The sequence below is a fragment of the Macrosteles quadrilineatus genome, unplaced genomic scaffold (genome assembly GCF_028750875.1).
Source record: "Macrosteles quadrilineatus isolate MER2022 unplaced genomic scaffold, UCM_ALF_1.0 Scaffold_2__2_contigs__length_208266976, whole genome shotgun sequence".
In the NCBI taxonomy this organism is placed as follows: Eukaryota; Metazoa; Arthropoda; class Insecta; order Hemiptera; family Cicadellidae; genus Macrosteles; species Macrosteles quadrilineatus.
In genome coordinates, this window is record NW_026542595.1 from 64,563,479 (window position 1) to 64,635,567 (window position 72,089).

The 72,089-nt window shown below is 35.3% G+C and overlaps 1 protein-coding gene across 1 annotated transcript; it reads right to left on the reverse strand.

Moving 5' to 3' along the window:
• Positions 1 to 31,329: 31,329 nt before the first annotated feature.
• LOC128984343 (uncharacterized protein K02A2.6-like) lies at positions 31,330 to 32,385 on the reverse strand. The gene has a single exon (XM_054403651.1). The coding sequence runs from the start codon at positions 32,383 to 32,385 to the stop codon at positions 31,330 to 31,332; it is 1,056 nt and encodes a 351-aa protein (XP_054259626.1).
• Positions 32,386 to 72,089: the final 39,704 nt, after the last annotated feature.

The window sequence follows — 72,089 nt, forward strand, 5'->3', positions numbered from 1 at the left end:
GGCATCTGAAACAATATATAAACATTTTTGTAGAGGGTTTCAGTAAATGATAACAGTTTTAGGCTGGAAAAATACTTTTAAAGCAGCATTAAATCATGTCCAGTTACAAAATTACAAAACAAATTACCTAGGCTAGGGCTGGGCCTAACAACAAAATGCTTGAGTTTCAAAGAAGAATTTGTATACTAAGTGTAACTAATGGCAGTCGTTCAAACCATTAGAAGATTTCTTTGACTTGGCTGAAGCATCGTACACTATTCTTACCTTTGTTGTCGATTTTGCTTTGTTAATTATGGGATGATGTGGAATATAATGCTTAACAATGGAATTTCCAGTTTCCGGAACTGGTTCAATGATTCCCGCTTATCTCTGCTCCTTGAATATGTTATCATACTTTTGAAGAAAATCTGGTCAACTTGATGACCCTTCACAAGTGATTTCAGTCGAGCTAATGAGAGAAAATAATCATCCGGCAAGTTTGGGGGGTATTCTTTCCATAGCCAAGAAACCGAATACCTATTCTCGACTAATTGGATAGTATTAATAAACTGCTTTAGAGCAATATCATCATCAATTTCAAATGGGTTATCATGTATACCCAAAGTCCCAAGACTCCAAAGGTCTTTGATGTTAAGTTGTTCTACAAGTTGAGAATCTGCAGAATGAAAGTAAGCTTTAGGAACAAACAAGTTAGATGGCTGGACCGTAGTTTAGAATGAAGTTGAGTAAGAGTGTGTTTCAATAGGGTGGTGTATTAAGCTCCTTCCGCTGATGACCCAGCCTAATTTAGTGCTTAAAAGAAAAAGTCCATTGCTTACCTCAATTTTATGTCGTCATTTATAAAGTCCAAGTAATAGTCATTTCCAATAAGAAGGTCAATTTCGGAGTTCAGGTGTTGACCTTGAGCCAAAGTTAAGTTAGGATATATTGATTTTAAACCAGTCACACAGCTTCTCTGTATTCGCTTCAACTCGAGTACATCACTTCTTCAAGCAAAAATTCCTAAAAAACTCAAAATTGCCAAGATAAAAAATTACTCTAAGTATAAAAAAGTTGACACACACGACCCTGGAAACTACAGGCCTATAAGTAACCTACCAACAATATCTACACTCCTAGAACGTATTGTCTACAATCAACTAGTCCACCACATCGAAACCTACAACTTAATTGCAGAAGAACAGCATGGGGTCCAGGAAGGGTAGAAGTACCAACACCGCTATTAGTAAACTTTGTTATGAAATTACAAAAACTAGTGTCCCTGTTGCTCGAATTCGAGCAATTGCTAAGTATTAAATGCGTTATTTTAAAACGAATAACAGTCATAATTTATGATTACTTTAAAAGATTCAACTCAAAGATTTTGGAAATACTCATGATATAGGTACATAACAGATCGATATAATCACAATTTCTTGTAAATATCTCATCATTTTTTTAAAAGCTAATTTTGTTCGTTAGTGTTTTCTACAAATAGCCTTACTCATAGCCACATTAGGTTACCCATAATAACATTATAAATTCTAAAAAAACCCTTTCTATTTCTTCTCCTTGGTGGTGTTCTATGACTTTCCTGTGTTTCCATAGTTTGCAAATGGGCTCTTTCAATGATTAATAAGAAATGCAGCACATTGTTAATTCAGTTTTCTTTTTAAGATGTCAATTTATCCAGGCTCTCTCACTTTTTACCATTGTAATATTTACGCCAACAATTCAAATAGGAAACATTTCATTCCAACCAAGTCAGTAAATGTTTGTAGCAAACTGTTAAATTAGCAAACTTATTGACGGTTTACAAGATATGTTCTTCTTCTCACTTTTAATTTTTGACAACAGCTGGAGTTTCATAACAATTTTTGTTTCCCATGTTAATCTTATGGAGAAATACGAAACTGTAAAGGGCCCCAGGGCCTCACTCTCTGTTTATTTCCATAAAAAGAATGTTTCCTGCACATCACGTTACGCTCTTTTCAATGACACCAAAAACATATCAATCGGTTCAGTAGTTTCGGAGGAGTAATTGTCACAAAAAATCTGCTTGCGTATTAAATAAGTATAGATATAGATAGATATGGGAGGATAAAAAAATCTGCCTCAGGCCTATTCCTTGATATGCAAAAGGCCTTCGACACTATTAATTAGGAAATATTAATTTAAAAAATTACTTACTTTGATATAAAGGAAAAAGCATTAGACTGGATTAAACACTACCTAACTGACGGATTTTAATTTGTTGTAGTTGAACAAATGAAAAACAATACAATACTAAAGACCAGTTCTTCTTTAAAACAGCAAACGAAAGGAGTTCTCCAAGGCTCGATACTGGGGCCCCTTCTCTTCCTACTATCAACAGTTTCCCAGAACAACTGAAGGGTCCAGGGGAAAAAGGGGCAAAGTTCATAAAACAAAATTCTTCAAGAAACATATTTTATATTTTAAGTTCAATTTATTTTCATGGTAACAGTAAATTTGTTTTGGTATATTATTAAAATGCCTTTATAAACTATATTACAACACTAATGTTGAGTTTATTTTGTTAATTAGCTGTTACCTAATTAAATAAAAAAAAACATACAAAAAAGCAAAAAAATACATACAATAAATTTTAGAGCTAATAGTTTGGGGTTACAAGTAAATGCAAACAATTAACATGTTTTCCTTTTATTTAAAATTGTTTTACCATACAATAATTAAAACTTAAAAATATCCTATTAATGTTTATTTGTGACGCATAGCGGCACGCTATAATTTTTATAGTGTAAGCATTTCGCGAAGCCATGACCATGACCATCTCGTTGCCTGCCGCGACTGCATTAACGCGCTATCCCCTCCTCCCTAGACTCTTGTCCTCCCGCCCTTGCTCTACCAACCGTCAGAAGAAAAGGAAGCTGAAATTCGCCGACCGGGACTCTCATATTATGGATAAGTCTTTCACCATAACTATAGGACTAAAACTAGATGTAATGTCGGGCTAGGTTCAGTAAACAAGCGGGGAACCCTTCTGGCTCGCCCGACTATTGAAATGAGGTAAATTAACTCTTAAGCCGGGTTTTCCTAGGCGCGGAGTCGGCGAGCGGAGAGAGGAACGCGGAGAGCGGACTCCACTTGTCTTAGGTAATTTAATGTTACTGTTTTCCTAGAAGCGGAGCGGAATGCCATGTTAATTTCAATTCCGCTCTCCGCGTTCCTCTCTCCGCTCGCCGACTCCGCGCCTAGGAAACCCCAGCTTTAGCTCAGATGGCTGCCTTCAGCAGCCATCCTTATCAAACCTGAAAATTGCAGTCCACATGTTCCCAGAATGTAGGTTATTAGTTATCAATTTAATTCATACATATTTCACATTCAGTATTCAATTTACGTATTATTTCATTCACTCTGCAATATTTCTAAGTAATTATCCATGTTCAGTTCATAGTTGGAAGGATAGGTTAGTTAAGTAAGTGTAAATCAAAGCCGGCTAGGCAGGTGTTCTGATTTGGGTAAAGATCTCCGTCCCTCTGGTCCCCAGCAATCTTCCTAATTTTATTGGTAGTAGATTCAGCACGCTTTAGTTAAGTTTGGTCCAGATACAGCAATTCCAACCCTGTTAGCATTACCCTCTTATTCCCTCCGATTTCCCGAATTCCCGGCAATATCCCATAACCACCATATATCGCCCCAAAACCCGCAATGGCAAACAATAGTCTCCCTCCTCCCTACACATTTGTACATGTCATGTCATTTTTTCTTCCTTTTTCCTAGTGGCAGTGTGGCAATTCCAAGAAATATTTTTGTGTCTCCCTCTTTTTGCAGAATCGTGAAAGATGTTTAAGGTCCGCATACTTTTCATTTGAGATAGCCAGTTTTCCTGAAAGAATTCTTTAAGTAATAATATCTATGGTTCTTACCGTCAACGCAATCAGGGGTTATATTCCACTCCGGCCGTTTTGGAGATGACTCCATTGTCAGGTGCGTAGTGGTACACTAAACTATAGTCTTGTCACATTTTATACGAACTTTCTTAATTTGCATTGCGTCAGGGGTTGAATAAATAACACACATATATGTACAGGACGGACACACGAAAACATTTAGAGCGCGTGCACGGCTTGAAAACTAACGACCGACCAATTTCCGATTTGGTCCGAGAGTAATTTTGCCTGTAATACAGAAGTCGCTCTGCCTTTTCTGTTACCTTCAATTCTCTAATCGGTCTTGTAGGAACAATTAACTTTTTCTTATAGGTCAAATCTAGAAATGTAGACCAGTTGTGCCAAAAAGTGTGATCCACTTCTTTGACTTCAAATGGACGTGGATTTTGTCTAGCTGCCCTGAAATGTTTAGCCTAGCCCAGTCAGAAGGTAGCTCTGCCCCATATTTAGAATTAATGAGCCCCATTTGTTAATCACATTCCATGTAGCTGTGTCCACGAATAGGATACGTTACTTGGACGGTTTTAAACCTTTTTCTAGTGTGAACGAGGTAATGTATGAACCTTATCACATTAATATTTTAATTGTGTCCTCCGCAGGAGTCTGTAAAAGTATGGAAGTACTCGATTTTTTCAGATAAATAATTATCTACGTAGTGGAGGAGCATGTCACATACGTCAGCACTGCCATTTTTTCCTTCACATTCTGGATAAATGTATTTTTATGCTATTTTCAGTTCTTCCCGCTAAGTGGTTTTAATATTATATTCTTCTATTGGAATCTCACTAAGGGGTGAGCCTCAATTTCCTTCGAGGATATTGATTCCCTTTTTGAGTGCTCTATTATTAAATTGTTTCTCCTTTCTGATGCCGGCTAGCTCTTCGTTCCATAGACATTCTACTCCAACACGCTACTCGAACTACAACCAAGGGTCGAACAGGTGGTACAAGTGACATTCCCTAGACCAAAAGAGAAAAAAGAGGCTAAAAAACAGCAAGAGAACATAGTGATGTCGCTGTTGACATCCAAACAAGATAAACAGAAAGCTGAAAAAATAGGAGAGTATATTGATGTCTATGTTGATATCGATACAAAACAAACCCCAGGCCCATAACTCGGCGAGGACCGTACTCATGACGTCGATGTTCATCACCTGATGTTCATCACCATGTTGATGTTCATCACCTCACAAAAAAAAAAAAAAAAAAAAAAACACAGGCCCCAAGACCACCAAGTGCGCAAACAACTACCAGCCAAGTCTCACAGGCTCAAAACCCAGGCCCTAGTACCAGCCAAACATCAGCTAGCCAAAGTTGCTCACAGGGAGCCTCAGCGAACCTCAAAGGGCTGGGTTAGCTGCAATGTTTGGTTGGGGATGGACCCAACTGAAAGAGCTATGCGACACATAGTACAGTACCAGGATGGAATTGTTTTATGGAATGGAGGACAGAAGGTGAGAGGTATGAATGTTCAAAGATTGTATGCCTTCCATTTATCAACGCAACCCTAAACTACTATTCCACTGTGTATACATCCATCCTCACCGCACACAACGAGTGCAAATCCCTTAATCAGAACACATGTGTTGTGACATTTGACCAGCCACTGTTCTGGAAGGCTCGGGATGTAATTGCCTGCGTATCAGACTTTAGTAACGTTGTTGTGAGGCTTGGTGGTTTCCACCTCTTGATGAGTTTTATGGATGCCATGGGAACCATTATGGCAGGGAGTGGCTTGAAGGAACTCTTCTGTGAGGTCTTCGCAAGCAACAGTGTTGACAAAATTCTCTCAGGACACGCTTATGCTAGAGCGGTTCGTGGTCACAGTCTTGTTTACGCTGCCTTAGGAAGACTCGTAATTGATCTTTTGAAGAAGGAGAGATTATTGCGCTGGACGCCGTTATTGACTCTTTATACTTCAAAAATTGATTTAGAAGACCTCTCACTAAAAAGTGTGACAGAAAAACTGCCCAGTCTTCTGAAAATCATTGACGGCCGAGGGCCGACTGCGGCACTTTGGATTCAATATTTTCGCATGTGCACACCAATGAAGAATTTTATTATAGCTGAAAGGACAGGTGACTGGGAACTACACCTTAATTCCTTCCGAGATATGAAACCATATTTTCATGCAGCAGGTCACCTAAATTATGAAAAAAGTGCCCATCTCTACTATCAGGACATTTTGATGCTGCCAAATAAGATGGACCTAGAAGAAGGGTTACTTCACTATCCGAAGATCCGATAAATTGTGGTGTGGTATCTGGTCGGATATGACCATTGAGCAGGTGCTCATGCGAGCAATGAAAAGCTATGGTGGTTTGACTCGTGGACGTGGTGTAGTGATAGCGTGTTGTCAAGATGGATTGTGGGCAAGCTATGCCTTGAAAGTATAAATGAACAAATGGAAATGTTCTGTGGTGTTCGCTCTGAGACAAGCGACCAGCACGTTGACATGTGCCCTGCTAGTGTTTCTAAGGATAATATTTACATTAAAAAACTGAGTGATTGGTTTGCAGAACATTCACCATTCCCTGAGACGCAAGAGCTTATGTCGATTAACAAAACTTCGACCACCACAATTTCGCAGGCAAAATTTCTTTCTAACAATACCAACAAGATCAGATTGCTGTCGTTTGGAAATATTTCTAAAGAAGTAGCTTGAACCCGGCTGAAGGGTAAATGTAACAAGTGTAGTGACGTTTTAAAGCTCAAAACTGGCTCGACCTCTTTGATGATACGGCATTTAAAGGGAAAGCACCCTGATATCTACAATGAGTACAATGAGCAAAAACAATCAGAAACAAAAAGTTGCCAAAACTTTCCTATTTTAAGTAACCTAAGATTGATGACCTATTGACCAGTGGGGGAAAGTGGCCACCAAATCACCCAAAAGCAAAATTGATAACTAATTCCATCACTAGGTGGATGGCAAAAAGCTTCCATCCTTATAGCCTAGTGAAGGAGGAAGGGTTTATTGACTTAATGAAATTAGTTGAACCTAAAAATAAAGTACCACGCAGAACACCATTTTCGTGGAACTGTATTTATAATAAGAAAAAAAAACAGTCGAAGGGGACATAAAAGCTAACTTGGAAAAGGGTTTGAATTCAGTGGCCATTTCTACAGATTTGTGGACATCGTCTGCCAATGATTCTTTTTTGTCAGTCAATGCTCACTTTGAAGATGAGCACAATAGAAGGAACATAGCTAGCAAATCGAAACACACTGTTGAACAACAATACGGACTGAAATCACCAACAGTTCCTATATTCAGTTTGACGGTCAATGCCTCAAACACGATTTCTGCTTTGTCACTCATTGAAGATTGGACACATTTAAGATGCTTCGCCCATACGCTACAGCTAGCTTCGAACAACGCTAAGAAAGATGTCACTGGCATGTCAAAGATGCTCTCCAAGACCAGAGCTATAGTCGGACATTATAAACATAGTTCAACTGTCCAATTAAGATTGAATAAACTTCAACGTTAATTGGGGCTGCAACCCCTACATTTCATACAGGACTGTGAGGAAACAAAAGCAAACTTATATTGCATCTTAAGCTTTTTTGCGGGTTGACAAAAGACAGAAAGAAACCCAGAAGCTACTTCAATAAGAAGTTCAACTCTGAACTACACGATTAAAACTCCAGATAGAAAGTTACATAGTGTGTGCAAAACATTTTTTGTATACTTTTTGTTTGGTAGAATGGATGGTTAGGGAATGGTCTGCTGGTTCTAAGTAAGATATTGTGGAAGGAATTAAAGAAACAGGACATGGAGTACAGGATCTCCTCCAAAAACACATCGCCCTAAAAGAGGATTTGGAGTCAGTTAACATATTACTATGATAATAACTCCGATGATGTATGGTAAAGGAAATATTTATTTCATTGAATGATCAACCATATTTTGTAACTAACGCAATAGTAATTATTGTTTTACACTTATTACTCATTAAACAATGCTAAATGCTCAAAATTGGTAAACTTTCACTATATTTATCTCAGTTGGATGAATTAGCGTAAGCTTTAAAGTAACCGTTGATTTCGACGGGTTTCACCTAGTATATTATATTTCAGCTAGTATCTTTATAACAATTTAGCTGAATATAAGGGTAAAACACTTTTTCAGGACAATTCAGCCGACCGAAATAATAATAAAAAAATAAATTTTTATTTGATTAAAAAAATGTTTTTTATATTCCTAATGCATGTAGAAAAAATACCATAACCATGGGCAAGATCGATTGTGACGCATATTGAGTATATATATATATATATATTGACCGCGACCGGCGCTACTTTGACCTTGGCTGGCACTCCTTTGATTGCAACCAGCGCTACTTTGACCACAATCAATGGCTGGTTTTAGTGAGGCTTAGGTGTAAAAAAACACGTCTAGTTGGTGCTCAACTGTGTTAAAAATTAGTGAGAAATACATGGAGAATACATGGAAATTACCATTTTTCAAATAAAATAATTAAATGTTCTAATAAAATAAAAAAATTTCGTCAACATTTTGAAAATTAACAACGCTTTGGAATTACTTATTTCCAAGAAAAGAGCAACCTTAGTTTAAAGTAGTTCTTTTTCACAAAGTTCGTCGATTTCAGCAATTCTTCCATCTGAAAATGAGTAATTTTGGGAAGAAACCTTTTTTGGAGTTTCTTTAATGTCACACAAAACTGATTCGATTGTCACTTTCTGTCGATCTGGCTTGTGTGGCCAGTTGAGGTAACTGCGTTTCTCGCCATGAAATTCAAATGAAGATAGTCTCCAGTAATCTCTTCGATGACCCCAGAGTACCACGAAGAGTCATAAATGACGTCGACAAAGGATCCAATACTTGGATTAACTGTATTTAAGTCAAGGAAGTTCAATTTGTTGTACATTTTGTTAACATAATATCAGCTGATTATAATTTAAATACGTAACTAATTAAGTCCTAATTGCATGAAAACGCTCCAATTCTGACCTCATCTCCTTCAATTCTGACTCTGGATCAAAGTTGGAGAGTTTTCTTTAAAGTGTTAGTTAGGTTAAGCTAGACTAGGTTTTAAGATCAATTAGGTTAATGTAGGTCAAATTTTGTTAAAATAGGTTAGTTAGAAAAAAAAAATAGTTGACCTTATATCTCTAGTAAAATGTAAAGGATACAATCCTGAGTTTCTTCAGAAATGGGCGACTGGATATCATCAGGAAATTGCGGGCCGATCTCATCTGGTAAGTGCGTAAGAGTAGGGTCATCATCAGGGGACTTCACTTGGGCACCATTACTGTACTGTTGCTGTTGGTTATCATCATACAAGGGCTGTAGGTATGCAGGGAATTGATCTTGACATTGCGGGCCGATCTCATCAGGTAAGTGCGTAAGAGTAGGGTCATCATCAGGGGACTTAACTTGGGCACCATCACTTGTGTGTGGATGTTATCAAACATTTGCTGTTGGTTATCATCATGCAAGGGCTGTTGGTCTGCAGGAAATTGATCTTGTTCTTCATAAGGAATAACTTTGGCACTACCACCTTGAAATGAAATGTAACCTTTCCCAATTTGGTAATGTTTGCAGAATTCAAACTGACATTTTGTACATGACAAGCTTCTTATTTCAACGGCATGAGGCTTGGTTATCTGCCATAGGATTTGGTGAGCACGTTGAATTCCTGCTAGCAATGGTGGTTTGGATGGCAATTAAGACTCCCACTTGTCAAAATCGGCCGACATTACCTCAATTAATCTAATTTTACCACAGCGTAGGGCTACTTGTTCAATGAGATCTGTAGTGCTTGTTACATCGTGTCCGTGTAGTACGATTGAATCGGCTGTTCTTTTCACTGTTCCTCCTATACCATCCAATGGCCCTTTGCCATGACCAGCTATCGAAAAATTCCAAGTCCATTTTCTGAAATGCGGCAACAATGTAGGTAATGTATGTAGCAACAAATACATATTGCTCTTATTCTTGTATTGGGAGCTGGGTCCATCAGAAAGAAAGTGGATTGTATCTATTTCTGGAATAACTTCCATAACACGTTTTAACACTGGTTCAAGGTGGGCCCAGACTCCGTATGCAGCATGATCGAGGTTTGAGGATATTGTACAAAAAGACTGTATTTGGTTGGGAAAACTCTTATTATAACATACTACTGTATGCAAAGAGAGCTTTTTTTAGAAGCTCCGAAGTGTAAGGTTTGAGGTTCACTGGCGTATTTAGCCACATAATTCTCAGAAAAATCCATATGGACTATAACCTCGTTATTTTCCATAGTTTCTTTTATCACTTTCATTGAACTGTACTGGTGATGGATGTCAAAAGTATGGACGGATATCTTGTAGAACTGCTGCCAAAAAATGTCAATGAGGTTTTTTAAAGAACACGCGAAAGTATCCTTAGTAGTTAGTTTTACAATCTTTGATTTTTTCTTTATGATGCGTTCTTCTCCCTTTTTTACCCATTGACGGTAAACTACAGACTGTGAAGCATCAAAATTATCAAAATCCATACTTAACTTTGAGTTGCACTTAACACATTGTCTGTACGTACATTTCTTACGATTTATAGAGCAACAAGCAATTTTAAGAAGTTTCGTCAAAGAGTTGTTAGGTAATACTTTTAGATAGTAGAGTTTGTCAATCATTAGTTTCATATTAGCGTGTTCGATACACAAACAGGTTTCCCTATCAGAAAGCTTAGGATGAACAATATGGAATGGTCGTAAATTCCTGAATAAGATATAGGACATCTTAATGTTGTACTCTCTCAAAAATTTCAAATGAAGGTTTTTTAGTGTGTCCAGTAACACTCGTTTTTGGACTTTAACTCCATTCCGAGTGACAGTGTCTCTTTTTCCTGGGCACTGTTAATATCTTGCTCTAAAAATGCTCTTACTACCATAGCATTGCTTACTGAGTTCGCAAAGCGTTTTTTTCTTTCAGGGTCAGGATTTCTTGTAGCTTTTCTGTACATTTTGTATGACACGAATGGTTTTGCTTTTCCAACCAATTTATTTTTATTTAGGCTTTTTGGAGAAATCAGGTCTGTAAACACTTCAAGTTTTTTTTTGTTACCTTTTAATTTTTTCCTTTTTTTTCTCCAAGTGTTCTGTTAAAATTTCTGTAAAAATAAGCTTTCGTTTGACAGGTGTTGGTACTTTAGTTTTACCACAAATTGATTTGATTCTAGTGTTAGGTGATGGTGTTGACATGGACTTAATTTTTTCGTTCAGTCTTTGAAACTTTTTTTGTACCTCTCTGCTCTCTTTCTCTGAGCTTCTTCTTTTAGTTTGTATTTCATTAACTCATAATACACTCTCGCTTTGGATCGATTTCTTCTCTTTCGCCCAACTGCCTTCCTAAAAGAACAGGCCATTCCTACAAGTGGTTCTATATTTAAAACGTTGACTTGTTCATCGCCATTAGGGCTATCGGGGGGAGTATTATTGACTAACGGAGCAGAATCTTTTTTTCCTTTCTCTACAACGTCTTGTTCGCTCCTTGGTTTGACGTCTCACTTTACGAAGGTCTCGAGGTTTCAGATTTTTAACGTGTTTCCATTCTCCTTTAGCAATCTTTCCTTCTTTATACTTCTTGTCATAATTTCTTTTTGCTGCTAGCTGTTCTTCCGTAAACTTTCTCCTCCTTTCCCTTTGTCTTTCCCGATTGTACTGTCTAAATTGTTCTTGTGTTTTCTTTTTTTTCCTTTCATTTGAGTGTCCATTGTCTGAAACAGTTTGAGAAAAACGACGGATATTTGACAGTTTCAAATAGATACAGGAAACATGTTGGAAAATTCAACAATTATTTGCCCCAACAAGTAAAATGGCAATTTCCACATACACAAAAAGGTGTAATTTATTTTATGATTGAAAACTATTATGGAATGAATGAAATGTGCTGACAGTAGCTCTGCTCTGGCCTTAATAATCCAGGAGATAAGGGAAAATGTCCAAGTTATCAGTGAGCAAAAAAGATTGAAAACGATTATTTTCAAAATATTGTTAAAAATATAATATGTTCCAATTTTAAATATAAATTAGATTTTATAAATGATTAAACTTGTTGTTATTGATTTTGGTACGATTTTGGGCCAAAATGTTATAAAAACAACACATCAGTTACAATAGTAGCGCCGGTCTCAAATAGAGTATCATGTTGTGTGACCGGCGCTACGAAAATTAGAAAAAATATTAAATACGGAATAACCAGAAATGACAGGAACGCCATATCGGTTTGTAGTCAACCTGCCCACATAGCGGATATATTGAAGCCATGATAACATTTGGCTAAATACTCATTGTAGCTTTACTTGTTATGACCGCTGCTACGGTATAAAAGCATAGAACGTTAGTTTATTAAAGTAATTATTAATTTATTACTTACCAGTAAACAGCAGAAATGTGAACACCACGCACAACGGACCAACGCACAACCGGCCGACAACAGACAAGGAATTGGCGCTCGACCTGCACCCTAACGGCTAGAAACTTCAATTATGTACCTTGCGACCGGCGCTACTCACTGGCCTGGAGACCGACTTTTAAACTGTTATAAATATGTTTACAGATTATCTATCGTGTAATACTCATGTTTATACATTAGAATACATTGTTTTGATAAATAAAAAGCACATGCAAAATTTTGTTGGCATAACATTAGGTCTTTAAACCTCCCGTGCTGCAGACTCACAAAAAAAAGGACTGTTTCCCCCACCTGGCCCTCAAGATGTTCAATAGGCTGCCAGCTGGAGTTAAATGCCTGGATGACAATAGTTTCAAGACCAAAATTAAGTCCTGGCTCATTGGTAGAGCATATTATTCACTGAAGGAGTTCTTCGAGGACAACTTTAGCGACCTCGTCTAGCCAAACAAACAAACCATTGACGCAATCAATCCAGCAACGCTGGTCAAAGATGAAGACTTCAAGTATCAAGTATCAAGTAAGTAAGTAGGTCAAAAAAAAAAATGTTGGGTAAGTCAAAACAGTACTGGGGACATGCGACCGGCGCTATATTTCCGGAAGTTATATTTTTTTACATATAACAAAATTGACTAAAATATGATATCTAATTACGAAGAACAGTGTATTATGTCATGTTTTCAGTTGAAAACAAGTCGTTGAAACCAGATGCAATTTTTTTATTGGTCGGGGACAGTGATTGTCCCGAAAAAGTGTTTTTACCCATAAGCAATATCATCCTTAATGTCATTAAAAGTGAATATAGGCTCTGGATCTTAAATTTCGTACAAATTATAGTAAAACCTTTTTACTTTGCAACACATAAGAGTTAAAGATGAGCATCTTCCTTAGTCACGTACCCGCTCCGACCAATCAAATGGCCTGGCTCTTGGGATGGCTTGAAAACGCCATATACCATAGTCTACCATATACTAGATATTCAGAATTTAATATCGCATCATTTGATAACATTTAATATAATACTCCGTATGTATAAATATATATGCACTGTTTAGGTTCGCCGGATTAGAGTCAGACACATCCAGCGTACTACACCGTGACAGCGCTTGTCACCCAGTTTCTGTCCAAACATTGGATTCCCAGCCAAAATTACGCGCTTTTTACTACGTGTTTTGGTTATGTTACCTGTCGTCTCACATGTTTACTTCATTTAAAACTGTTCGTATGGTCATTTATCAGAGTTTAATAGTTTTTACGTTTTAAATCGTCATGAGTGATTGTAATGGTAAAAATGTCACGAAATCAGAAATTGATCGTGCAGGCGATTTCAAATGGTCCGCGTGGGGTCATTAGTTCTCCGAGCAGCCACGCTCTGCGTTAGCGTCGCGATCCCTATAAATAAGGCGCAGGACAGGGGACAGCCAGTCGAGCGCTGGGCGAATAGCTAGCAACATCTCTCCCAGATAAGTGGAGTGGAGTGCATCGCAAAACCTTAAGGTCAAGGGTGGAATAGCCCGGTAATTAACCAGTGGTGGAATAACTCTGCCATCGTCGAATACTAGGTGTTGTTAGGACTAGCGTCTGGCCTAGCAATAGAGAGAGCCAGCAGCCTACAGATGTACAGAGGGGTAGGAGCCTTCCCCTCATTGATCTGATTCTTTGCTTTCTGCTTAACGCCATTGTTATTATTTATAACTTGTTCGACTTGTGGCATTTAACGATGTGATGGGAGTAGGCTATTATAATGGTATTATTCTCTACTTATTTTTCTCTAAAGCTATTACAGTGTCTATGATTAAATTTAATATATTGAGTGTCCTTAATATGTAGGTATAAATGGCTGTAAAACAAAAGGTTCTTGTCACCAACATGTGGAAGAATACCGACGGTACATTTTTATTTTAAATCAGGTACCAGCAAGAAATATTTGTCTATTATTGTTCACCTTTTATTTTACCATAATTAACTTATAGAAGCATTCTGGTCTAACATAGTCTGCTCTCAATAACAATTAAGTTTTTAGACTAGAAATAAAAACTTTTTTCTAGCAAGACAATTTATTCGGAGCAGACAAATATTTTGAAGCCAAAGGGCGTTCCACGTTGTCATTCATTATCAGCCGCTACAAATCGGTTAGTTTAGGTTAGATTAGGTTGTACCTATTTGCCTATTTACTGGAGGCCACTTATTTTAGAGGGTTTTTTTTTTTTACCGGAGACCGAAAATAACTAACTTACACAACTTAGGCCTAAGTAAAAAGAACATACTTTAATGGACTTACTAACCGAATTTGACATGATTTGACTAATGTTCCAAACATTTCTTTTTACATGTATTACTGCATGGTGGCTTCACACAATGTTTTTCTTTAATACCCATCTCTTTTTCTTTTTTACGTTGACATAACGGTGTTTCAAATTTTCTTCTCTTCTTTTTCTCAACTATTTCGACTGCATCAACATTAGCTGAATTTAAATAATTTTCTTCATTTTGACTTGTATTTGCTTCTTCTACCAACGCCACACTAAAAAACATTTTTTTTTGTGTGGCCTTGCTTCTGCTCTATCTTCAAAGTCACACACAACACTGCCAATAACTGTTTGGGAATCTAGGTCTAATTCTAATAATAATGCTCTTCTACTCAATTCTTCTTCTAGTACATTGTCCACTAGCATACATCATTCGATATATCTTGAATTTCAGTTCTGTCCAAATAATTATCTTGATCTGCAAACACCATAAAAAAAACGAACATTCAATAACATTTTATGGTAATAATTTTTACAAAAATATATGTTTTAATCGAAAAAAGATAAGGTGAATTCATTAAAAATAACAATAAACTGTACCCCTAACAATTTATATTAATCAAATAATTTTTAAGGTTTTATAAACCATTAACTTTTTTAGAGGCATACACTCCAAACAAATATTTAGTCATAAAAATACTGAAGAGAACCCAGTTTATTTTTTACTCTTACCTTCAAAACTAAAAAAAAAAAATGTAAATAGATTAAGACCCAAAACATCCTTTTTCTGGTACAGTTTTAATATAAACTAACCTACCTAGGACCTAAACCAGTATCAAGTTCAGGCTGTCGCTGTGACCTGGGGTATGCATGTTTTGAATCCTTATGTTTGGGGGGGGGGGGGAAATGGTCACAGTTTTTGTGTAAACTGCCAGCGGCCAATCTCCACTTATTTTGGTTATTTTGGATTATTTTGGTTGGCCAGCGGTAAGAGCAGGACAAGGGGCAGTTTGCTGGATTGCCCGATATTCTAGGTCCGTCACCACTTGGCAAACCTTCATCCTAGCCTCCGCAATGATGTTGGGAGGTAAAGTCTTAACCACTTCTTCCATACTGGAAAAAATTATTAACAGTATGTTCTTTCGATGGTTTTTGTTCTTGGTTCTGTTTTGCATCCACAAATTCTTTCAAAATCTTGCTCCTTTCTTCTCTTCCCGCTTTTACCATTTCTATCATCTATTCCTTTGCACACTACTTATATTTCTTCATGCGTTGAGCTGGATTCGGTCCTCACTGCCTTTCGTCACACTGGAATCATGTTCATCGAATTCTTCCATTTACGTCAGATCATCATCTACTCCGGATTCCAACAAAGATACATCTTCACTAATTTCGCTTTCTACCACCACTTTGTTATTGGAACAGGTGGGTTGGACCTCTTCAACTTCTGTTTGTGGCTTCTCAAGTGGCATACTGGGGATGATCCTGTTGACAAAAAAAGGAGTTAATAAACAAAGAAACTCGCCATTACACAGCAATCCATAATATTACAAAATATAATTGGTTTTACTCCCAAATGATTAACACCTGTAACACCTGTAATAATATATTGACACTTATACCGTTCACTCAAAAGACTGGTAAATACGTATATAAGGTGGTAAGGGGTGATCGATTTCGATTGTACACTCCAATCATCATCAGACCCAATAGGTAAATATGCCCATTGGACTGGTTGGTCATGCCCATTGTTCATTTTTTATAATAATATATTGTCATCAGTACATTATATAACATAATGACCCATTCGTATTTTGGGTCTGATGATTATTGGACTGTCAAAAAGAAATCGATCACCACTTACAACCTTTTATACGTATTTACCGTTTTTTGGGTCAAAAGTATAAGTTAAAATATATCATTACAAATGTAAAGACGTATATCTTTTTGTTTTTTGGTAATTTAATAACACGTTCAATGCTGATCAAGAAGTTATTCCAATTTTTATGAAAGTATAAAAAATACACTAAATATTGTATTTATTTAGGACAAATAGTAATAAATTCAAAAATTTGGGTTAATTATTAATAATAAAACTTACTGTCTTTCCTTAAGGGGAGGTCAGCAGTTTCCCGATCAAAAAAGAATTTTTTTTTTATTATTGTAAAATATTCTCCATTTTATGCTAATTCCGAATATATATAACACTCTATAGGTAAAAATATTATTTACCATATGAAAAAAAAATATTAAAGAAGTATATCTCCTTTTTTCAGTCTTAAAATCAATCACAAAATCCAAATGCATTTTATAGTATGTACTCTGTATTTTCAATTTGCCTTTTCAATGTTATAGGTTGGTCAACCTGGGCGTGTTTTAGTGCTTACTTACTGTACTGAGTCAGCTGTTATTTGTTTCAGTTCTGCTTTGTTTATAAAGGGTGGAGCGCGGTAATTTGCTTATTTGGGAGTGGAATAAAAAAATTATGAACATGTAGAAACTTAATTTTATATTTCACTTACATTGAACAGTAATGGAATTTACAAATTATTTTGTTTTAAATATTATATCTGGCAAATGTTGACCTTCCCGATCCACACACTAAAAAGTTACGTTTTCTGAAGTTCTCATGCACTTTTTCAAGCATGTCGACTGGTATTCTGGCAATCTCAGCAGCAATATTGTTCCTTAGGTCTTCCAGGGTTTTGGGACGGTTGCAATACACCTTGGACTTCAGGTAACCCCAAAGGAAAAAATCGCATGGAGCTAAGTCTGGTGAGCGTGCCGGCCAGTTCAGATCACCATTGCGAGAGATGAGCCGTTCAGGAAACATTTGCCTCAAAAGATCAATGGTAACTCTCGCTGTATGTGCAGTGGCACCATCTTGTTGAAACCATGTATCCTCTAATTACATTGCCTCAAGTGCTGGATGGAAAAAATCCTGCAGCATAGTTAGGTAACGTTCGGCATTCACAGTTGCCGGAAAAAAGTAAGGGCCAATGATGCCTACTCGTGATAAGGCGCACCACACAGTGACGCGGTCCGAATGCAGAGGTCTCTAATGAACTTCTCTGGGGTTTGTGTCACTCCAGTACCGCATGTTTTGCTTGTTTACACACCCACTGAGATGAAAATGTGCCTCATCAGAAAAGAACACAATTGCGTCACGAGGTATGGTTGCAAGCATGTCTTCACAAGATGTTCGTCGTATCAAATAATCCCGTGCTGACAATTGTTGGACCGCACACATTTTATATGGGTGGAAATGCAGTTCACTATGGAGAATCCGGTGGAGAGAACGCCTTGAAATGCCAAGAGCAAGTGCTTGCTTCCGAGCAGAGCGTTTCGGAGATTGCAATACTGCTGCTCTAACTCGTTCGATATTTTGTGGTGTTGTAACACTCCTCGCAGGTCCTCTTCGTACAGATGACACATTCCCTGCTGTCCTGAATGCATTCACCCAATTCACAACTGATTGCCGTCCAGGAACACGTCCGCGTGGGGAAACAGCGAAACGCAAACGGAAAGCACGTTGCACTGCAATTATCGAGTAGTTATTTGAAAAATATGCTTCAACACAAAATGAACGCTCCTCACGTGTCCACTCCATGATGGCAACTCAAAATGAGCTGAAGACAAACTTCCGGTCAGTCACAACAATCATCGCCCACTTCCGCCTCTTTTTGACTAACAGTGCTGCCAACAACCTGCAACTCAAAATAGCAATTACCCGCGCTTCACCATTTTATGTGCAAAAGTAAACAACAATAGTTCATATTGTTATTCTGAATTCGATTTGATTATCAGTGTTTTTGGTTTTGAAAAGAGGTGAATTTGTGCTGTTAGTTATTGTATATAGTGCTTAGTGTTGTAGTTTAGTGATGCCTAGAGTCAGGAAATTCAATTCAAGTAAAAAATTCACAGGCAACAGATTTACAAAGCCTAGGCCTAGTAATGAAAGATGTAACACAGGCCAAACTCCTCCCTCTGCTGCTCAACCTGTAGGCCTACAATCATCTAGTTCGAAGAAACTTGTGAATTCCAAACTTCCCAAAGACTATACATATGATGTAGATGATGTAAATATAGTTGTAAGTGTATCCATCTTATCCAGTTTAGTTAGAGGATTTACCAGTAATAACATACATAATGTAATACATGCTCCAATACGGATTGCATTCATTTGCGTATTGATGAAAATTATCAGAATGGTTTGTGCCATAGGATTATTATTGAATGTAATACCTGCAAATCTAGCCCAACATCTTTAAATAGTTTTCAATAAGTCGGAGTTGAATATCAGGCATGCATACGCCCTTAGATCTATAGGTAGGGGAACAGAGGCAGGAAAAACCTTTTCTGCGATAATGAACTTGGCCTCACCAAACACGAGACTGCAGCTCTACTATAATACAATATTGCCAGCTGCTACTGATGTTTGTGAGGCATCAATGCGTAATGCTGCCATTGAGTCAATTGAAATTAATGATAACAACAAAGACATTGCAGCTGCGTTTGGTGGTACGTGGCAGAAGCGTGGGCACTCGTCTCGGAATGGCGTAATGACAGTCACGTCCTTTGACACCGGCAAAGTATTAGATTTTCACTGTCTCTCCAAGTTTTGTATCACATGCTCCAGAAATCAACAAGGCCTAGGCCTAAGGGACCTTGAAGAACTTGAACAGCACAAGAAAGTATGTGGAGCAAATTACGAAGGGACAAGTGGCGGGATGGAGGTAGCTGGGGCTAAACTTTTGTGTGACGTTCGGAAGCGAAACTTGGTGTACGATACACAAGGTATTTAGGAGACGGAGACTCCAAGGGCTTTGTTTCAGTTCTAGAAAGCAAACCTTATGGTGAAAATGTAGAGATAAAAAAACTAGAATGTGTCGGGCACGTGTGTGAAGAGGCTCGGCACTAGACTTATAAACTTAAACCCATATATGCCAACTTGACGGATGAAAAACTTCTCGAACGATGTTTACACGGGAAGACTCAAAACCCGACGAGAGTTTTAACAACTGTATTTGGAGGAGAGTCCCTAAAACTGACTTTGTTAGTTTAAACACTCTAAAACTAGGAGTCATAGATGCAGTCATTTGCTTTAATGAAGGATCCATATCCTAAGTGGACGTTTTCCAAAGGTTAGGCATCAATCATGGGAAGTTCATGGTTGAAGGCCTACAATTAATCGATTGACGGAGAATATTAAAAGCCGAAAAAGAAACCAAAGAACAGAACAAGAAGAAGAGGATCAGAAGGAGATTATTGAATAAGTCAAAGGAATAGGTGGGGGTAGAGAAACATGACTATTTGCCTGGAGGATTTTAGAAAGGTAGGCTAAATTAACATGTTTAACTAAATATGTGTTTTCCCGTAACCTAGGTTACCAATACATAGGTACATTTATCTCACAAACTGTTACTCCTATTCACTTGACATTTTTTTGGTCATACATAACTATGCTGAAATGAAAATGACCTAGAATTATGACAAACAAATTAAAATTATGGTTTGGAGGAAAAAAATAATAATAATTTTTTTGTTAATAAACTTTTATATATTTTTTGTTTTGTTAGCTATAACTTTAGTTGTAGAACATCTTTTTCATAATATTATAAAGAGTGTGTGGTAAAAGTTTCAACCTCATAGGCCTAATAGTTTTTTTTTTCTTAAATGGTACCCAAGTGAACCAACGTTCCCCCATATGAATAAAATTGAGAACGAAAAACCGCTGACTTCCCCTTAGTGAATGCCGGGGAACCGGTTGTTGTTTTTTTCAAAATTGATGTGTCTTTTCTAACATACTGTATGTTTAAAAAAATACCATATGTTATGCTTAATAAGTTAACATTGTTTTTGTTTACAATCATTGTTATTTAGGATTCATTTCAGAACACACTTATTTTATTTTACACATCTTTTATTTAATATGTAACAGTTCTTTTGAGGTTCCTACGATGGGTATCCCGCATGGTCTTCCATCTACTCTGACATAGGTCCACTGTAATATGAAAACCAAATTTTTCTAATCAGACTAAACGCATCAAAAATATACATAAAAAAAATTCAGATACAGAGGGAAAGCTTTCGTTCTTTGGCATTTCAATTCTGAATCCCTCACTCATAGATAAGTAAGATAGTTAAAGACACCCTACAAGCTATTGCGTCAAGAATGTTAAGCATCGCAATCACAAAATCCTGATCTATATAAATAAAATTACAGTTTGTATATTGCTTAGAATCATAAAGTTTTTGGTTATTTTTACGTTTCATAGCCTAAGAAAGCTGAAACGAGTCTTATCTCAATTTCTGTATGTATGTCTGTTTATCTGTCCATGCTGTAACTCCGTCTGTGACGCCAAAATGTCATTTTACGCGGCCTACTCCTAGAAAACTAGAGTACCGATCAAGGTTCTAGAATCATTTTATTGTATTTACTGGATTGGCGAGAGTGTCTTTGGCTATAAAAACATGGCCTCGCTTCTTTGAAAACAAAATAACGAACCATCAAAAACCCAATTTTGTTAGTTTTTTTTTTTAATTTTCTCGCAATGTTTACTATTCCATTTTATGAAATAACGATCAGCTGTTTGGATTAGTTCTCGCTTCTAGCTGTCACTGATATGTTTACATTTAAAGTTGTTTACAAATACCGCAACCATTTCCGATCAAGTTTTGTTAGCACATCCAAACCAAGTGAGATTAAAAACGTTGTGCCTTAATTAACCGATTTCATTAATCGCAAGTGCAACGATTGTTCTTGAGTTTTGATAACCGGGGAAAATAAGGTGAATCAGTGTTGGGTAAAACTGAACTTATACTACTTATGTTATTTTGACTTTTTTTACCTTATTTACCTAAATTACACATACAGCACGACCTATCACCCTGACATGCCTTTTCTGACATCAAAAGGAGTTTGCTTACACATTCTAGAGGTTTGGTTAGGTTAGGTTAGTGGAACAGTTCCGTAAAATTAATTATAACTTAACCTAACCAAACATATTATAGCCTATAAGCCTGCTCGCCAAAGAAGAATACACCCAGATGGCCAGATTTATGTAACCATACAGCAGGTTTGGTTAGGTTAGGTTAGTTCAGAACAGTTCCGTCAAATTAATTATAACCTAATGTAACCTAACCTAACCAACCTAACCAAACGTAGTACCGGTATATAAGCCTGCTCGCCAAAGAAGAATACACCCAGATGGCCAGATTTATGTAACCATACAGCAGGTTAGGTTAGGTTAGGTTAGTTCAGAACAGTTCCGCCAAATTAATTATAACCTAATGTAACCTAATCTAACCTAACTTAACCAACCTAACCAAACGTAGTATATAAGCCTGCTCGCCAAAGAAGAATACACCCAGATGGCCAGATTTATGAAACCATACAGCAGGTTTTTAGGTTGGGTTAGTTTAGAACAGATCCGTCAAATTAATTATAACTTAACCTAACCTAACCTAACCAAACGTAGTATATAAGCCTGCTAGCCAAAGAATGGCCAGATTTATGAAACCATACAGCAGGTTTGGTTAGGTTAGGTTAGTTTAGAACAGTTCCGTCCAATAAGTTATAACTTAACCTAATCTTACATAACCAAACGTAGTATAAAAGACTACTCACCAAACAAGACGACACCCAGATGACAAGATACACTTTACTAGGCCTTTCTCTTTAATATGGTTCAAATAGTTCAAAAGGGAAGAAAATATTTACACTATGTACAAAGGTTTTGGGAGTTTACTTCAATATAGTTCAAAAGTAGGCCTAAAGCAAATATTTACACTATGTACAAAGGTTTTGGAGGTTTACTTCAATATAGTTCAAATAGTTCAAAAGTAAAGCAAATATTTACACTATGTACAAAGGTTTTGGGGATTTACTGTGGTGGAGGGTAGAGCTGAGCAGCTGCACCGAAAAATTCGTGCAGTCTGATCTTGTAGGGGTATTTGACCTTGAACATGTATTCAGCCAAATAACCGATGAAATGGTTTTTCCTCACACCAAATCTGGGAGTTGTATGGCGCACATCTCTCCACTGACGCTCTATTGTGTTGGTGTGCGCACCAGAATGAGGGTCCACAAAATTAACGGAATGGTTAACCGTCAAATGGTTGAAACCATTGTGTTGTAGGCAATTACAGGCTCGCCAACCATCGCTTATAGTGGTCGTTCCTGGGATAATCCATTCTTGGATGATTGCCAAGAGCGTGTCGGCATCTCTTGTGTCTACTGGTACTAAAAAACTACGCCCTGACCCACGCTCTACACCTCCGAATACCCATTGTCCCTCCACAACTCTACCGCGATTGTATTTTCGTTTGCCGAATTTGGCCTCATCAATCTCTACGATTTTAACCGGCCCTCCGATCATGGTCGAGTTTCTTTGGGAATGGTCAATAAAGACCTCGCGGCAGAAGGAATACCAATACCCCTAATTCTTCCCTAATCAAATAGTGTCGTGGGGGTTTTAAAAGAAGCAGGAACGCCACCAGCTGAACATACTTCTCTAGAGGGAGACGGGATCTTTCTAGGAAGGTTCCCTTCCGCGCACTTAAAAAAAATTGCATCCCCGTATTCCTTTCTTAGGATCACGTCGGCTTTTCTGGCACCGGTACCGTAAATTTATTCTGTCCAACACGCATACTCTACCACAGTTTGGACAATTAACGGATCGGTGGAAAATTCCATGGTCCAACAAAAATCTCACCACCCGGTCATAATCCCACGCACCCGTCTCCAACAAACTGATTTCGCAACTTTCACAATAATTTGCATCGTAATTTTCACAAAAATTTGCATCAGCTTCTTCCACCATTTTGCTCACAACTAAAAGGTAAACAACTTTCTCCAACAATACTCCCATAATATCACACTAATACCGCAACACATGGTGGAAGGAAGCAACAATACTACGCTAATATCGATCAAACTATCGATTAGATTAGTAAACATTAATTCGATTTTTTCATAATCAGCGAGTGTGGTTAGTCATGTTAAGTTATGACAGTTTTATTTTAAAATTAAAATAGTTAATAATAATTACTATTAATCGATATTTCCAATCGATATCTTTAATCATTGGCTTAGCTCAATTAAGAAACTGTACCTTACTCCCCTCCTCTAAGCTCTTGGACTCGTCCTTCTGCTGACCAAACCAGAAATGAAATGTCAAAAAATGGCTTGTTAACCTCGTCCCACGATCAATTTTAGCAAACTTTAAACGCGATTTTGAGGGTGAAAACGGCGTTTCCCCCAAAAGTGTTAAATGTAAAAAGTGCTCAAAATAGTCTAATTTAGGTAAATAAGGTAAAAAAGTCAAAATAACATAAGTAGTATAAGCTCAGTTTTACCCAGTGTTGTGTTAGTGCTGGGAAACTTACATTTTTTTATCATCGTAACCAATAGCTTACAAAAAAGGTTTCCACTCTTTGACGGCGCTTCAAGGGCAGTTGTGTAAAGTGCAAAGTAAAAAAAACACAACAGCAGTGGGTGATCGTGGATGTTGCTGTGATCTTGAAAGATCTTTCTGATTTCACTGTGATCGTAACAGAGGTTTAACTTACAGATGTAGCTAAACTCGCTTTTCCAATGTGTCACTTTTGGTTTCCACTTACATTTCGACAACGATATCGGTACCTTTCCTACTTAGGAAATAAAACTACAAACGTCCAAACCCCCAGATTTGTGCGTTTTTTGTCACATTTCCTCCGAATGTTTGCTAGATAGGTATATGTACCGATTATTGTTTAAAGATTACGTAATATTTTAAATAAGAAACCTTTGTTTGGATAAAGGTGGTTTCTTGAAACTGTCATTAATATGTTAACATTAAAAGTTGCTTACAAATAATGATATTAATGGGAAAAAACTTTGATTTTCGAAAACTTAAAAACCAAGGAATTTTCGATGGATGGATTTTCGAAAACAACTTAATAGCTTCGGTACTGCACCACATCAAGTAAAACTTTTTTTGAGCAAACAATAGTGAGTTTTAAAGCTTTACGTTGTTAACGTTACATGTTACATGTTTTAAGACCTGTGTATATATATATTTATTTATTTGCCAACGTAATGACACCTATAACACATATTTTTTATGACACCTATTTTTTATCACATAGAAAACAGTGTATAAGGCTGCATTCACTGGGGCTTAAGTCAGATTATGAATACCTACATCACAGAAGGTGTTCCACAAGGGTCTATTCTTGGACCCTTGCTCTTTTTGATTTATATAAATGACTTGCCTATGGCCTTAGATTCCAAATTAGTAATGTTTGCTGACGACGCTTCTGCAATATTTACCCATCCTGACAAATCAGGGATTCCACAACTGATAAAACAAGAATTCTATAAACTAGAAATTTGGTTTCAAGCTAATGGGCTATTATTGAATCACTCTAAGTCACTTTTAATCAACTTAAAAAAAAAATACCACAATAAAAATTTCCAATATGATAACACCACTATACCATGCTGTTTTTCTGAATGTACCAAATTTTTTGGGATAACTTTAGACAATAAATTAACCTGGAAAACTCACGTTACAGAAGTTATAAAAAAGTTGAACAAAGCATATTTTTCAATTCTTATTTTATCTAGAGCAGTAGATGTCTCCACTCTTATGATGGTGTACTATGGGTATGTTTATGATATTCTTAATTATGGAATCATTTTTGGGGCAATTCTGACAAAAAGAAAAAGGTATTTAAATTGCAAAAACAAATCATTAGAATAATTTATTCTCTCAAAAGTAGAGATTCATGCGAAGATATATTTAAAATCAATAACATTCTTACTTTTCCTAGCCTTTACATCTATAATTTACTAATTTTTATGAAACAAAACATCTCTAAATTTTCTGTTAGTTCAGACAACCGCAATTATGACACAAGACACAAAGACTGCCTTACATATCCCAAACACAAATCTTCTACCTTTGAACTTTCGCCTCACTACTCTGGTATTAAATTTTATAACAACCTGCCTGATTGCATTAAGTCTGCATCTTCCCTCAGGTCATTTAAAAAAAGTTTATTTAAGTTTTTATGTAACAAGTGTTGCTATAAGCTCAATGACTTTTTCCGATGAGTGTTGTACGGCTTATTTATTTATATTATTTTTATGTTGGTTTTCTTAGGAATTGACACTATTCATGTATATTTTGTACACAATGAATAAAGGGTGTTTTGATTTGATATAATACAGTTTGATTAGGACAGTTTGAATTGGTCGTAAGTACTATATAGTTCTTTTCTTCAATGTAAACGTTGGTTTTTGGTACTGCTACTTTTCCTTAGAGCCGGTGGTAGCAGTAAGAATTATTTTTACGTACAAACACATCACTATTTACAACTATAGTTATCGTTAGTGCTTCACCTTATTTCTTATTAAATTTAATTGATGTCTTACTGTATATTTTTTGCGTTTTCTGTCTGGACTCCAAAATGATAGTTTATGCTATGAAATGATAAAACATTATTGAAACATTTTTTTTAGGAAACCATCATGAATTTTTAAAGCTTGGCGTTGTTAACGTATAAATGTTTTGTGGACTGTGTATTTATTTACTTATTTATATATTTGCCAACGGATTTACAAAAAATTTACAATTTGATTAGACATAAAAACTATTATCATGAAATTTGATGACACTATCAAAACTTTCAAATAAGTTAATTATTTTATTTGTAATTTGCCTTGGTTAAAGCGTAGCAAATCCCCTAATTCAATTCTGCATTTGTGTGTGTATGTCTGTTGGTAACGCATTAATCTCCTTATTTCTCAGTGTTTTGTGGGAAAGACAAGAGCACCTTTGTTAATGAAAATTTCAACCCGAATAAAGTGTGCAGTAGTGAGGTTGAGATAGTATTTTAAGTACTTTTAACCAGTGTGAAAAGTAACTTTCAATTACAGGCCTACCTTAGGGCTATGCCTCATAGATCCATAAAGCAATTCCTTTCATCATTAGATATAAAATATGGACTAACACGATCGAGTTTTATTGCGAAGCATTCGTTTTGGCTTTGAAACTGTCAGATATTGTATTTGCGAAGGTTTATTTGTATTTCTATACAGTAATAGTTTTGCCAGCATATCTGGAAAAATGCACACTAAATACGCAAACCAACTGCTGTTCTGAATATAAGGTTTCAACTTAATACAATATTCCCGTACGTAGAACGGGCAAACAGCTAGTAAGAAATATTGATGAATGACTCCAGTGGATTCCGAAACAGATGGAATCACCCCAATTGCGTTGGTGCCGTTGATTGTAAACACATCAGAATAAAGTGTCCTGCAAATTCTGGCTCCACGTTTTTCAACTACAAAGATTAGTTCTATATTGTGTTGTTCGTTTTGGTGACAACAAATACCAATTTTTGACAGTAGATGTTGGCAGCAACGGGAAAGAGGGTGATGCGGGTATTATCCTCAAATCTACTTTTGGAAGGTCCATCGCTGATGGGACATTTCCGTTTTCTGGTTCTACACCTCTGCCTGGAACAAATAAACAACTCCCTCATGTGATACTTGGTGACCATGCATTTAAACTTACGCCAACATTTATGCGCCTATATCCAAAGGATCAATGTTAAGTGGACGAAACAAAAGCTAACTACAACTACCACCATAGCAGAGCCCGTCGTGTTTCAGAAAATGCCTTTGGGATGCTATGCCAGTATTTTCGTGTATTTTTTTTACACCAATAGCGATTTTATCTGAAACTGTTGATAATGGTGCTATCTGCCTGCATCTTGCACAACCTCAATGAGACATGAAAATATATTCTGCCCAAACGAAGAAGCAGAAGATCTGTCGCTTCCAACTGAGAGTTTATTACCATTGACAATACCGAGATCAGGAACTCATTCTGCGAATTTCGCTTATGATGTCAGGGATGCATTCAAGGACTGTTTCTGTAGTCGTATTGGCTCAGTAGAATGGCAGCTTGTACGATTGACAGAATGATCGTTTGCTACTGGCAACTTAGTTGCTATTTTTATAATATACTTTCCTTCAATTGTGAAACCTGCATTATTTTTAGCAAAATGTTTTTGTCTTTGTATACCCGTATTAAATTTTTGTAATAAATAATAACTGCTTGGTATCATATAAGTATTTATTTGATATCATATTAGTATTTCTTGTAATTTGTTTTAGTACTCAATGTATCCAAGCTTAGAGGCTCATGAAGTCACTTCCGTCTAGACTCCAGAACACTGCATAGCAACCCATGTTGTATCAATGTGTTATTCGAATTAAATATGAGTACCTAGGGACCGAACTTTGCTCGGGAAACTTTATCACTACACTATACTCTGAGAGTATTCTTTGGTCAATGTAAATCCATCCCAAAAAAATTTGCGGTCTATTTTTTCTTGACATCTATATAACTTCTATTAAAATAATAATATCATAGTGTACTGAAATAATGAGATAGAATAGTTTTTAACAATTTGATTGGTTCCCCTAAACGGCCTAAACTATAGGAAATACGCTGTATTTTTCACGCTGAATTTGAAAAAGGCTATCAGCAGTAAGAAAATCTTCTCAACTTCTTTCCTTTTAAGTATTAGTCACAGCAAGAACTTCGACTCTCTCCGAAACTAGAACCGGAAAATTTAAGTTACAATTTTCTGGAGACTCAGGACTCTTTCCGACTGGAAACGATTACGCTTTTTTATTTAGCAAGAAGATCTCAGTAAGAAGACAAATTATAATCAAATTGTTATTAGTATATTCAACTTTTTCTATAAACAATATTTACAAGCAAATGTTGGTTAACTTAGGTGTTGGCTATTATAAGATCAAATTAATCTCTTGACATTTTATAAATCATCATCTAATGTGGGCCCACACTAAAGTATGTACAATGCAAAAATTAAGGCTTATGCCTATGTATATTAGTTTTTAAACAGAGTATATTAGTTTTTAAACAGAGTTAAATAAGGCAAGTATAATCTAGAGTACCTGAGGACCGAGCTTTGGTCGGGGAAAATCATTAGTTTACTCTGAAAGCAGTCTTAGTATTGCAGATACATGAATCCATTCCCCACTCTCCGTAGTCTACTGCTAGCCTTTACTAATTCTTTCACCATTTCCTGTGTCATGGATATGTTTCCATCCCTTCTCAGAGCATTTAAGGATTGCAAATACCGTAATCTAATCGTCATAAACATGATTCGCGGACCGAGGAGCGCACAATACCTCCTCTAATGGGAGGTCATAAATAAAAACCGTAGGGGTAGGACCGAGGAGCGCAGAGGTACCTTGCGCTCCTTGGTCCGACCCGTGCAAGGAACTAATCCCCTACTTATACGGATTAAAAGAGACAATGGCTGGGTCGACCCTGCGAGTAAATCCCATAAGTCGCGCCTCACGAATACACCACTTAAGAGAAATATCAAATAATGTAGGCTTAGAGTATTTTGTTTTGCAGGTATAGTTTGTATAATTTTAAAATAGCTTTGAAGGCATGACGACTATTGCTTATAACGTGCATGATTCTTCTTAATTTGTCCTTATCCTCTCTCTACCCGTGATTCACCCTACGTCCTGCGGAAACACCTGACATTTTCTATCAGGTGTTATGATATTCAATGGCTCAATACTACCGGTTCGTACTATTTAGGAACAACGCATACCATTCTTGAAACTAATTCTAATTCTTCTATTGATAAAGAGCTATCTCATAACCTTACAAATAAAAATATGTTGGACGAGTAAAATGCATAACTTCTGGTACAATTGAAAAGAGCTAGTTCGTTTAGATTTTTTCCACACGTTTTCTACCTTTGCACGTTTTGGTATGATATTGGACAAGTTTTCTTATAAGTCTTTCCTGTGACTTTCCTGTCTACTTCAACTTTACACCTAATCTAGTAGACTTTCCAGGAAGCGTTCTATATATCATAAAGAAATTACCCATAAAACTAAGATGTAAAATTCAGGTTTGTTTTCTATTAATGGTGTGTACATGTTGAAAGCAATTACTTGTATTAATGGATTTATATTAACTGAGGATTTTACAAACCATTCCTGCATAAAAAATCGTATATTTAATAACGAGGGGACCCATTGCAAATTTGCACATTTTAATAGGGTTAACCACATTTTCGAAGGTAAAACTAACTATTCAATACCCCTCTCTTTTCAAAGATAATCTCTGTTAAAAGCAGCTATTAAAAGTGAATAAACTTACTAATTTACAATAAATTCAATTAATTTATTTTAGATCCACGCCATGAAGACTAAAGTCACCTACCTTATCCAAGTCGCAACTATCAAAAAGTAGCCTATTTATCATACATTTTTATTAACTGTTTTATAAACAAAATCTAAATGTGGTTCAACATTCAACTGAAGGATCAGCTTTTACATTGCAATTTGAATTCGAATGTGAAAGTGTACGGCTTGTTAATTTGTTGATACAACATTAGTAGTTTGGTAATAAATAAGTTGCACTAGAAAAATATGCCTGAATCAATGGTGTAGTCAGTGAGGCGCGACTAATAAATGGGATTTACTCGCAAGCATTGTCTTGTTCAACCCTCGTAAGTAGGGGATTAGTTTCTTGCCCGGGTCGGACCAAGGAGCGCAAGCACCTCTGCGCTCCTTGGTCCTACCCCCGACGAATTCTCCGGCCAAGGGGTTGACAGTTTTACGACTTGCGCTACTCTGTCCGTTTCCCCATAAACATATCCTACACTTCACACTTCTACCCTTGACTACAATGTATCGAGTAATCTTCAGTATAATCTTTGCTCAATAGTAACAACTGATGTTTTTCCTATTGTACTGTATTTTTAATTGCTAGTATACTGACAGACAACTTGCAAGTCTTTTGTTTACTTTTTTCTTGTTATTTAATTCAGCCAAGATGGTTACTTAGCAACCCATAAGACTAATGTTAAAAAAAATGTGACTTTCAGTTTCATCTTTCCACGTAATTAGATTTTTGTTGGCAGTTCTAACTGCAGTAAACTCGTTTTTAGGCCAGGAATAAACTATTTACAACATTTGAAGAAAACCGTTCGAGCCGTTTTTTGAGATCTTTCTGCAAGCAAGCTAGCATACATACATACAAGCAAACATTGCTCGTATTAGAATTGTTATGTATCTTGCCATAACTATTATAATTATACATTGGGAAATGGGAGCTTTGAAATGAGATGCTCAGTCATTGGAGGCTAACATGAAAGAGACTTTATTCCTGTTCTCTATGCTAGGACAAGTAGTGTAGGCTATTCATGACATAGAGTACAATAACCTAAGACACAATACAAATTTGTATATATAACATTACTCTCTTCTAAAAAGAAAAACATTTTACTTTTTCAGAACAAATAATTCCTCCCTCTAAAACAAAAATAATGACAAACTTTAAAATTTCATAAAAAGAACAATTTTACTTAAATTTAAACTGTACAGAGAATAAAAGTTGTCCTTAGAACTAACCTAGCCTAATTTTAAAAAGCCTCAACATTTTAAAAACATTTTACACTTTTTTTTGTGAAAATTTGTTTTACAAATTAAAATTTACATTTCTTACAACCCTTTAATTCAACAAACTAAGAAATTGTACCTTAAACGGAAAGTAAATTAAAATAACAGCATAGGCCTAAACACAGAAACTTAAAGCTAACATAAAAATAAATAGGCCTAGTTAAAATGTCATCAAAAGAAATGAGATATCATTGCATTAACAAAATATAAGTTAGGTGATAATTTGGGTTGGTTTACAAATCAAAAACTTTCTTAGGCACTCTTGTTCTCATGGGATATCGCCTTTTGGGAGTAGAACTTATAGGACTACTATCGCTGGAAATAGGATCATGGACTGCGGAAGTGGCAGATTGGTTAGGACTGACAGCACGATTTGACACAGGACTTTTTGGACTGGCGCAAACAGGATTGTTTGGTTTAGGCGAGGAAGGGCTTAGCATCAGACTTCGCCTATGAACAGGTCTACTCACATCTTCACTTGGAAACAAAGCCTCGGGCCTAACAGACTCCTTTGACCTTGAGGTCACAACATCATTTGACACTTGGTTTTTAAGTGGCAACATTTGATTGCTATGTCGTTTCCAGACTACATCAGAATTACATAACTTAACTAAATAAGAAACAGGACTAAGACACTTGACAATTTTTGCCTTTACCCAATTTGAGGACTGAGAAGTACGGTAGTCTTTTACCAACACAACTTGATTTTCAACAAACAAAATATTTCTACCTTTAACATTTTCAGAAAACCCTGATGAGTTTGTTTGAACAAATCTATCAGGTCGCAACAAATCAAACCTGGTCCTCAACTTCCTACCGAACATAAGTTCTGCTGGTGACTTACATGTTGAACAATGGGTTGAGTTTCTATAGTCAAACAAAAATCTTAAAATAGCCAAGTTAACATCATTACCTTGCTTTAAAGCAATCTTTACACTTTTCTTCACAGTTTGGACTGCACGTTCCACTGCTCCATTTGTCGCAGGGTGGAACGGTGCTGTAAGACAATGATTAACTCCATTCAGTTTAAGAAAAGAGGCAAACTCGTGAGAAGTCCACGTAGGACCGTTATCTGTTACAGCAGAGTGCGGTAAACCGTAACGTGCAAAAATCTGTCTCAACTGATAGATGACAGAAACAGCAGTGATTGAGCGCATGGGAACGACTTCAATAAATTTGGAATAAGCGTCAATCACTATCAAATACATCTGATTATTAATAGGTCCAAAGAAATCCATGTGGATACGCTCCCATGGACCATGAGGAACGTTCCAGTTACACACCGTCATTTTTGGGGGGTCCTTTCTTTGATCTAAGCATAACTCGCACGAGTTTGCGATTTCTTCAATACACTCATCTAACTTAGGCCACCAAAAGGTTGACCTGGCAACAGACTTCATTTTAACCATTCCTAGATGAGTACAATGCAATTCACTTAACAAACTTTTTCTCAGACTGGTAGGTATTACCACACGGTAACCCCAAAGCACACAATTGTTTTCTACGTTCAACTCTGATCTTTTCAAAAAGAAAGGTCTTAAATCACTAGACATACCTGAATCATTTGGCCACCCATGAAGTGTATAATCCAACACTTCACTTAACACAGGATCCCTTGCTGTTTCCTTACTAACAACTTTAGAGGATATAGGGAAACAGGTAGTTTGTATAAACTTAAAAAAATCGAAATCATCAACAATTTCATCATCGTTAGAACACTTGACTGGCAACTTAGACAAAAAATCAGCATTACAATGTTTAGATGATTTTACATATTCAATATCAAAATCAAAAGCACTCAAAAAATTAGCCCATCTTTGCAGCCTATTTTCTGCCATCTGAGGGATGCCTTTCTTTTTACCAAAAATGGTAAATAGAGGCTGGTGATCAGTCAACAAAGTGAAATGACGTGAATAAAGATACTGATAAAACTTTTTCACGCCAAAGACGATTGCCAAAGACTCTTTCTGGATCTGGGAATAACCTATCTCACTCTTGGAAAGCACACGAGAAGCGTATGCTATCGGTCGCTCTGAACCGTCAGGAAAAACACTTGAGAGAACACACCCAAGACCATAGCTTGACGCATCACAAGCTAACCGTAAAGGCAAACTTGAATCATAATGTGCCAAACATGGGGCTTGGGTCAATAACCGCTTGACTGACTCGAATGCATCATTGCACTCTCTTGGCCAACACCATTTTACATCTTTTGACAAAAGCTTATACATTGGGTGCATAACACTAGCCAAATTACTCAAAAAGCGACCATAAAAATTGATCATTCCCAAAAAACTCTTTAATTCACTAACATTTGAAGGTGCAGGGGCATTTAAAACTGCTTCTAATTTCTTTGGATCAGTGTGAGTACCAAACTTATCAATGTGAAATCCTAAATAATCAATACTACTCTTAAAAAAATCACATTTTTCCCTCTTAACTGTAAAACCAGCTTCACTCAATCTCTTAAGAACATTTCTTACACATTTCAGGTGATCTTGTTTACAATTACCACCAAAAATCAAAATATCATCTTGAAAACTAACAACACAGTATAACCCGGCTAGAGTTTGATCAATTACCTTTTGAAATATAGAATGCCACTAGTGATCCCATATGGAATGCGTGAATACACAAACAAACCTTTGTTAGTTGAAATAGTGGTAAGCTTTTTTGACTCTTCGTCCAACATCAACTGGCAGTAGGCCATCTTTAAATCAATTTTACTATAAAAAGAACTACCAGATAGCTTTGCTAGAGATTCTCCATTTTAGGCAGTGGGTACCGCTCGACAATTAGGTTAGGATTTAAAGTGACAGAAAAATCTCCACAGATTCTCACACTACCATCATTTTTGGGAATACAAACAATAGGAGTACCCCAGTCACTAAAATCAACTGCCTCTAAAATACCTTGATTGATTAAGTTATCAATTTCACTATTTACCGTCTCTTGGAGAGCAAAAGGCACAGGCCTAGGCTTACAATAAATAGGTACTGTACCTGGTTTTACCCCCAAACTGACAGTTTTTCTAGTAAAGGTTCCCAGATTTTGGGTAAATACCCTTGGAAACTCATTGTAAATCATACGTACATCATCATTATTTACAGCATGATTCAAATTCAATGTCATTACATCAAGTTCCTTCAGCCAATTTCTACCGATTAACGGTGAACCACCATTATCAAACACATAGAGATCAAGGGTTTTACTTTTAGAATCATGCATAACATTTACCTTAATGTAACCTAAAGGTGCAAGTTTTGATCCATCATAAGACTTTAAGTTTAAATCATTTTCAAAAAGTTTAGCATAAGAAAATAAGTCATTGTAGACAACTGTAGATATTGCTGAAATAGGGCTTCCAGTATCTATTTCCATATTTACCATCTTTGAATCAATTTCAACCTTGAGTGTGATTGGAGGTTCATGCTTCGAACTAGGACTAGGCCTAGGCTTAAAATTACTATCACTCTCAACATGATACAAACTCGTGTCGAATACACTATTATCTTCATGAAGTACTCCTACCTCACTGGAGCTGTTTACGGGCACATCATTGCAACTGCCTTCATCATTAGAAGAATCACCATTGTTTAGGTTTTGATCAATTTTGTTATGCCTATAAGAAGTATCTTTACCTTTTTTAGGACACACAGCAAGCAAATGTCCTTTTTGCTTACAAAATCTACAAGAAAAGTTTAAATATCTACAATTGCTACTGTAATGATTTGTTCTCCCACAACAAGTACATTTCATATTACTACTTGAAAACTTTTGAAATTTACCACTTAGACTAGTAAAAATAGCTTAAAAATTACCTGTACCTAGAAGTAATTGTAATATAATTTCTGTAAATGGATTCTTATGTAAAAATGGCTGAAAAAACGATGGTGAAAAGTCTACCACTCTACGGAGGTGTGTTGGCCTTGTATGAAAGGTTTTTCAAAATGGCTACCGTAAATATTTATATTTTTAGCCAATAAGTCCTAAACTATTACAGGTAGCTTAAATAAGTAAATGAGTACATTTTAAAGAATTAAATTGCACAACTTTTGGTATATAATAAGTTACAAGTCCTTACATTCTTAAAAGAAAATAATGTAGTCAAACAATTTTAATAGTTTATTGTTATTCAGAGAAATGTTGAGTTATGGATTTTAAGTTGGCAACAATGATTGTTTTGTACCAGCTGAGAGTTCTTATTGTTGTTGTTAATATTTCTACATATTTCTAGTTTACTTTCATGTTCAGTAGTGATGTTTTTAATTCAATTTCAGTGCATTTTATGAAAAAAGCTAATTTGAACTAAGCAGCAACAAAAACCTGTGATACAAATGAGAACTGTAAAAGTAGGATTGTTTACAGTTATGTTTATGTTTTTAATTTCATGAATAATTTGCGATATTTTGCGAATGCTTAATAATCTATTTTTCTCTATTGTGTAGGTGAAGTGGTAGAGCATTGTGACTATGGTAGATATGTAATACTATTGCATACCGTAAATTTGAGGGAGCAAATTTTCTCAAACCGTGTCTTCTCACATTGCAAACGCAAAGATTGAGTATAACTGCAATAAGCATTTTATGTACTTATTTGCCAACCCCCACGAAGGACGGGTACTCTGCTAGTAGTATAATACTTATCACTAACGAGATTTTGTGGCAACGATATATTTTCAGTAAGAACGCAAAACTCGAGAACCGTTTGGGCCGAAACTTTTCATAAGAGTAGGTAGTAATTTGGACAACAGAAAAATGACAAATCATGTTTCGAAAATCCGATGTCTTGGGGCTCCACCCCATTGGCCATAAAAGCCTGAGAAGGATACACTGTAGCCTAATGGAAATCTTCCACGTCCTTAAGCTCTCTTCATAAGAAACATTACGTTTCTTGATAACCTCAGAAAATGCCCCTGCTGGAACTACGCTAGCTATAATACCCATGCCATGGAAAGTTCCATTACCATCTAGTCTAATTATATTGTGGCCTATGTTGTCAGCAGAATACTGAATAAAACACTCAGGAGATGTGGATTGTGATCAGGCATACTTGTACCTCTTGTGCAGCAGCAGAATGGGCGACCTGGCAGAGCTTATGTCACTAATTGTTGTGGTATAGATTTTCCATTTCGAAATTTTAGTAAACATTGTTTGTGATAACATGCTTTCATAGCAGGCAAATCATACACATTTAGAAGCCGTATTTTGACTTTGACAGCCCATTCATCTTTACATTCGTTGCACTTTTCTAGCACTGATGTTCTCAAGTTTAGCGTCCGAGCTTCAAACCGTTCGTTTTATTCCTTTGTTTATATGTTAGGCTTAATTCAGCTGGGCACAAAAAACAATTACTTTTGAAATCAAAATAGGTTTCACTAAAACGTGTCAAACGGGTACCATCCTCACGCTTTCTGAATGAAGACTTTAAGTCAATAAACTGCGCTCTACATTTTTTATGAACTTTTTACCAAAAATTACATGGAATTCAGTTATTTTCCTTCCCTTACTGGTTCGGTGTATTGCTTCAATTGCTTTTTCAGTGAGAGATAATACCTCACAACTGTCGTGTATAATTTGTTCACAAATAAAACATGTTTCGATATTCATTTTTCTATTTTCAGTTGTCATACTAAGGGGGATTGACATCACCATCGCAACACTAATTTCACTAAAAGACTAAAATTTAATTAAAAACATCACTACTGAACATGAAAGTAAACTAGAAACATGTAGAAATATTAACAACAACAATAAGAACTCTCAGCTGGTACAAAACAATCATTATTGCCAACTTAAAATCCATAACTCAAAATTTCTCTGAATAACAATGAACTATTAAAATTGTTTGACTACATTATTTTCTTTTAAGAATGTAAGGACTTGTAACTTATTATGTACCAAAAGTTGCGCAATGTAATTCTTTAAAATTTACTCATTTACTTATTTAAGCTACCTGTAATAGTTTAGGACTTATTGGCTAAAAACATAAATATTTACGGTAGCCATTTTGAAAAACCTTTCATACCAGGCCAACGCACCTCCGTAGAGTGGTAGACTTTTCACCATCGTTTTTTTCAGCCATTTTTACATAAGAATTCATTGATAGAAATTATATTACAATTACTTCTAGGTTAACCAACAATTTTACTAGTCTAACTAGCACTAGACTTGCAATGTTGTTAGTAGTGGGAAACTAAGACCGCTGGGGAGTGACGTCACAAGAGCCATGTGGTGCTTAATTGACGGTTAAGCATATGGTGGTAATGGTGCGTGACCTAGCACGTGGTGTGGTGGGTTACGGCATGGTGACGTCATGATGACGACATGCTGACGTGTGAGAGCTAGGTGGATCGATATTTTCAAGGTTATTGTTGTGGTTAAAAAAAAACAGCATATCGGTAAAGGGATAGGTACCGATATGCTGATTTTTAATTCTTTATTGAAAAATCAAAAATTTACATACAAGGAATATAATTGTTTTGAAAACTTAAACCTAATACAGATCTAAGCTAAACTAAACATTTGGATCATAGAAGTTATAGGAGGTCTACTACAGTAACAACAGTTGTCAAATTGTCATCCACACATGTCGCAAGCGAAACAGTGTTTGCATTGGTAAGAAGAGTAAATTACGATTTTTTTGTCCATGCATATTATACACTTAAAGTTTGTTTCTTTTATTGGAAACATAGTAGGAATTTTGTTAAATTTGATAAATTAGCTATATATATGATATAAAACTGTGCGAGATAACTATTTGTACATGTTACCTTTGCAATGTTTGCGATATAATTTGTTGTTAATGAGATGTTGTCTTTAGCTAGTTCCACTACAGACTGATGAGAGACCGATCTTACACATTCTTTTTATGCTGTTTATGATTGCTATCTGGCATACAGCAAACAGTCGCAATTAAAATATTTCCACTTTTGTCTTTGCATTTTATAAGATCGTTAAGTGAAAAGTTTGTTATTATGTACATATTACGAAAAGTGTTTGGATTTTGGTTTGCAATGTTTCGTACAGAAAACTGATTAAAAACCATTATTTTATTATGTCGCCATTATAAACATAAATTCAGATCTAAACTAAAATATCACTTTAATCCAGCAAGGTGTATCAGCTATTTAACTGGTATGGAAAAGTAATGTTCAGAGTTTCTACTTCTTCGTGAACAGTTGGCGGTACATGCGGGCAGAGCATTGTTCCACTAATTACAACCATGTGCCACATTTGCAACATAGTACCTTGATATTTCTAAGACTTGTTTATTCATTCAAATCGTTATGTTTTTGAATGATTTTTAAAATAACAAACACTTGGTATATTACACATTGCTTAATGTTAGACGTACAAACGATCAAGCTATACAAAAACAAATTTCCCACTCTTTACCCTATAATTTACTATTTATTTAAAGCAAATGTTAACTCTCATTAAATACTCTTGGTTGTATTGTAATCCAACGTATTTCTGTTTATCGTTTGTCCTTTTGTAAAACTGTTTGAATGTTTTTTATTGCTAGTTGTAGTACAGAAAACTATTCAATTTAACTAATTTCACTGTTAAATATGTTCACATGTTAGGTACGGTTTCTTTCACCGTCAACCAGTCTTTCTAATATATCCATCACTTCCTTGCTAAATATGGATCTTTTTACACTGGATGATATTATATTTATTTGTTCTGGAATGTCTTGATGTAATGCTCTATTGTAGCTCAGATAAGGAATATTATCTGTAGTGGATGAAATAGTGTTATCTTGTATGTTGTTATTATTTAACTTTGAACTGTTGGATTCCATTTGTCTGTCTCTAGTGAAACCACTTTATGCGAGTTTACCAATCAGATAATATAGATGTACTGGTACATGTATAAATAATCAAGGTGTGTAAGCTAAAAATACCCTCCTCAATACTGATATCTTCAATTAATTTTAATACAAATTACTGATTTTAGCAAACAATCTTTTTTAATAAGATGTTGTCTTTAGCTAGTTTCACAACAGACTGGTGAGAGACCGATCTTAAACCTTCTTTTATGCTTTTTCTAATGGCTACCTAGAATCATTGTTTATATACAACAAACAGTCGCAATTGAACTATTACCACTTCTGTCTTTACATTTTATAAGATCGTTAAGTGAAAAGTTTGTTTTTTTATGTACATATTACGAAAAAGTGTTTTTGATTTTTAGTTTGCAATGTTCCGTACAGAAAACTTAATATAACCACTATTTTATTATGTTACCATTACAAACATAAAATTCAGATCCAAACTAAAACAACACTTTAATCCTGCAAGGTGTATCAGCTGTTTAACTTGTATGCAAAAGTGACGTACATAGTTTATAAGTTCTCCATGAACAGTTGACGGTATGCGGGCAGAGCATTGCTCTACTAATTACAACTACGTGCCGCAGTTTAAACATAGTACCTTGATATTTCTATTACAACAAGACTCACCCATTCATTCAAATCTATATGTTTCGAATGGTTTTTTCAAATAACAAACACTTGGTATACTACACATTGTTTAATCTACAACAAATAACCACTCTTATACATAAAAAAATCGCTTCAATACAAAATCAACAGTAATATATAGCAACGAATGTTCCAGTAAAATTGTGAATAATTCTTATAACAGTTTGTGACACAATTGGTATTCAAGTTTACCAATCAAATCGTAAAACATGTAATGGTAGATGTACAAAACGATCAAGCTATATAAAAAACCAAATTTCCCACTATCTACACAGTTATTTACTATTTAATAAAACAAATGCCAACACTTATCAAATACCCTTGTTTGTATTTATAAAATTCAATGTACAGTTCTGTTTATTGTTTGTTCTATGTTTGTCCTTTATGCGATAAAAATTAGTGGAAAGTGGTTGTGTTTTTGTATTGCTACCTGTGGTACAGAAAGCTATTTAATTTAACTATTTTCACTGTTAACTATGTTCACATGTAACGGTTTCTTTCACCGTCAACCAGTATCTCTAATACATCTAACACTTCCATGCTAAAGTCGGATCCATTTAAACTGGATGATATTATATATATGTATATATATCTGTTGAATATATGAGTGTCTTGATGTAATGGTCTGTTGTAGATCAGATGAGGAATATTATCTGTAGTTGATAAAATAGTGTTATCTTGTATGTTGTTATTATTGTACTCTGAATTGTTGGATTCCATTTGTCTGTTTCTAGTGTAACCACTCTATGCGAGTTTACCAATCAAACAATATAGATGTATTGTTACATGTATAAACAACCAAGGTGAAAAAAAATAAAATCCCTTCCTTCAACACTGTTATCTACAATTAATTTTAAAGCAAATTAGCGTTTTTTAGCAAACAATCTGTTACATTATACAAACTTACTGCGAGATATTTACATTAACACTATCACGTAAGCTAAAACGTGTCATCAAGTGGTTATGTACAATCCCTAACAAAATTGTTGACTTGCAAATTGTTTGTTATTTTAAAACCAATCCGGAAAAATATCCTTTTAATTCAAATGAAAACAAAATGAATTGACAAAGCGTGTAGACCAAAACTAATGCGGGTACTGGTAATTTCATTGTTTCAACGGTAGCTCCTCCAGTTAGTGAAGACCCTTGTAACGCCCGCATGTGTTTTTTACGGTTCGTTCTTTGTGATGTTCCAATCCAGAGAACTGAAACGTTCAATAACCGGTGGCCCCCCACTGTCATTGAGAAAACACTCTTCACTTGATTCTTTTACGTCGAAGTAACAAACATCGCAGCAAGCTAGATCTTTAAAGTTTTGTATTCACAACGTTTCTATCTGGAACATTATAAGGTAAAACTATTTGACCATTGCAAACATTCATTAGTTAATTGTTAAATAGTGAAAACATGGAAATACGTGGTCTATATGTTAAATCCAATGATTAAACTAAAAAAGCTTTATAGGCCTAGATCTATGAGGCATTGCCCTAAGGTAAGCCTACAGTTGAAAGTTACTTCCCACAATGGTTAAAAGTATTTAAACTTAATAACTTAATAGTTAGATTTTTGTTTGCTAGAAGCTTTAATATTAAGGTTGGTTATTATTTATTCTATACAATCTAGATGTTATTATTATTGCAATGCAAATTTATATTTGAGTAACAAGCTTTTCACATGTTTATTTTTTGTAGCTCTATTCCCTCCTACTGCGTGAAGGTGATTTCTACGAAACACTACTCCTCCGTTAATAATGAAAGATTTTTTTACAAACGATGTGTCAAAATTAAGCATTTTTTTGTGTAGACGCCCTCTTTCACCAATTCCTGTAATAAAAGTTCTCAGGCTTAACCCCCACAGGTTATCAAAATCTCAATGTATTTCTTATGAAGAAAATATTAGGTTTACTTAAACAGACGAATAATTTGTAATAACTAGCGCAAATGTTGCTCGAAATCAAGCAATTGCAAAAGAGTAAAGTAGTTACAGTATTTAAAAACAAATAACTTATTTAAAAACGAATAAAAGTCATAATTTCCGATGAGTTTAAAAAGACTCAACTCATAGATTACGTACCTAACAGTTCCACACAATCAACATTTCTTGTAAATATTTAATCATTTTTCAAAAGCTGATCAGGGTTTTTAGTGTATTCTACAAATCTTTCCCACTTATAGCCACATTAGGTTGTCCATGTTGATCTTCGTCAATAATAATGTAGTCTGAATAGTCCTACCGTGGTACTACCCGTTGTCGTCAGTACGTTTACAAATTTCAGTCAATTTTTATAGCGATAACATTTTTTACAAAGTAGTAAAATATTTTAATTCAATCATTTCTTTAATGTACCCAATGCGTTTCGTGGAATTGAAAATAAATAACAGCAATTAAATTATACAGCTGATCAAAAAATTTAAACAATTATGTTCTTCATAAGGATAACATGTGAACTTTCAAAAAATCTACTGGGGCCGAGCCCAAGGGGGAATATTTCAAAAAATGTAAGGCCAGTTTGCAAATCTACGCGACACGCTCTTTCCAATGAGACGTCAATGGATAAAAATCGGTTTATAAATGGTGGAGGAGTTCAACCGACAAAAGTTTCATGTAGCGTATTAATTATATAATAATTACAGCTGTTCGTAGTAAACACATGATACACACAAAAACGTGAGTTTTCAGTTTTTGATAACAACTGTATCCGAGTGATTGATTACATCATTTTTGAGTTGGTTCTTTTTAGTAATTGGAAACTACGACTGTTATTCGTTTTAAATTAAGGTTTGGAATACATTGCAATTTCTCGAATTCTAGCAATAGGTAGGTACACTAGTATTATATAATATACTTAACATTTGACCGTCATTATTTAAACCTCCTGGTTCAAATGCAAACATATCATATATTTTATCGTTGCTATCATGGTAACTCACAAGTAAAGTTAAATTTCACTGTAAGATTAAGGTGGGTTATCTTTGGACCGGTATAATTTATTCTATGCAATCTGTAGGTTTGTTATGCATGCTATTTCGCTTTCCCATGTGTATTGCCCCCGCATTTCATTGGTTGAGTAGACCACGCCCACACCAATGGGGTGTCGTCTGCGCACTGAAGTGCCCCTCGCATTAATTAGTAAAACCACGCCTACTGTCTATAAAAGAGACTGCGCACGCCATCATCCTTACACACTTCATCGTTTGATAGTTGAGGTCGAACATCAAAAGGTGAACTGTGTAAAATGTAAGAATTATTGCAATGTCTGACCAACATTGTAATACTTACTTACTATTTTACTGTTAAGTTTAATCGTAAAATATTTATGGCTAGGTTCTAAATTTAAATAATGGAATTGTACACCAACCATTCTATCTTAAAAGTTTACGTAAACTTTAGAATTCGAAGCATAGGGTTGTTATAATTCATGTGGAAAAGATTTTGCGGAAATGTAGCTCTAGCAGCTTGTACATGACCTACGATCTTTGAAACATGAATAGTTCCATCAATAGTTAAATTATTTTTGAACGAAACAGTGTTAATCCTTGTCTAAAACCCAGCGGATCTAAAAAATCCTTAACGATTTTAAGTGACCAGTGGTTTATCAACATGGAGAAACACTAACATATCTTTGAAATTGTTTAACAAAATTAAAAAGTAAAACAGTGTTAATCCTTGTCTAAAACCCAGCGGATCTAAAAAAAAATCTTTAGCGATTTTAAGTGACCAGTGGTTTATCAACATGGAGAAACACTAACATATTTTTGAAATTGTTTAACAAAATTTAAAAGTAAAACAGTGTTAATCCTTGTTTAAAACCCAGCGGATCTAAAAAAATCCTTCACGATCTTAAGTGACCAGTGGTTTATCAACATGGAGAAATACTAACATATCTTTGAAATTGTTTAACAAAATTAAAAAGTAAAACAGTGTTAATCCTTGTCTAAAACCCAGCGGATCTAAAAAAAAATCTTTAGCGATTTTAAGTGACCAGTGGTTTATCAACATGGAGAAACACTAACATATCTTTATAATTATTTAACAAAATTTAAAAGTAAAACAGTGTTAATCCTTGTTTAAAACCCAGCAGATCTAAAAAATCCTTCACGTTCTTAAGTGACCAGTGGTTTATCAACATGGAGAAATACTAACATATCTTTGAAATTGTTTAACAAAATTAAAAAGTAAAACAGTGTTAATCCTTGTCTAAAACCCAGCGGATCTAAAAAAATCTTTAGCGATTTTAAGTGACCAGTGGTTTATCAACATGGAGAAACACTAACATATCTTTATAATTATTTAACAAAATTTAAAAGTAAAACAGTGTTAATCCTTGTTTAAAACCCAGCGGATCTAAAAAAATCCTTAGCGATTTTAAGTGACAAGTGGTTTATCAACATGGAGAAATACTAACATATCTTTGAAATTGTTTAACAAAATTAAAAAGTAAAACAGTGTTAATCCTTGTCTAAAACCCAGCGGATCTAAAAAAATCTTTAGCGATTTTAAGTGACCAGTGGTTTATCAACATGGAGAAACACTAACATATCTTTGAAATTATTTAACAAAATTTAAAAGTAAAACAGTGTTAATCCTTGTCTAAAACCCAGCGGATCTAAAAAAATCCTTAGCGATTTTAAGTGACCAGTGGTTTATCAACATGGAGAAACACTAACATATCTTTGAAATTGTTTAACAAAATTAGAAAGTAAAACAGTGTTAATCCTTGTCTAAAACCCAGCGGATCTAAAAAAATCCTTAGCGATTTTAAGTGACCAGTGGTTTATCAACATGGAGAAATACTAACATATCTTTGAAATTGTTTAACAAAATTAAAAAGTAAAACAGTGTTAATCCTTGTCTAAAACCCAGCGGATCTAAAAAAATCCTTAGTGATTTTAAGTGACCAGTGGTTTATCAACATGGAGAAACACTAACATATCTTTGAAATTGTTTAACAAAATTAAAAAGTAAAACAGTGTTAATCCTTGTCTAAAACCCAGCGGATCTAAAAAAAAATCCTTAGCGATTTTAAGTGACCAGTGGTTTGTCAACATTGAGAAACACTAACATATCTTTGAAATTGTTTAACAAAATTAAAAAGTAAAACAGTGTTAATCCTTGTCTAAAACCCAGCGGATCTAAAAAAAATCCTTAGCGATTTTAAGTGACCAGTGGTTTATCAACATGGAGAAATACTAACATATCTTTGAAATTAAAATTCTTGCAATGTTTCAAACTAATTTACCGGTATAAGTAAAATTTCAAATTCTGTTTTAAAAAATCATAATGTTTGATCATTCTTACATATATCTCAGAGGATTAGAAACCTTAGCGTTTTCAATGGCCAGTGGATTGTTGCAAGACAATTTAAAATAAATTAAAATTCCATATACCAACCATACCAACCTCTCATCCTGTCTTATTCTTTGCATGATAGAGCAATTGATTTTTGTAGTAGGCTATCATAGTTTTTTTTTCCTTTATTACTTTCACGCATGTTAAAAGAATACAGTTGTGCACTTGGCTTTTTAGTACTTGGCTTTAGTAGTTTGTTTCTTTACTCCGTGTTTTTTTCATGCATGGTAAAACAAAATAGTTATGCACTAGGCTTTGGGGTTTTTTTTTAATTTACTTATGACCTTGACCTAGATTCGTTTTATAGACAAAAGAAACACATAATGTTAAACTAAACTATTACATAAGTTAATAAGTTAAGTTAATTCTAATGGTTTGATAAACAATGATTTCTGAAAAATGTGAGTTTTAATCCTTACATTGTATAAAAAACACTTTGTGTTGTCGGTGGGGGAAGTGAGGGAATCATATATAAGACAGCTGTGGCCATAAGTGGGAAACATTTGTAGAATACACTTAAAACCAGATCAGCTTTGAAATATGATAAACTATTTACAAGAAATATTTATGATATGTAACTGTTAGGTACGTAATCTATGAGTTGAGTCTTTTAAACTCATGGGAAATTATGACTTTTAATCGTTTTTAAATAAGTTATTTGTTTTTAAATAACTACTTTACTTCTTTGCAATTGTTCGATTTCGAGCAACATGTACACGTTCGGCCGCTTAGAAAGCGACCTCCTTTAGCATTGGTTTATCATTAGCGCACAGGTCGTTTTCTAAGCGGCCGAACTATAGTTCATTATTACTTTAGTGATATCAGGAGTAAGTACACATGCAACCCTGGATGAGGAAACTCTCATTCGTATTACAGACCCTCCTCATTCTAAGTTTTTATTTTTATTATTATTGGTTAAACCCTGTCATACATCCCAGCTCCAAGAGAGATGGGGAAGGGAGGGGGAAGTTACTTACATTGAACATACTTTTTTTATATGATAAATAGTAAAAAGTAGTGGAGAGTGGCTATATAAGAGAGAGATTCTTCAACGTATGTCAATCGCACTTCCATTTCAACTCGAAACGAGTGTTCCAAGATGAGGAAAGAGGCAAGGAATGCTAGAGAGAGGAAAAGAAATGAAATACTTAATATTGCATATGAACAATTGCGAAGTAAACTACCTTTTGTAAAAAGAAGTGATTCCAAATTTAAAACTCTACAACTAACCATAAAATACATTAGAATCCTAGAATTGCAATTGGAGCAAGCTGTATCACTTGGATTGTCTGAAACTCCACTTACAATAATGGGAATATAAAAAAATGTGTTTTAACTTCTTACCACACTAAAAACCGAGTGAAACAGTTGTAATGAGAACAATAATGTAGTATATAAATATATCTCATAGCAAAATGATCAATCTTTTATACTTTCACCCCTTACTCCAACCTTCCTTCTCCTACCCTTTTTAATGGATATATAAGGAGGTCCGTCACACTATAAGTCATTCACATTCTTACCATCAGTCACTATTAACCTTCGACCATGGCACCCAAAGAGAATATCTTTCCTAACGTACTGAATATGTTATATAATATTTCTCAAGAAAACGATAGTGAAGAAGATGAAGAAATTGAAGACGAATTTGAATTGGATGTTTCATATGAAGAAGATGCTAATGAACAAAATAATGCAGAAAACACATTTGAGGAAGAAATTGAGTTGAGTAATTCTAAACTAATGAATGGAAATCCAGACTCTTTGGACATTTCCAAAAATGTATGCTTAGAAGAAATGGAAAGTTTTAACCACCAAGAAACTCCAAGATGTAGCAATATAGAAGAACTAATTTCGAATGCTGCGAGAGGGGTTTATCCTGTTTGCCGTAGATTATTTCCTTCAGATTCTGATGATGAATCTGAATAAATTGTATTAAAGACTAGACTTAAAAAATACAAAAAAAATTAGAATAGTTCATTTTATGGTTATTATAGTGAATCATTTAATGATGTATTCTTGTTAAAAAAAAAATTATCATTTGACCTTGACCTACTTACAAGCTATTGAAGATAATTGGTTTGATTTTGAAAGTCACACTTTAAAACATAAAATATCCTAGTTTATCCCCTTCCACTTAGAGATATTATACCCCCTCCCCTACCTCCCTCCACCTTATTTGGTATAAAAGAGAGACGATTTCGTAGGGTGTCATTATTAACGGATGAACTATTGTCGAGTTAATACCCATACCATGTTCCGTTGCAATGCTTGTGAAGCATTATTTAAAGATGAACTGCTTTTAAACATTCATGAAGAAATCGAACATAATATAGACGTAATAGAAATTGATAGGAATGAAGAACAACTGGAAGCAATAGATCATATATTAGCTCAACACGAATTTTCAAGAACTATTGGTGAAGATCCTACCTACAACATGTTTCGATGCAATACTTGTGCAGCATTATTTAAAGATGCGTTGCTTTTGGCCATTCATGAAGAAATTGAACATAATAGAGTTGGAATTGAAATATATCAAAATGAAGAAGAACAACTGGAAGTAATAGATCAAATGTTAGCTCACCACCAAGTTTCAAGACCAAGTGTAATTCATTATGCACCAGCTCCACCAGTTGAGGTAGAATTACACGCCCACGCACTACCTGGTAGTGTTGTAACACACTTTAAGATTGATAATGCGAAATTGAAAAGAATTTATGAAAAGTGCAAAAAGGTTGGTAGTAAATACTTTGCAGAGTGAATTAAAAAGATTAAATTTTATAAAGTTTGGGCTGTTACTAGATGCTACGTTTACAAACACGCAAAATGAAATCTCTCCAAGAGGCTTCCTTACAAAAAATAGAACCGCAATGTTTTCAACAGACATTGAACAAGTTGTATCTGAATGTTTTGAGGAACTCTTGACTAAATTACAAGAACATGAAGGAAGAGGTTCTGGATGGGGTTTGTTAGATATAACAGGACTAGACATCAGAGTACACAAACATGCGTATGGAATTCGAGGAAGCAGCTACATCCCTCTACCGAAGAAAATAAGCTCAAAAAATCTTGTATCAACGTGCAAAACGAAAATAACGAATGTTTTAAATATGCGATGCTTGCAAAATATGTTAAGAATACTCCAAAAAATCCTAGCCGACACTATCACAATGTTCAGCATAAATACAACTTCCAAGGGGTAACCTACCCCGTTTCTTTACCATCTATATCCAAGTTTGAAAAACAAAACCCTAATGCATCTGTAAATGTTTTTGCTTTAGATTCGTCTAACAACGTGTATCCTTTGCGAATTACAGCGTCTGAACGTGTAGATCACACGGACTTGCTCCTCATAAATAAAGGAGATATAACCCATTATGTATACATCAAAGACTTTGCAGCTCTTGTATCTAATCAGTTGTCAAAATATAGAGGAAGAAAAACAATATGTAAAAGGTGTTTTTGTTATGTAAATAAATCTTTGGAAAGAGGAGGTTCACGATGGCTATTGGAACATCAACTTCTATGCACTCAAAAAGATACTGTAAAAATCAAATTACCAGCTCCTAGTAAATCAAACATTGTCTTTAACAATACTGTTCAACAATATCGCATACCTTTAGTAATCTACGCAGATTTTGAATCGACATTGATTCCCATCGAGCTTTCAGATTGTGAAGCTAATAGACGAACCAAGTACCAAGCACATAAACCAAATAGTTTTTGCTTACTTATAAAATCAACATTGAATGAAGAACATCTACAACGCTTTGGTTTGACATCGCAGCCGCAATTGTATCGAGGTGAAGACGCCGCTAAGTTGTTTATGGATACCCTCTACGATATCGCTAAAAAAGTCGAAAAGTTGTATAATGGTATAATACCAATGAAGGTACTTGAAGAAGAACAGCTTGTACAACACGAATCAGCAGCATTATGTTACCTTTGTAAGAAAGAATTTACTGAGGATAATGTGAGAGTCCATGACCACGATCATCTCAGTGGCGAGTATAGAGGACCTGCTTGCAATAGTTGCAATCTAAACTATAAGATACCACGGTTCATCCCTGTAGTTTTACACAATCTTAGTGGGTACGATGCACATTTCATAGTTCCAGAACTAGGAAGAGATGATGGGCCTATCGATGTTTTAGCTACCAGCACGGAAAAATTCATTAGTTTCTCTAAAAAGATTGGAAAAATAAAACTTCGCTTTATTGATTCTTTCAGGTTTATGCCATCAAGTCTTATGAAATTATCGGAAAACCTAAAAAGAGATAATCTAGTAGAAACACTTAAGATTGTTCCTCCTGAGAAGATTAATTTAGTGCTGCGTAAAGGAGTGTTCCCGTACGATTATGTTGATGGGTTACATAGATTCAATGAGACTTCACTTCCTGCTCGTCATCATTTCTACAATAAGCTCAACGAATGTGAAGTTACATCGGAGGATTATGAGCACGCTTGTAGGGTATGGAACGAACTGAATATGAGGACCCTTGGAGAGTACTCTGATTTCTACGTAAAACTAGATGTAACCCTTCTATGCGACGTAATGGAAGAATTTCGAAACACTTGTTTGAATGCATATGGGTTAGACCCACTCCATTCTTACACGTCTCCAGGTTTAGCTTGGCAAGCCATGTTAAAAGAGACACAATGCAATCTAGAACTGCTTACAGACATTGACATGTTGTTAATGATTGAATCCGGCGTTAGAGGTGGTTTAACTCAAAGCGTAACCAGACACGTTAAAGCTAACAACAAACATCTTCCTAACTATGATGAAAAAAAAGACTCAGTATACTTAGGGTACTTTGACGCGAATAATCTTTATGGATGGGCTATGTCCAAACCGTTACCATATGGCGATTTCAAGTGGGTGGATCCAGACTCCATCGGCAATATATCCCTCATTTCAAAGTATGGCGATACCGGATATATTTTGGACTGTGACTTTGAATATCCAGAAGTCCTGCACGATCTTCATTACGACCTTCCGCTCCTAGCAAGGACCGAGGTACCTTCAAATGGAAAATTTCCTAAATTAATGATGACACTTTTTAACAAACAACGTTATGTTGCTCACTTCTGGGTGGTTCAACAAGCTATCGAACTCGGTCTTCATCTTACAAAAGTCCATCGAGCCATTCAGTTTTCTCAATCCTGTTGGTTAAAACCATATATTGATTCCAATACAACACGAAGAACAGCAGCCACGTCGACCTTTCAAAAGGATTTTTTTAAACTAATGAATAATGCAATTTTTGGCAAAACCTTGGAAAACAAAAGAAAACATAAAAATGTAAAACTAGTTACAAATGCACGGAAATTACAAACACTAGTTCAACAACCTAATTTTAAAACGTCAATTATTATAAACGAAAGCCTTGTTGCGGTGTGTATGAATAAAACAACTGTAAAGATGGATCGTCCTCTGTATGTAGGTATGTCTATACTTGACATTTCTAAAACGCATATGTATGACTTCCATTACAACAAAATGGTTGCTTACTACGGAAGGGACAACATTGGTATTACATACATGGATACTGACGCATTCAACTATTGGATAAAAACCCTGGATATGTATGAAGATTTAAGAACCTTTCCACACAAGAATGACTTTGATTTTTCCGATTACCCAAAGAACCATTCCAACTACGACGAGAAAAATAAGAAAGTATTAGGCAAGTTTAAGGATGAAACGAATGGTATACCTATGGAAGAACATATTTCTCTCATGTCAAAATTATACGCATTTAAACTATTTAATCCTAACATTGTTGAGGACGATAGGATTGTCAAGAAAGCAAAGGGAATCAATAAGCTTTATTTAAAGAAGAAATTGAGCTTTGAACAGTACAAGAAATGTTTGTTTGAAAATAAAAGCGTCACTGCAACCTTCAACACCATCAGAAGCTTAAACCATAATCTGTACAGTGTCACAGAAGTGAAGAGAGCATTGTCTGCAAATGACGACAAAAGAGTGATTCTCGCTGACGGTATTCACACTTTACCATATGGTCACTATTCCCTTATGCCTATTGCCAGATAATGTTTTCCTAATAATTAATATCAAGCAGACATGACATAAATAGTTTGACGACAGGTAATCTTCAGTTGCACTTTGGACCTAAGGGAGTAAACATAGAACATGGATCTAAAAAGCAAGATTGTAAATGAGCTGCATAAACCCGCAAGAATAAACTTTCCAAGAAGAAATACTGTGGTTAAGGGAATAAATGATTTGTATCAAGCAGATTTAATCGAAGTTAGACCGTATAGCAAAATAAATAAAGGATTCAATTATATATTGACAGTTATAAACTGTTTTAGCAAGAAAGCCGATGCCTTTCCGCTAAAAGACAAATCGGGCTCAACAGTTGCCAAAGCCATGGAAACTATCATTCAAAGAGATAAAAACACAATAAAGCATCTACAAACTGACGATGGTAAAGAGTACTTCAATAAACACTTTCAACAAATAATGAAAAAACATAACATAAACCACTACTCTACAAAGTCTGAGAAAAAATCGGCAATTATTGAAAGATTTAATAGAACCCTTAAAGGAGCGATGTACAAGATGTTTTCAAACAGAGGTTCGCATATTTGGTATGATGTTTTAACAAAGCTAATAAATGATTATAATAACAATTATCATAGAACGATTGGTATGACACCGAATGAGGTAAACGAGGACAATGAAAAACTCGTTTTACAAAACATTACTCACAATACTAGACCGAAGATAGAAAAAAGAAAGCCTGCAAAGTTTTATGTCGGTGACAAAGTCCGAATAAGTAAATACAAAGGAGTGTTTAGCAAAAAATACTTACCGAATTGGACGAATGAAGTATTTACTGTCTATAAAGTGCAGCCAACTCTACCCGAAACATATATTTTGAAAGATAATAGAGGACAATTACTGCAAGGTGTGTTCTACGGTCATGAAATGTTAAAGTCCACAGTCGGGGATGTTTATCTCGTTGAGAAGGTGTTAAAACGAAGTAAAGACAGAGTCTTAGTGCGTTGGTTGGGTTTTAAAGAAAGTGAAGACTCATGGATACCCAAAAAGGACTTGATCTAGACCAATCAACCAGTCAATCTTGAACCATCAAAGAGGAACATGGAGATAATACATCATAAGGAGCATTTCGACATAGACAATGTAGACCGATTGACTGTTGATAATGTTAATATCAACGAGGGTAGACATGGCCTGTTGTTTCCTAATACGGTTCGTTGCATTGTGACAGGTCCATCAAACTGTGGAAAAACAAATGTGGTGTTTAACATGATTACCAATCCAAAAGGATTAAGGTTCAATAACATATATATATTTTCAAAGTCTTTACAACAACCAAAGTATCAACTTTTAGATAAAATCCTATCCGAAGTACCAGATGTCAAATTTTTCAAATTTAATGCAAGCGAGAATATAATGCACCCGAACGAAGCTAAACCATACTCTATCTTTATATTTGATGACGTATCCTGCGAAAATCAGGACGCAGTTAGAAATTACTTTGCTATGGGTAGACATAATAATATAGACTGTATATATATAGGTCAGACGTATAGTAAAATTCCAAAGCAATTGATCAGAGATAACGCTAACTTTATAGTTATATTCAAGCAAGATGATACAAACCTAAAACACATTTATAACGATCATGTTGGTGCAGATATGAGGTTTGAACAATTCAAAGAGCTTTGTGGGAAGGCTTGGGCAGATAAATATGGGTTTTTAGTTATTGACAAAGACGAACCTGTGAAAAACGGTCGATATCGAATCGGATTTGATAAATTTGTTTTAATACACTGAAAAAAATTGAGATGGACATTATTATACTTGTGTTCAAGGTGCGAACATGGTTAAGCAAGAAAATTTGTTAAAAGAGATTAAATCTCTCAGTGATGCTATTAGGCGAAAAAATAGAGCATTGAGGTTGGGTATAAATGAAAGGGATGCATTTTTAGAATCAACATTTAAACCTGTTATCGAACCCATAAAAGAGATGACGCAAAAGCTGAGAAAACTTGGACCTTCTACAGAAGGAGAAATTATTCTTCCGTTATCTAAATATGAAGAGGAACAACATGAAATAGATCGTTATGAGGATACTGAATTATCCGAAGAGTCCGACGCATCTGAACCGATGGAAGATGTTAGGGATAAAGACTTAACGGAAGAGGACGAAGAAGTCTCAGAGGTCGAAAGAAAAGAGGAGGAAATAACCAATCCATCAAACATAAGCAAGTTGGGCACAGAAATAGCATCCAAAGGTGAACTTGGAAGGAAGTATGTATTGAAAATGTTACACTCAACACCAGCTAACAGGAATTATCATGTTTACGGAGCGAGGCTAGAAAGAAAAGGAATGATGATCGGTAACAGTCTACTCGATGTGGATGAGGATGATAACATTTTAATTGGTAATAAGAAGTATAAAGGTACTCTGGGATTGTTTGAATTAATATTTAGAAGCAAACCGAGTAGATACAGTGCAAGAGACTTGAAACATTTCAAAACTATTTGTCACGATACAAACACTCATAGAAAAGGATATTTACCAGACAACCCGATATATAGAAATCGATCGGAAAAGTATAGAAACGTAATATCTGACCTGTTTCCGTCTAAAAAAAATCCATTAAAAAGAAGAGCTATTTCTTCAGCTGAACTAAACATACAACACAAGAAAATAAAAGTGAATAGTCCAACACCTTCAGGCGAAGGACTGTTAAAAAACACTTACAGCACAAACATAATCTATTACAATGATGCAAATAAATTAGTAGATCGTATGAGATTAATACATGAAGCAATAGAAGCAGGCCACACAGGTCTAGAAAACGAATGGGTGGCTTTAATTGATGAACTACGAAACAGACAAATAATAGTATAGAAGGAATGTATAAACACATTTGGTCAAGCAAATAATTAGCAGTTTAATTATGAGTGTGGATAAGTTTGGACAATATTCCGATCAAGGCATAAGATCGAGGTCTAATGCTAAAGGAGACAGGTTACCTGTAACACCGAATGGTGACTACGATATCGGTAATAAACGTTTACAATTTGTAAACGACCCTATTGAGAGTAAAGATGCTGTCAATCTACAAACATTACTACTGGAAACCTCAAACAGTCTTAAACTTAACGATGGTAAGGATTACAACTGTGGAAGTAGAAAATTAACAGAAGTCGGTCCTCCGGAACATTTTGATGACGCTGTTAACGTAAACTATATTGTAAGAGTCTTAAGTGAAATATTCTTTGATTTTTATAACCTTTTGGTAGTAAACAAACCGAAGATTGAAAAAAACAAAAAAGAAGAGTGGATCAACACGTATATTGTGCAAAAGTACTTTATTGATCATAAAACGATGAAATTCCGAACCTCTCTTTAAATATAAAACAACCAGAGATCACCAAGAGTTAAACATTCCTTACAAAGAACCCGTATAGTACACTGTACTTGATATATCGCTATTGTGCTATAAATACCGATGATAGAGGTTACTCGTACCAGTCATCATCCAGAGCTATATAAGGAAGGAGGAGGAGTTGTGTCTTCAGCACTATCTCTACTGACGAAGCCTTTACGACATATCCCTTTCGGATCAATAGTTAATAAATCAATTGATTTACTGCCTGTTGAATTGCACATTCCTGGTTATCAATATTGCGGCCCGGGTACTAAACTGAAGAAACGCTTGGCAAGAGGTGATCCTGGAATAAACAAGTTAGATCAAGCGTGTAAACAGCACGATATATCGTATTCGAAGTTTACGGATTCCACAAACAGATCGATAGCTGATAGAGTACTTGCTGAAAAAGCTTGGCAAAGAGTAAAATCGAGTGACGCCAGTGTTGGTGAAAGAGCAACAGCGTTAGCGGTCGCAGCAGCAATGAGGGGAAAAACAGCAATTGGAGGTGGAAGAAGAAGAAGAAGAAGAAAAACATCTACAAAAAAACGTGGAGGTAATATAAGAAGGAAGCGAAGATCTAACACTGGCAAGAGAAAATCTAAGCAATCACTATGGTCAATGTTAAAAAAGGTCAAGGACTGTATCTAAGACCGTATCGTGCGTATTAAATAAAAAGAACCAATTAATCATTCCTAATAAAGCGTTGACTAATAAAGACTTATTTCAATATGCATCTTGTTTAAAGATTCCTTTCTTCAGAGGAGTTTTTATGAAGGACGGGCTACCTAATAGAATGTGGAAAAATGAAACCGGAATAGTAAATTTGGATAATAGCGATGGACCCGGTACACATTGGGTTTGTTACAAGAAACTCAATAAATCCGTCTATTATTTCGATAGTTTTGGAAATTTACCTCCACCAAATGAATTGCAGCGATATTTTCGAACGGCAACGAATGTATTTTACAATTATGAAAGAGAACAACCTGATGATACATCGATTTGTGGGCATTTATGTTTGGAGTTTTTAGCAAAAAGTGTTAGTAACACTTAAGATGTCGTCCTATACCGTCTCGATAACGAGTAACTCATCTACAATGCGTAGTATACTTTTTCCTGCGTTACGATTGCAGAAGGATAAAATATGGGAAGCGGCTTTGTTAGATCTTACTACGTATAACTCTATTCCTAACATTGTTGAGGGGATAAACAACAAATTGCATTACTACAAAACGAAGGACAGTAAAAATGAATATTACGACCTTGAAGAGTATTCCCTCCCTACAGGATCCTACGAAATCGATGATATAAACGACTTAATACAGAAGAATTTGGGGAAAGATAATATTGCGATATTAGGAAACAACAACACAATGAAAACGGACATTACTTCAAAATATTTTTAGATTTCAGTAAGGAGCAGACAATAGGTGAATTATTAGGGTTTACTAAATCAAGAGGTATATTAGAAGCTAACAAGCCACATACTGGAGATTCAACTGTAAATATCTTAAAAGTGACCACAATGGATATTACTTGTAATATTATACAGGGATCATACAGAAACGGAGAAAATAGTCATATATTACATACGTTCTACCCGTCTGTTCCTCCAGGGTTCAAGTTAATTGAAAGGCCTAATAATCTGGTGTACCTACCGTTAAACACCAGTTATATATCAGACATCGTTCTGAACATATTGGATCAAGACGGAAATATCGTAGACTTTAGAGGGGAACCTATAACTGTAAGGTTACACATAAGATCTACATCTTAAAAATGGGGTTGTCTTTTAAAAAGAATCCGCATCGCCAGGAACACATCAGTAGTTCAAGAGCAGTAGAAGAGTTAACAAGTGATAACCTACGCTTTCTGCAGAAGCTTGGATTTAAAGTTGTCAACCATGGACATACTGGATATAACTCACGGTCCGACATTCGACGAGACCTTATGGGAAAAGGAATATCACACCCACAACCCTTACGCTTCATCGAAATTAAATAATAATGATGAAATCCGGATTCCTATACAACAGCAAGACGTTTACACGCTGCCGAACGAAAGCTATTTGTATATAGAAGGAAAGGTTACAAAAAAGGATGGATCCGAAGGAACGACAGTACCTTTTATCAATAATGCAATAGCATTTCTCTTTGAGGAAATAAGATATGAAATTTCAGGTGTTACAGTGGACTCTACAAAAAAACTGGGAATCGCTACTACAATGAAGGGGTTAGTGTCTTTTACTCCAAACGAGAAGAATATTCTACTAACTGCTGGATGGGTCGCACCCGAAAGTGATACGATAACGCCTGACTCAAAGGGAAATTTTGACTTTTACATACCTTTAAAAATGTTTTTAGGATTCGCCGAAGATTATAGAAGAATCATAATCAATGTAAAACAAGAATTGGTGTTGTTACGATCTTCAACTGACAAAGATGTCATTAAAGCTGCTGCCGGAACGACTGAAGCAAATTTAGATTGGCGGTTGACTTTAAACAAGATTGTTTGGAGAGTACCGCATTTAAGGTTGGCCGATCAACATAGAATAACATTGTTAAAACAATTGAAATCTGATCGAGACATAGTCATACCATTTAGAAGCTGGGAACTACATGAATATCCAGAGTTTCCTGTTACAAATCGACACACCTGGACTGTAAAGACTTCAACTCATTTAGAAAAACCAAGGTACGTGATATTCGGGTTGCAGACTAAAAAAAGAAACGTGATAACTGGAAACGCCGCCACATTTGATCATTGTAAACTAACAAATTGCAAATTATTTTTAAACTCCCAGTTTTTCCCTTACGATAATTTGAATATTTCGTTTGGTATGAAAAGATACAGCGTACTTTATGATATGTATGCTCGATTTCAAACATCATATTATGGAAAAATAAACACTCCTCTAATATCACCGGAACAATTCGCCTCGAAAGCTCCAATTGTGGTTATAGATTGTTCTAAACAAAATGAATCTGTAAAATCTTCAAGCGTGGATATAAAGTTGGAATTGGAATTTGATGAAAATATACCCGAAGGAACATCCGCTTATTGTTTGATTCTGCATGATAAGATTGTAACATACACCCCTCTGACAGGAATTGTAAAAGTAGTGTTGTAGATGTAAACACTCGTTGTGGGAGGGTATAAATAGAACTCAGAGTAAACGGAAAACTTCAGTTTATCCATACTCTCAGTCTAGGAAACATCGCTTTCCCAGATGGGATCATCGCAGTGTGCAACGGAAACAACAACAGCAATGTTATTAAAAGATAAAGAAAACAAAAACCAATGTAAAGAAGCAGTATCTGAATTTTTATCTTTTAACGAAGAAGAATCACGTACAGAAAATGATGAAAACACCAACATCGTAACTAAGGTAATCGGAAAAAGGAAGAGGAAACAAGAAGAGGAAATGCCACTACACAAGTTGATAGAAGTATTTCTTCGTATATCATATCCAGTTTCAAGATGTATGACAAAAATTATATCTATCGGTATGTACAAACCGTTGGATTATTCTCCTACTGTCCTATTAAATCATGGAAATAAAACGTTGTTGTTTTCAGAAAATGCTTGGGAATCGTTTATTAGACATTTGCATTTGATAGAATGTTATTTGGAGAATAAATAATCTGTTTGGAAGAAAAACTGCAATCAGGCTCTCAGACTGCGACATAGAGATAGATGTTGTTAAACAACGAGGCGAGCAGCAAGTTAGATTTAGAGAGCTAACCAAACATGATGAAAAAATTTTACTTACCAATTCTGAATTTTATTTATTGAGTTGTGCTACATCATCGATAACTAGATACATGAGGCAGCTAGTTTTTTCTTCCCCTGTCGTAAAAGATTACTTAGTAGAAACGATGGAAAAACAACCAGACGTTCAGATATTGCATGGACTTGTAGATACATCGATTTTCAACCGGATACCTGAGGAGGTGGAAATGTGGAGACAAGTTAACGCATTGGAACAGAGGGAAAACATCGACGAAGAAAAGATAGATGGTTCTAGTTCTGTCAGTGTAACGGAGGAACAAGTGACAAAGGAAAACCACGAAACAATTTCAACAGAAGCAGAACAGACGAGTGATGTTCAAGGTGTAATGAATTTACAAGACGGAGAAAAATAGAAGGAATAAAAAAGAAACAACAGATAAGTTGTAGCTGATGGCTGATGTAAACAGGACAGCAAATATGTGAACATCACGTGGGGTAGGCCTACTGGGGGAAGGTGCCCACGTTAAATATACACCAACGCGCTGACAACTGTACGACCTGATCTATAAAAAAGGGATCTACCGTGGTGTGGAAACCAGTTGTTATCTTAAACCGATATGGAGAGGAAGATTTCCTTCGCTGACAAAGTTGAAGAGATTCAAGAAAGACCTTGTGTAGTAGAATATCAAGCTTTTCTAGGAAACAAAAATGAATATATCATAAAGGAACTAGTATTCCTGGATTTAAATACAGGAATTGTCTTTCCATTTCTATTTGAACCTCCTTTCGCATTTAATGACTTTAACAGCAAAACGAAAAGAACCAATAAATGGACTATGAGATACTTCCATTGTATCGATTGGTGTGAAGGGTCTTACAAATTACAATTGTGTGTATTTTAAATTTTCAATAAAGAATTTAAAAAATCAGCATATCGGTATTCATCCCACTACCGATATGCTGATTTTTTAAAAAACCAAACAACGACCTTGAAAATATCGATCCACCTAGCTCTCACACGTCAGCATGTCGTCATCATGACGTCACCATGCCGTAACCCACCACACCACGTGCTAGGTCACGCACCATTACCACCATATGCTTAACCGTCAATTAAGCACCACATGGCTCTTGTGACGTCACTCCCCAGCGGTCTTAGTTTCCCACTACTGTTGTTGTTTTGTGAAGAGGTTAGAGTTTTGACTTTGTGTCTGGTTACTCTGCTTCTTGGTTACACTTCCACTCGTTCCCTGACTTGGTCTGCTAGTCCAACTGTTACCCGTTCCCTGTCCATATTTATTAAATTTACTGTAATTCATGCCTGTTGATTCCTAAACATGGACGATCTTTACATCTTGTTCAGCTGTTTCCCAAGACAAAGAAAATTGGACAGCACTTTTAAAAGTTAGGTCTTTTTCAATAAACAAACGTTTCTTCAAACTATCACTTAATAAAACTGAAACAAACTGGTCCCGCAAGGAAATGTCCTGATTTTCGAAATCACAATCAACTGCTGCTCGCTTTAAACATAGGACAAAATCAGAGATACTTTGAGAACTACCTTGAGTTATTTTATGAAACTTGTAGCGTTCTGAGAGAACTGGTGGTTTAGGGTTTAAATGATCATTAATGCAACAAGTTCAGGATACGATTTAGAATCTGGCTTATCGGGTTGACACATGTTTCTAAGCATATCATAGCACTTTTGTCCAATAAACATAAGCAAAAAATTTTTCTTCTTAGCATCAATATCATTAATTACAAAAAATTGCTCTAAACGTTCAATATAACTGTCCCAAGATGTTTCTTCTTCGTTAAAAGGTTCTATTGAGCCCAAGTACGGTGCCCTGAAGGTACTTACGGCGGCTTGCGTACCTGAAGATCCACCTCCATTACCTCCTTTTCCTTCATTTCCCGTCATATTTTTTTACAAAAATTACTGCACTGTACATTATTTTAAAATATTAAAAGAATCCTCGTCGCCATTTCTGTTATGTATCTTGCCATAACTATTATAATTATACATTGGGAAATGGGAGCTTTGAAATGAGATGCTCAGTCATTGGAGGCTAACATGAAAGAGACTTTATTCCTGTTCTCTATGCTAGGACAAGTAGTGTAGGCTATTCATGACATAGAGTACAATAACCTAAGACACAATACAAATGTGTATATATAACATTTGTATAGGATTTGTATTGTTGTATATGATTATTAAACTACCCTAGAGTTTTATTTATCACCTTCACACCAAACATGGTGTCAGGTGTTAAATTAGCAGTCGTAAAGTACAATCGAAGATTAGCTGAAGCTAGTTAGAAGAATAACCTCACTGAAGAGAGGCACCTCGTTGAAGAGAGGTTAGGAACTGATTGAATAGAATAGATACTCATGAAGAATGGAATCATTTTTCCGGCCACCACATCCTCTTCAATTTTGTGGAAATGTATAAAGAAAACTGGAGGAAATTCAAACACAGGTTTGAACTCTTTATGACAGAGACAGGTAAGTCAAACAAGGACGGCAAAACCAAGGTAGCAATCCTGCTTAACCTTATTGGCGAAGAAGCCATTGAAGTATTTAACACATTCAAGCCCAATACAAGTGACTCAGAGAACCTTCAAACAGTATTAAGAAAATTCGAAGAATATTGTCAACCTATCAAAAATGTAATCTTCGAACGTTACAAGTTTTTTAACATCGTTCAAACGGAAGGTCAATCATTTGACTCGTTTTTGGCCGAACTTCAGACTGCAGCCTCTACATGCGAATTCAAGGAGGAAGAATCCTTCATCAGAGAATGGATCGTATTAGGAATCACCGACAAGAACCTCCAAAAGCGCATGCTTCGAGAACCAGACCTAACATTGAAAAAGGCAGCGGAGTTTTGCAGAGCCGCCGAAGTTAGCAGGCAACAAGTATCTGCTCTTCGAGGAAGACAAAGTGTCGATTTAGCTATGAATCTAAAAAAAACCCAGTGATAAACAAGTGAGGAAAGTGCCAAAAAGTGTTCAAAATAAGTATGTAGGCCTAAATGGTAGTTTCCTGTGTAAAAAGTGTGGGTATACACATCAACCAAGGACATGTCCAGCCTATAACAAGGTATGTGCCAGTTGTAAACAAAAGAATCATTTTGCCCAGTACCTTTTCCATTTCCAAGAGCCTCTTCTTAGCTTGAACTTCGGCGTACTGATTGATGTTTGCCTCCTCGGATAGCTGCTCGCACTGTGCATCTGTTACTGCTTATAAGGCCTCCAGCTTCTTATTGCTTATCTCCTGGAGATTCGCCAGTTTTGATTTTAGCTTGATGCTCAAAGCAAGCTGCATTCGTCTCAAATCGTTTGGTAAGCGCTTGTCCAACCACTTCTGGTAGGCCTCGCGGTGACGCTTTCCTCCTTTCTTCGGGATGTAGAAGTTAGCTGCTGCCATCATCTGTTTTGCAAATTCAACATAAGAAATGTTGTGTTTATGATAATACATTTCATTATTTTGTTGTATTATTATTACTTTTTTTCTTTCATTTTTATTATTGTTTCTTTTTAGGATTATGTGTTAATTTAAATGATTTCGTTTAGATTTTTTTTAATGTGCGTTTTATATTTATTTTTAATTTTTTTTCCACTCTCATTCTTTTTTGTATCTTTTCCAGGTTTTGTTTTTTAAAAATATTTCTTTAGACTTTCCGTTTGATATAGACCCTTTAAATTTAAACCATATAAGTGGATTATGTATGGGACTTCAAAAATTTGGCAAAGGCTCTTTGTTTCACCTAATATTGCTCTAGATATCGGGGCAGCTTTTAACAAGACCTTCTCTCCAACTTCAAATTCTGTTATCTTGTGTTGTGTATTCAGTTTTTTTCTCTCTTTTATTTCTTCCTTTCAGCTCTAGTTTTTGCTAACTTTAGCTTTTACCAGTCAATTCTTTTCATCTTCTTTATGTAAATCTAAGATAATGATCCAAAATCTAACATTGTTTTTATTTAGATGCAGTTCGTTTGGGGTGAAGCCTGTAGTTTCGTTACGTACGTCATTCACAAATGCATTAATTATGCTGATGTACTAAGGCCAATCTTTCTGATTATTGTGACAATAAGTTCTTTAGCATCGCTTTGTCTCTTTTATTATACGCTCTGCTAAGTTGGGTTGTGGATGTCTAATTGGGGAAAACACTGGAGTGATGCTCTCTATCTTTAATTTGTTTAACCAGAGGTTGCTATGGAACTGTGCAGCATTGTCCCTTTGTATTTTTTATTTTCCATAATTAGGGACGTATTCTAAAAATATTTTGTTTAGTGCAATCTGGCCAGTTGCTCTTTTAGTTAGTAATAGTTTAGTAAACCTTGTAAGCACGTCAACTACGACAAACACGTATTGTAATTCAAATATTCCCATTGGTAGAGGTCCTAGAAAGTCTATGGCCAAAATGCCATTCTTTTCAGTCACACTGACACCACTTATTTCTCCATAGTGAGTTCTATTAATTATTTGGCTTGCATTTTTGGGATGTTTTACATCGCTTTAAGATAACTCAGATTTTCCTGGTCATATTCTTGAATACAATGCTCTCATGTACAACACTTCTGGGGACCACAATGTAAATAATAAAAGTGACATCTCCATCTAAAACCTTCAATAACGCTTCTGGTATTACAACCTTCCATACATCATTGTTGTTGTTCTTTAATAAAAGTCCATTTTCTATTTCATAATTTGGCAAAGGTTTTGGTAAAACTTCACCATCCTTCCCTCTTAAATTCTGTTGGGCACCTATTTTACTCTGCGGCGCGCCGCACGCCACTATGTTTGACGGCGTGCATGGCATCGGTGGGTTTATCAGGGCTACCAACTTAGTAATTTTTAATTCTACACACCACTACTAGTGATGATTGAGCCCCTTTGACATCCCTGTGTTCCTCTGATGATCAATCACACAAACTTGGTCTAGATTTTATTTCGTCGATGAGCTGTTCAATGTTGACTTCAGTCGTAGTAGGTTCTGTCATTTTGCATACACAAAAAGTGCAAACTGATGCTCAAAAAATAAAAACAAAACCATCTACCATACCGGCAACAGAACGTGAAATGAGGGAGACAAGGAAGTACCGTGTTGGGCTGAGTTTGTTTTGATCAGTTGGCAGCACTTGACAGCGCCGCAGAATATAAAAGCTCCCGTATAACGCAATGCATCTAGAGGCCGCACGTTTCTGCGGCACCTAGGTGCGCCGTCGTGCATCTAGCCAGCCGCAGCGTCGTGTTGCGGGCGCCGTAAAGTATTAAATCACCCATTTTACAATTTAACAGTGTTTTAAGTGTGAGGTCATGCTATCCCTGGGAAAAACCGTCAGCTTATTTTGCTTGATAGTTCGTCACTGACATATACTTACCTGAAGATGAAAACTGAGAATCCTTCGTACACTAGAGCTCCTACTAATGAGATTTTAAGCAAGGGGTTCAGTTTGGTGAATTTCATCATTTCTACTGTAAACTACACTACATTACATAATACGATAACAAATTAATTAAAAAATAATATTAAATGCCAAGTACAACAGTTTTATCAAATCACTGCATGTACAACCATGTTTACGTACTAATAATCTTTAGTACTATAAAATGTCATCATATTTATTTAGGGACTTTAGAGACTCAGCCCTCCCTTACGGAGGTATTTTAAGGAGAGTAACTTAAGATTGAAGGATGAGTGTTTTGGAAGTGTAAGTCATGTTTAGCATTGTTATTTATTTGGATTTTAAGAGGTCAATGTTCCGTACGACTGGACCCAGTTCCATAATCCCTCTTAAATCTACCAACTTGTATTGTGATTGAACCGGGTCCCTTCTGATTAAAAGGCAGGCACTATAAACACTAAGCCGACTTAAAGAAAAAGAAGGTTATACAAAATTGATTGATGTTGTGTATTAATCTAAGACTTGAAGCTTAGACAGAATTCCATAAATTTTCTCATTTAATTCGTCACCAAACAATAGTAGCCTAGTCCAAATAAATGAGGAATTAGAGCTATCAAAAGGAAAAGCCCAATCAAACTATGTTTGGTGTAAAATCAATAACTAGTAAACGAACCGTTTGAAAAATATACTGTTATCATTATTATTTAAGTACCTTATAATATAAATACCTTATAATATACAACCTAATTATAACCATGTTGAGTGAGGCTTTATTACATTTTTAGGAATAACATTTCTTTTGAATTGCTATGTTGTGAAACAACAACAGCAACGTGTTCTTGCACTGTGTTATTAGGTCTATGTGTGTTTGCCAAAGACAGAGTCAAGCAAAGATGCAGTTGGTGCACTGTCCAACTAAAGGATTATTATGTGGTGGTTGGTTAATCATACAAATATTATTAAAAGTAATTTTCACCGATGTCATCATCATCGGGGGTACAGGACAGGGGGTTTGGTTGAGTAAAATGCCATCCAGCCATCTTTCATGCCATCCTCGGGTACACTGTGAGGGAGGTCCACCTCCTGTAGCAAACTTATGCCGCCTTTCTTCTGCTAGTTCTCTTTTACCTGCCCTTTCATCCTCTTTCACGATTTTTAAACATTTCTAGAGTTCTAGGCGTAGTCTCAAATTCCATGTTAAACTTTTCATGGGTTTTAACCAATGATGTTTTTTTTCAAAAACTCATTATTTTTGTCGTGGAGTTTCTGTTCAATGACAGGATTCTGTTTCACCAGTCTGGTTAGGATATTAAATTCCTGTCATGAAAACTTTGGCCCTCTGTTTCTTGATATTTTTTTAACATCCGCTAATTTTTCTTAACTATTGAAATTATTTTAATTAGTCTCAGTCTTATCACTTACATAAAGTCGTCCATATAATCGCTCTCCGGAATTTTAGGTGTTGTGGAATATTTATGTAGTGAAGCTGGCTTATATTCTTAAACTTTAGAGGTTGCGTTCATATGGTCGTGCAACAAATTAATGCAAATGACAAACCAATGCTTCATTTCCAAAAAAGCAAATACTGTAAATTGTTACGTAAATAGTGACGTTTACATGCATTGTTGTTAATCAACATATCTTATAAATATTGATGAGATCTATTTAAAAAGTAACATGACCTTTCTGTAATGACAGTAGCTGCTTAAATGGTTATTTCTCTTTGTGCCATTTTGTTACACTCTTAAGTGTAGTGTTATCTAAAAAAATCTCACGAGCAAGTGGGCCACGGTCCATAATATAGGCCACTGCAAATCATCTGTAAAAAAAGGTACTATTTTAGGTTTGTGTGTTGTGATGTTATTATACAAAATAAGAGCACAATGAACTTCTTAGGCATATGAATTATTTGTTGGTTAAGAGAAATATAAACCGAATTATAAATATCACAATCCAAGTGCATTAAAACGGCTGTGGCCTGAACTTTTTTGGAGTATCAATTTTGAGCATTTTTTTTATGAACCTATCATGGTAAGCTACATAGTTTATTTAGGCTGCTGCTCGTTGCACTTATAGAATATTTTTTAGAAATAAATTAAATAGTTTTGTTGCTGAGTAGCAATAGTAAACATGCACAGCCCTTTTCGTTAGTCTAATAACATTCAAAGGCTCTCTAAGAAATCAACTTCTTATTTGTATCTTCTTAATTATATCTATAATTATGTTTTCACCATGCATGATGAGTACATCGAAGTAATTTATCTTAAAAGTCTGCAGTAAATTTAAATTTGCCAGCTTAATGGCTTTCTAAATTATACACATGTTATTTCTACATAAATACTGTAATATGTATAATTACCACACTAAATGTGCACAATGCAGTTAACTGATAAATTTCCCTACTCCTACGAAAGGGAATCATAATATGGATGGCAATCACCAGGCAAAACAGATTTCATTTGTTCCTCACAGTCTAAAATGTAAAATGCAGTAAAATGTAGGGGTTGCATCCCCAGTTGCTGTTGAAGTTTATTCAATCTTAATTGGGCAGTTGAACTTTGCTTATAATGTCCGACTATAGCTCTGGCCCTGGAGAGCATCTTTGACATGCCAGTGACATCTTTCTTGGCATCGTTCAAAGCTAGCTGCAGCGTATGGGCGAAGCATATTAAATGTGCCCAATCTTCAATGAGTGACGAAGCAGAAACCATGTTTGAGGCATCGTCCGTCAAACAGAATATAAGAACTGTTGGTGATTTGAGTCCGTATTGTCGTTCAACAGTGTGTTTCGATTTGCTAGCTATGTTCCTTCCATCGTGCTCATATTCAAAGTGAGCATTTGTCAAACAATGAGTCTTAAGAGTGAAGCTGTCTTCAACAAAGTGAGCATTGACTGACAAAAAAGAATCATTGGCAGACGATGTCGACAAATTTGTAGAAATGGCTACTGAATTTTCCAAGTTAGCTTTTATGTCCCCTTCGACAGTTTTTTTTTATAAATACTTCCATCAAAACTGTTTGTTCCATGCTGGTTCCATGAGGCCTTCTATCATCTTCTTCATCCGTAATAAGCTCAGATACTTCACCCTCAGGAACACGATCATTTTTCATAGTACGACACACTGCATGAATATGCGTGCACATGTTGTTTTTTATTGAGTTGTCGAGGCATGTACAAATGAACTCATGAAAACAACTATTACAGTGTAGGCACTGAAGCTGACATTTAACACAATTTTGAACTAATTTACATAATAAAATTCATCAATAGATGTTGAAAGTACAGTCCACTTATTGTTGTCATTGATGATGCTTTCTTCAGGGATAAGCAAAGACTTTTTAAGACTTCTTCTCATGATCAGTAGTTTACTGACAAGTTTGCCTTTTTTAAGTTTAATCATGTAATCAAACAGTTCGTCACGTATCAAATTGAAGATGGCATACATTGTTTTATCTAGACGGTGCACCTTTTTCCCCCGCAGATAGCAATTTTTCAAGACACGGTTGAAATTTTCAAGGCTCATATTAGTATTGATACCAGCATGAGCTCTGTAGGACTAGGCCCAGCATTTATACCTCTCATTTTTCAAATAATGATCATTAAAGTATTGAAAATATTCAACTGTTTCTAGATCGCTTTTCATGTTATTCATGGCTGCTGTGAGGATAGTGTGAAAAGTATGGCGGTCCAAAATCGTAAAGAAGAGTTTTTAGAAGTTTGTAGACAGTTTCTTTCTTTTCCATTTTTTTATTTTCGTAAGATTACCTCGCCAAGCCCACAACACATGCCAAGTACAGAAAAGACGCATTTTATCCTGTTCTATGATTTTACTCCAAGCGATGTAAAGTGTTTTCTCCATATCAGACATGAATACGTCGAGAGTAATAAGCCCAGTCACACTTTTGATTGATTAAAAAAATAATGAAATGGTCGATTCATCCCCTCGATTAGCGAAAATAAAGGCACATGGAACACCTTCTCTGGTTTCATCTAACGTTAACAATGTTTAGAGTTGGAAATTGTAATTGTTAACTCCGGGAGTTCCATCAATACTAACAGGATCCTGACCAAATTTAGTATGTAAGGATTGTTGGGCCTTAGTCATGAATATCAAAACGAAATCATCTTCTTTAAGATGAGGATAAGCGGGTTAAACATACCTTGGGGCTTATAAATTAATAAAGCAGTATTGGGATTTAATCTCAATTCATTCACCCAGGATTCGACACTGACAGTGATGCTTAATTGCTTCTGAATTTATGTTAAAGGATTTTCCATGTTGATCAAATCCTTTTTGTTTAGAAGATGAAATCTCTTTAGCTCATTGTTCGTTAATGGAATCTGGCGTGTTCTTTTTAAAATTTATTCGTGAGGAGTTTTACAAAAAAGCTGACATATGATGAGTTTTTTTGTCAGCAGCTGATAGTTTCATGAATTTTAGGTCTTGTTTGTGTCCCACATGAGTAGGCAAATATATAACAGAAACGCCACCGTCATCATCTATCTTAACATGCATTTCACAAGGGCAGTATGCATTTATTTTGCATGATCCAGATATTTTTAGGTGGCGGATATTATGACCTTTTGATTGAAAACACCCTCGCCTGTGGCAGACATAATGCAACGATCTTGCATGTCCATATGGGGCCCTAACAAATGTCGATGATGTATCAATTTGCAACTGATCTTTCCATTCATTAAATTGGTCAAAATTGCAAAAACTGTTTTCCTAACAGTTATACTATGAGCGGTGTTAAAGTGTTCATGAATTCTAGTTTTAGTTTTGTGTACAAAAACAAATGAACAAAAGGGGCACTTTCTTTTTACTTGAATGTCATCTGAATTGATTATACCTAATTTGTGATTTTTCATGCCGTTTTAGGTTGCATTTAGATGAGAAAGATGATGTGCACTTACCACACTTAATTCGAATTTTTCCACGAATCTTTCCAATAATTCTAAGCATTCTCTTCTTTGTTCTTCAAGTTTCTGCCATCTACGATTTCGCTTAAACTTCTTTTGAACAGGTTGTTCTTCTTCAATATCCTCTTCATAAACGGTTTGATTAAGTGCAGAGCTTGCCGTTCTCATTTCTAGGGTGGTCTTAGAACTTGTAGATGGGTTTAGGGTTGGTTTTTCATCTGTTAGAGTGTTGATTGTAATGATGTTGGACAAATCAATATTTACTGTAGCAACGTCATGTAATATGTCCTGCAATATGTCAAAGTACACTCACCTAACAGCCCCTCTGCCGGTTCTTTTGCTGTTGTCCCAAATCCTTGTTTTTTATTTTTGTATTTCGAAATTTAGAATCAAGTGTTTTTCATTCAAGTTATGGTACTCTTTACTAGCAAAGGTTTCTAAAATCATTTTTCTCAAATTTGTTCTTTTAAAATGTTGGGTTACAAAAATCCTTTTCGTGGGCCTTGTATTCTTCTAGTAACAATTTGGTAGCAGCATCTGTCCAGTCGAATGTAGAGGGATCTGCAACATTAACAAAAGATAATACAATATCATCGATTTAAAATTTATATAAAATGGAATTGATATAAAATGAAATTGAATAAAAATTATTTTTTATTTTTATTTTCTCAATGGTGTTAGAAAAATTCCAAAACGTTAATAATAAGAGGTTAAATGTTTAGTAAAATTAAACCTTGTAACGATGACCTATTTGTAATATAGTGAACTTATTGATTTTAATTAGGGTCTCTTGTGTATTTGTTAAGCATCAATTTTTATTTTAAGACAGGACACTCTAAATATAAATTACTTCACATAAATATTTGTAGAATGTTAACAATTTACTGTTTGTTCCACAATGAAAGAAATGAACAAAGCAGTGAGAATGTCACGAGAAAGCTAACATTGTGTCTGATGAAGAAAGTTGTTTATCCTTCCAAAGAGTACTTTTCCACATCCCCTCTTAGTGTTAACCAAAACAAATTTAGTTTTTAAAATATTTCCTTACTTGTAATTTGATTTTAACGTTAATTGTCTAAGATATGTACATATTAATTACAAAGACTACTTGAAATTTACTGTACAAAACTGCACTTTATTAATAAAGCAAATGTGATTAGTTTTGTTGCTATCAAAGAGTCAAATCTGCAATAAAACCTGTAAGACTTATGAAGCTATGTGTATCAAAATTGGTGTAATGATCTATGCTGTGGTGGTGAACATTTATATAGATATAACAATATAAGGACAGAAAATACATATTTTTTGAATAAAATAGTATATTTATTTATCTATTTTAACTTTATTAAGTATCAACACCTACCTTTCAGCATCTTATACAACTATTTCATATATTGTCTTGGTGATGCTTTGATAGGACAGGTGAAGGTTGAGAATTAATATGAAATTAGGTTGTGTAGTATACACAATAGCTTAGTAAAGTAAGGATAAACTTGGTAAGGATGGATGAAGAGTACTAAATGAGGTCTAGTCTGCCACCTAATCTATGTACCCATAATTGGCACAATTCCTTTTTACAGGACACAAAATTTACAAGAGACAATTAAAAGTTTTTTTTAAAGTCAATCATGAATTTTATTTTTGTTTAACGATTTTCTTATTTTTCTCTTCAATTCATTTCACATCACCACACAAGTATTTAGCTGCCCAGCAAATATATTATAGCTATATAGAGAAGTGGCCTATTTATTAACAGCTGTGACTAAGGAACATGTTACAACAGATATTTGGACAATTTCAGCAGGAAACCCAGAAATCTGCATTAGGTGGCTTAATAATTTTTTACCAAAGCCAGTGGTATAACTAAACTTGCCAAACATTTGACTCAACACGTTTTCACACTCTGTAAAAAAATTAAATACTCTTGAATTGCAAAAAATTAGATTTCCAAAAGTTTTTGTGTCATTATAGTTTTTGAAATAGATATGCAACTGGCTTGGGTCACATGATTCACTATTCACATCAGTTAAACAGGCTTTGCAATTGCCACACTAATGGATGTCTTAACGATGCTTCTAAACACGTAATTCATGTTGTTCATTTCACCCACATCTATAGAAAAATCACAACCTATTGTACATCTAATATTTGTTCCTTCTTTTGTAGTTGTAGCAATAGTGATTGTTAAAAAAAATTTCAAATTTTTTAGGTCTGTGAGTAAAATACTCCAGTTCAAATTTTCACAGTTTGATATTGTAATTTCGTGTGGAATTAATCGTGATACTGCCAAAGTGTTAAACGCTGATTGAAATTGATTGGGTGAAGGATTACTTTTAAAGCCCCCCTTTTGCCTTACTAATGATACAAGTTTTAAAGACAGTCTTGATTTATCTTTCTGGTCAATAAATATTTTTTCTTCGATGGTCCATTATTTTATTCTTGTACTAGCAATTTTAGAGACTGGTTATTTAGTTTTAGAGCAGAAATAAATTTTATTCGTTTCTTTATTTTTCTCCCCCCGATTGTCAAAAATTACCCAACTATCAATCCATTGATCTAATACAGCTAATTTATTATTATTTTAATTTTTTAGTAGCACCAAATTTCAATGTATAAATATTATTAGTTATGGAAGATCCATGAACTTTGTTGATGAATAAGTAAATAGAGATATTTTTGAAGCTCAGAAACATTTACACAACTACAGTGATGAACATTTTAAGTCTAAGATGAAATTGGTACTCAAAGAGTTTTTTGAGTTTCGGAAATATTAACATTGTGATCTCTCTTATTCCTATCAAACAACAATCCTTAAGTCTGTTCAAATCATTAGGTCATCATTGAACAGCATTTCTTTTCATAAATTGATTACATATCCAAATAATACTTCCTTAAAATTGAAAGAAAATATGTGAAAGTAATAATTATTATTCTTGTCTTATTAATATTTTTAGAGAATGGAGTATGTGGGAAAAAACGCATACTGCTCAGAACTGCCAGGCAGGCTGCAATCAACATCGAGCTGGATGAGAGCGTAAAGAAGTTGAGTAAGATGACAGAGCATGAAGAGGAGCTGCACCAAATAAGATTAGAGGAGGCCAGAACAAAATTAAAGATACAGCAACCGATATTGGAAACAGCAAAAACTGAAACTGAGGCTGCAAAAATGAAAAAAAAACCAATATGAAGACTAATTTGAAAATTAAATTAAACGCTGTGGCTACGGTTACGGCTACCCGTAATACCAATAGACAGTACGGGCAGTCGATGACGCCATTGATAGACGTAGACTTCGAACGGTAAACGGCTAAACGCTACGAGGAGCAAGCAGACAGCCAGAGCCAGATATTGAGGTTATGTCAGTGATGTGTGGTGTGAAGGCTAGTCCCAGTCCCAGTCCAGTCCCTGTTGGAGTTGACGACATTGTTGGTTGGCAACAATCCGTTCCGTAACAAAAATTTCGAGTTTAGATTCCGAACTGTTCTGTCAGTTGTTGACTAATAATTTTATAAGGCACACCATTTTTTAACATTACATTATTATAATTTTTAACTTTTATCGGCAATTTTGTGATGTAACTTACCAATAACCATGAGTTTACAGTTTTCGTCTTTCAAGGATTTGCAAAGTTTTATATCTAATAAAGA

Excerpts from the sequence above, each read along its gene's own strand:
- LOC128984343 (XM_054403651.1), bottom strand. The coding sequence starts at position 32,385 with ATGACGGTGTGTAACTGGAACGTTCCTCATGGTCCATGGGAGCGTATC.